General features: G+C 31.5%; 6 protein-coding genes across 11 annotated transcripts; 5 read left to right on the top strand and 1 right to left on the bottom strand.

The window, feature by feature from the left end:
• The first annotated feature begins 9,673 nt into the window (after window positions 1–9,673).
• Window positions 9,674–10,324, top strand: LOC145954455 (basic form of pathogenesis-related protein 1-like). The gene has a single exon (XM_083068662.1). It carries the CDS (start codon window positions 9,726–9,728, stop codon window positions 10,197–10,199), a length of 474 nt encoding a protein of 157 aa, XP_082924788.1. The 5' UTR covers window positions 9,674–9,725; the 3' UTR covers window positions 10,200–10,324.
• Window positions 10,325–13,626: 3,302 nt separating this feature from the next.
• On the top strand, window positions 13,627–18,476 carry LOC145954454 (protein ACCUMULATION AND REPLICATION OF CHLOROPLASTS 3, chloroplastic). Of its 2 annotated transcripts, none has more exons than XM_083068660.1 (8): window positions 13,627–14,084; window positions 14,583–14,641; window positions 14,999–15,063; window positions 15,850–15,984; window positions 16,292–16,340; window positions 16,459–16,605; window positions 17,046–17,202; window positions 17,485–18,476. In XM_083068660.1, the coding sequence occupies exons 2-7, from the start codon at window positions 14,593–14,595 to the stop codon at window positions 17,060–17,062; spliced, it is 462 nt and encodes a 153-aa protein (XP_082924786.1). In that variant the 5' UTR covers window positions 13,627–14,084; window positions 14,583–14,592; the 3' UTR covers window positions 17,063–17,202; window positions 17,485–18,476. The 2 variants fall into 2 exon arrangements, with proteins under 2 accessions (XP_082924786.1, XP_082924787.1); XM_083068661.1 differs by having other exon boundaries at window positions 13,627–14,119.
• Window positions 18,477–24,657: 6,181 nt separating this feature from the next.
• Window positions 24,658–32,550, top strand: LOC145954453 (cellulose synthase A catalytic subunit 7 [UDP-forming]). Of its 5 annotated transcripts, none has more exons than XM_083068659.1 (7): window positions 24,658–26,034; window positions 26,141–26,222; window positions 26,504–26,549; window positions 26,807–26,909; window positions 27,035–27,301; window positions 27,491–27,574; window positions 32,271–32,550. In XM_083068659.1, the coding sequence occupies exons 2-6, from the start codon at window positions 26,205–26,207 to the stop codon at window positions 27,492–27,494; spliced, it is 438 nt and encodes a 145-aa protein (XP_082924785.1). In that variant the 5' UTR covers window positions 24,658–26,034; window positions 26,141–26,204; the 3' UTR covers window positions 27,495–27,574; window positions 32,271–32,550. The 5 variants fall into 5 exon arrangements, with proteins under 5 accessions (XP_082924785.1, XP_082924784.1, XP_082924781.1 ...); XM_083068658.1 differs by having other exon boundaries at window positions 32,254–32,550; XM_083068655.1 differs by having other exon boundaries at window positions 24,667–26,034; window positions 27,035–27,574.
• On the bottom strand, window positions 30,399–31,259 carry LOC145955127 (uncharacterized). Its single transcript, XM_083069834.1, has one exon. The coding sequence runs from the start codon at window positions 31,257–31,259 to the stop codon at window positions 30,399–30,401; it is 861 nt and encodes a 286-aa protein (XP_082925960.1).
• Window positions 32,551–46,845: 14,295 nt separating the features above from the next.
• Window positions 46,846–47,559, top strand: LOC109809877 (basic form of pathogenesis-related protein 1). The gene has a single exon (XM_020373291.3). It carries the CDS (start codon window positions 46,897–46,899, stop codon window positions 47,368–47,370), a length of 474 nt encoding a protein of 157 aa, XP_020228880.1. The 5' UTR covers window positions 46,846–46,896; the 3' UTR covers window positions 47,371–47,559.
• Window positions 47,560–68,395: 20,836 nt separating this feature from the next.
• Window positions 68,396–69,063, top strand: LOC145954451 (basic form of pathogenesis-related protein 1-like). Its single transcript, XM_083068653.1, has one exon. The coding sequence runs from the start codon at window positions 68,465–68,467 to the stop codon at window positions 68,936–68,938; it is 474 nt and encodes a 157-aa protein (XP_082924779.1). The 5' UTR covers window positions 68,396–68,464; the 3' UTR covers window positions 68,939–69,063.
• Window positions 69,064–72,089: the final 3,026 nt, after the last annotated feature.

The raw sequence follows: 72,089 nt of genomic DNA, 5'->3' as shown, positions 1-72,089 counted from the left end.
AACAATATCTTAATAAGTCTCAAACAAATCATTTAGAGGTACAATAATCTACAACAAAAAAAAATCTTGTAATTAGTTTTGATTCTATGATTGGTTAAGTAAGGAAAGACAAATTTTCTTTTTTTGTTTATGTTTTTATCAAGATTTTTTCTTTTACTTTTAAAAAAATCCGAATCTTCTTTTCTTTATTTTTGTTTTTATCGAGTTTTTTTTGTTTTTTTTTAAAAAAAATCCCCAAACCACTCATCAAAAAGTTTGGCCGCAAACATCAAGATATTTTGTAAGTATCCATAATAAAAATGTGTCCAATTTGTGCAATGTTTATGTTTGTGACGCATCCGTGGCGTGTTCGTTTTGCAAAAATGTCAAATATTAGGATACAGTAGTTTCATGTCGTGTTTGTGCATCATAGATGAATGCCTTTGGGGATACCTTCACCTTCCAAACTTGTATGAGTGTTTTATCTACTTGGTTCCCAAATTTCAGATTGCATAGAGATTTATAGGCTGAATTAACCAAAAAAACCCGTATAGACCCGTCTATCCACATCCAAGAGACCTCCTGTCCTCTTTGCAATGAAACATTCTACAATAAAACTTTCAAATTTTCCCATTGTTCATTCTCCCACTCAAACCATTTTCTCCTTCACTTTAAGTCCCACCTCCACTCATTTTCAACTCATTTGCCCATATCAGCAATGATGTGTTGCTTCTGGATAGAGTTCATAAACATCCTCGGGTGTGAGCTTGCCTAGCAATCATCTCTCAACCACTTATCCAACCAAAATTTTGTTTATTGTTCCTCATTCCCTAATTTTTGTTCTATCATTTTGTCAAACCACCTAGGCTGGTTCATTCTCCCACAAACCTTTCTCAAGTCTCGCTACCAAATATTTGAATCTGTTGCACTACTGTTGCACTAATGTCTCCCTCACTCAAATTTCCCACACCACCATATTTAGAAACCAAAACTTTCCCCTAAATACTATCCTTTTGATGAAGGAGATTTCACTTCCATTTTCCCAATAAGGAATCATTAAAACCTTCTATATCTTTCACTCTTAAATCCCCTTGAACTTTTGGGTGACAAATCTTCTCCATTTTATCCATGGATTTTTTCTAATCCCCTCATTGACCCCACCATAAGATATTTCTCTAGATACTAACTACCTTTCTCACCACATTTCTTGGCATTTTGAAAAAGGAAAGGAGATACAGAGGTAGAGCAGTTAGAATTGAATTTATGAGATAGATCCTGCCAACTATAGATAGAACTTTGTTTTTCCATGCATATAACTTCTTGAATTTATTAATTATTGGCCTCTAAGTTTCTTCCTTCCTTGAGTTTGCAGCGATCGGGATCCCCAAATAAATAAAGGTAAAGACATTAGTCTATAGTGCAGCTAGTTAGCATGCCTTTCTTGAACGTACACTTCTTTCTACTCCAATAGCATCGAAACTGCTCTCGAAAAAAATTACTTTTAGTCCTAAAATCAATTCAAAACACCTCAAAATACAATTAATAGTGACAACATTTTAATACTAGTTTCACACCAAAAAAACCGTGTCATTGACATATAAGAGATTGAGTTTTACCTGTTTTTCCCCAACTAAAAAGCCATCATAAAGGCCTTTTTTCCTGTTGTTCTCAACATGTCACTGAGTTCTTTTGCCACAAAATTAAAGAGAAAGGAGGCTAGGGGGTCGCCCTGCCTCAACCCCTTGTGTTCCTTGAACTTAATTAGGTGTAGGCTACCATTAACAAAGACAAAAATTTGGGTTGTTATAAGACACCCTTGGATCCACTATCTCCACTTTACAGTTATTGTTGTTTTCCATCAATCCAAGTAATTTTATTGTCCAACGTTCCAAAATTAGATTATTTTTCTTCTTCTAGATATATAATTTGAATTACAATATTTTAAACATTGGACTTGAATTAATCAGTAAGTTATTATAATTTTTCAAATTTTTAATTAGGTTCCAATAGTTACTTTTTAGAGTGTTTTTAGCTATAAGAACTAATTAAAATCTTGAAAAAATCATAGTGACTTACAAATTATTTTAACCTTTTATTTTATTTGTCTGTGCAAAACTATCATATTTTTAATTTAGATAAGTTTTAAAATATAAATTAAAAATATGAGAAGTATTTAAAATTAAAAGGGAGATACATAAGTAGTTATTAATTTAAAATAATAAAGAAAATATTATAAGTAACCCAAAGTTAGAATAAAAGCACAATTTTAAAAGATTAATTTAAAATTATAAATAATTAATATTTGAGACAAAAGATAAAAATATGAATATAGTAGCAATTCAAACCTTTGATTAATATAGTAGCAATTTAAATGGCCACGTAATAAAGACCTTTGATTCATACCCATTATTATCCAAAGCCTTCTATGGCAAGACTATTTAAAACTACCAAATAGAACCACCTACATCTACTCATGCATGTAGATGTACCCATAAAAAAATATATCGTTACCATTGAATCATTCCAGTTCCACAGTAAATTAGGTGATTGACAAAAGGTAAAAAAGTCCACCAAAAAAAAATAAAATCCATTTGATTAATGCAAGGCAAATTGCAAGTGAAGATAACAATTGTGATAATAAACTCAGAAAATATGAACTTTGCTACATAAAATAAAAAGAAACACTTCAAATTTCCACCCTCGAACTCATGCATGTAGATGTACCCATAAAAAAATATATCGTTACCATTGAATCATTCCAGTTCCACAGTAAATTAGGTGATTGACAAAAGGCAAAAAAGTCCACCAAAAAAAAATAAAATCCATTTGATTAATGCAAGGCAAATTGCAAGTGAAGATAACAATTGTGATAATAAACTCAGAAAATATGAACTTTGCTACATAAAATAAAAAGAAACACTTCAAATTTCCACCCTCGAAGCTCCAAAGATCCTCCCAATCCCAACATGCTAAAACCATGATAATCCAATTTTCTAAGGTTGAATACTTATAAAAAAAATATATATATAGAGGCCATATATAAGTTTATTATCTAGATCAGCAATGAGATCATTGACATCTTCAATTCCAACAAATATACGCACAATATCTTGAAACCTCTGGGCTCACGAACTGCGACAAGTATGTCTTTTATGTGACATAAAGCAGGGAAAGCTGATTAGGGACTTCACACTGCCTGCCAACAACAAAAATAACACAGTTAATAGGTTCAGGGTCAATCTGTCCATAAAATTTTTCACAACAATACATCAAAATTGTATAAAAAAAAATAAATTAAATTAAATGAGGGGTTAATCTCTCCAAAGAAAAAATAAGTGTATGAGTCCAAATGTTACACACCTAAATAAGTGTGCATTATTCAAGAACCTAAAATATGAGAACTTTTTAGAAAGCCAAAAAAGATTGGTTTACCTCTCTAAATAAAATAGTCCAAATTTTGCACACCTGTCAAGAAGCTAAGCATAGATCCTGTACCTTTTGCGTGTAAAATTTTTGTTAAAAGATTTACTAGTTTTGCACAATTTAAGCTTTCAACTTATAGCACAATATAATCAAGTTGTGAGGTATTTTTGTTATATACTAGTTGGTCTAGAAATTGATAAAATATCGCGTTGAGCTCTTTGGTCAAAACTCCAAAGTCGAGAAGAAAAAAAAAATCACAGGATTGACCGTCTTTGAAGATATTGAAGCAAACCACCAATTAGCTAGAAATACCTGACGCAGAGTAGTCCCTACATATTATCAGTAAAATAACCCAATCAAATATTAGTTAAAGAAAACATATCCAAGGAAAGCTGCAACAACTAACTCTTTGCAGCAGAGAATGAAAAGAAACCTAAAACCAATCACCAAATCCCTTATATGAATTAACATCAAAACAAAAGAAAGATAAACCTCATCTACCTAATTCCTAACCCAATACAATCTCGATGCATATTATAAAGGGAAATTAAAAACACACTTTCCAACATCTATGAGAATATTCCATGTTCTTGGTGAATTTGGGCGTCAAATGAGGATGCTTGTGTTAAGTCTCCTATTTTTATTACCCGGTTGGTAAGCTTTTGAACAAACCTATAATAAAACTTGTAATCTTGCAAAAGCACTGTCAACAAATGTGAAAATAGAGGTAGAAAGAGAGTATTCAATTCTTTGAAGACAACATTCACAAAATGAATAGAATAAAATATTGGAGCCCTAAAAAAAGTAAAAGAAGAGTTCAAGTTGCAAATGAAACTAGAAAAAAGTGAGAATCACTTGATGGAGAAGCGAACAATCTAAAAAATGGAGAAATATGCAAGCACCTGAGGAAGAGAAGAATTTCATCGTGATGAAGGAGAGTAGACTTGTCTAAACCCTAATGTTCCTGATTACTTTAATGCAAACATTGTAACACGGATTATTGCGACGAGTCTAAGAAAATGAGGAAACACACGAGTACCTGAGACTCAGAGAAGAGGATCAAAGCAATGAGGAAGAAGACGGGAATCTTAATATCTGTTTATGGTGGAATTCGTTTTATGGGTTCTTTTTACTCGGACTAGCACAGTTAATGTTTCAATTCAGGTGTTTTATATCTTGTGATTTTATGAAAGACAATATACAGCTTTAATGATTACTTGTCTCTAGATATTCGTTAAGTATTATCAAGCAATAATGTTCGTACATGTAAATACTTAAACGTACAGAATGAACAATACGAACATCAGCAATGCAAATCATGATTCATTTCAGATAATGTCCAAGCATTACAAGGTTTACAGTCTATAAATGCGGAATTAAAAGGAGAAAATAGAAAAAGGAAAAGATTACACTAACTCTAACTCTATTCCTAAAAAGAGAAAAGGAAAGTGGCCAAGAAATGATCATACCCAAAGATGATTCTTCGCATGGAAGCCATATGTGCAGGCAGAGAATGCTTTAGAATTTGTTTAAATTATGAGTTTTCCGACCTTTGTTAAGGTGCGTAGTACTTGTATTTATAGAATTAATTAGGGGCAGTTAATTTCATGCACGTACATCATTAGGGGATAACCGCTGCCCACTATGCTCACCACGTGGTTTTAACTTGTAACTTCTCATAACCGCTTATCTCACGTAAATTAACTTCTCGACCCAGTCGTTAACTCTCCTTGTATGACCGTAAGTACTTTGCACCATGTTACTATTTTTCGAGCACATCGAATGTCCCATTTCAAACAATTACCCATTCGTTCATTGGTAGACGCGTGTCTTTATAATCTCTTTCGAGGAATCTTGCAAATATTTCGACTCGTTCGTCTTCGAGTTGCCCCAACAATATCCTAATGTTCCTGAATACTTTATTGACTATAAACGTTGTCTTTTTCGGAGAACAATTTCTTTTATGAGAAAAAATTAAAAAAGAAAGTATGAGATTATTGGCATTTACTCCTTTTGACTCTTGAATAATAATATTGTGAATTGATTTTACTGACATTTCTTTATTGGCTATAAATGTTCCTTATTACTTAATAAAATATTGGTAATTATTTTATTGTCGTTAAACATTGAATCTGGTGAGTTAACAAACTGTCGACAAGTAAATTCAAGTGTTCTAAACTTATGCTACTAAATTCTACCCTCTAAAAGTGTTCCTTATATGCATGTGTCTATTATAAACTTGCAAATATCAAATTCTACCCTCTAAAAGTAACATTATAAGAAGGACAACTTCCAGAAGCATACTAAATTATTTATGCTTCCAGAAGGTCAAAGTGTAGTAACATATCGCACTGAATATGATCAAAGGTAGGCAAGATTAATGGCTACATATGAAGAATTGTTCAGATGATGCAAACAGAGCAAGGATTTTAAATGACAAATTTTTAATGTGATATTTGTTATATATGATTTACTTTTGTAAACATATTATGACAAATATTTTGAATTTCTTACGCTTTTGAACATTTGCTTAAAGTTAATTAATTTTCATAAATTTACAAATAAATAGTTTTAGTTGAAATAAAGAGTTTAATTTAAATTTTTTTTTTCTAAGTTTTGGTAAGTTTTCAGTTATAGGAGAGGAAGATTTAGAAAGCTCATGACGGACGAGAGCCAATTTTGAAGAGCAATTCTCTTAATTGAATCAATTGGATGTTTAAGTGATACCAAAGACACCTGTTTTGTATATCAATAAGCCTCGGCTTAAGCTAGATGTTAAACGCTTAAGTAGGGATGGCAATGGGCCTCATAGGGGCCGGTAATAGTAAACTCGTCCTCACCCTGCTAGATGAAAATTGACCTCATATCCATCCTATACCCGCGCGAGTATCCGTTAAGTGGGTATCCATGAATTTCTTGAATATTCGTGGATATCCATAGATATTTATAAATTTTTTAAGAAATTAAAAAAATTAATTACAAATAATTTTAAGTTTATATTTAATGTCATTGAAATATTAAAATTAAAAATTTAATATTAATTTTGAACTTGTAATTAACGTTATTTTTGTTGAAATAATAATAAAAAAGCAAGAGAATCAATAACTTAAAATACATCAATCTCACAAGTAAGTGAAAGTCTTATATCACAAACTTACAACAATTCAATTAGATGAGAGAGTGTGGGCTGTGCGGCTATGAAAAAAAATAAGATGAGAGAGTGTAGTTTTAAGGTTATGTGGTACAAAGATAATTAGGATATTTAAGAAATGTTATTAAATGGGTACCTGCAAGTATGAATATCATCATACCCGCCCCCGCCCCGTTTATAAACGGGTAAAAAATTATTCATCCCTATTATCTGCGAGTACTCAATTAGCCTACTCATTTATTATTCGTAGTGAATTTTATCTACAAATACTCATGAGTACGGGTATTTTTGTCATCCTTACGCTTTAAGTATGGTTGTCATACATTTGTGGGAAAGAGAGAGAAAACAAAAGAAAGAGAAAATGTACATTTGTTTCAGATTTCATTGCATGTTACAAAATAAATTGAAATAAGGGTGAATTAGAATAAATTTGTCGCTTTTGTCGCTACTCTGAACAACTTGGGATACAATATACATGCAGTTGCTTTATGACTTTGAGAAGAGAGAAGAATTGATTGCTTTAAACTAATCTCTCCTATATGTCCCCTTTTGGTGTTTTTTTGTAATTTAACTAAGTTACGGAGAATAATGATTTTTTTTCAAGAAAAAAAGTCATTATTCTCCGTAGCTTAATTACATTACAAGCCAATAAAAGTCTTTAATTAATAATGCAATTTGTTGTGCGGTGAAATAAAAAGTTGACACGAGTTAGTGTGTGCCTTAAGAGATAACTTATTTGGATATATACTTGTGTGTTTTAGTGAAATGCTTCCTGTGAGGTACAAATGTCATATGGTTACTTAATGACTTGTCTTTATGGAAATATTTTCATTTTTTACACTATAAACTTGATTGCATAAGTGCGTATCTAGTTGTTGGAATCACGTAATCTTGAGTTTTGAAGTGAAACCATGCACAGTGGTGTATTGAATGTGATTGATCTCAATCCAATCTTTCTTTTATGTGCTTATTGCTTTTGATTTTTTTTAGTTTTGGCTTACTCTTTCTCAAGGATAATTATTATATGATTTACTTTAATAAATATTTTACGACAATTTTTTTTTTATGCTTTTGGACCTTTGCTTGAAGTTAATTTTCATAATTTACAAATAAATAGTTATAGTCGAAATGAAGAGTTTAATTTAATTTTTAGCTATGTTGTTAGTTGAAGAGAAAAAGATTCAAAAAGTTCAAAATAGAGGAGCTAGTTTTGAAGAGTAACTCTCATTTAAACAAATCAATTTGGTTGCTTAAACAAGATTAGAAAGACCTGTTAGACATGCTACGCATACAAGTGCGTCAAACACAAGAAGAACAAGTCGATTTAAAAGATGAACGATTGACTAGAGCACATGATCCGTTATGTTGGGATTGATTTTTTTTAAACGTGCACATGTATATGATAGTTTGTGTAGTGATGTGAAGAAACCTTTGTATCCAAATTATGCTAATTTTACACAATTGTCCGTGGTGTTAAAATTGTTCAATTTTAAGAAAAAAATGGATGAACTAATAAAAGCTTAATAAAATTGCTTGAGTTTTTGAGTGAAATGTTTCCCAAAGGTAATATTTTGTTGACACGCAATTATGATGCGAAGAAGATATTATGTCCTATGGGTATGAAGTATAAAAAAAATACCAACAATTGCATTTTATACATAAAAGAGAGTTTCACAACTTACATAGTGTCTATAGTGTGGGGTTCTAAAGACGATCCATTCTTCATGACAGACCAAGCAAAACAAGTTTTATGTTACTAATCTTGTTAACAAAATTGTTCTACAAGAAAAAGAATGCATGGTACTCATGACCATGAAGATTCAACACTTAATATTTTTTAGACTTTTTCGTTCTCCACACGCATGCCTAGGTTGAATGTGGACAACAAGAGTGTTGATGTACATGCTACACAAGATGATGATGATGATGAAGGATTGTGAGAAAATATCTAGACTTAAAACCAGTCACATGTTTAATAAATAATGTTCATATGTATTATATTATTACTTGTTATGTGCATAATATTTGTTATTTTAATTATTATCTTGACTCATTTTTTCTTTTTACAATCCTATTACTAATAATAAATTGTATAGGTGCATGTGAGGATGATCTAGTGAAATGAACACTAATGTTTTTTTTTATCAAATCAATTAAAATGTATTTTTATGCAATTTTAATCAAATACAAATCCATAAAAATATCAATTTATTATTTTTCATTGAATTTTATTATTTTTATAGTCTAGATATGATAGAATTGAATTTGAGTGATGAGTATTATGCAAGTATCTTAGGAAATGATACCTAGTCTTACCAAGTTACTACTTAAAAGATTTGGGATGCTAACAAATCTTAACATAGTGCTTCAACATGTTTCGGAAGGAAGAAACTAACCACCTCTTGTTTGACAATATTGATGCAATTAAGATAAAGAAATTGAGAGAAGAATATTGGTTCAAACTCATAACAAATTGCTCAAAAGCATAATGTAAGAATTAATATTCTTGAGGAAAATTAGTTCAAACCACAAAAACTAATTTAACCTAAGAATTATTTTGAAAATTGTAAGTTGACAAGAGGAATGCTTTTTGAAAAACAGAAATTGAAAATAAATAGAAGTTACAAGCTGAATTTTTAATTTAATTATTAACAACTATTTCTAGTGGGATATATATAGAATGTTGACCTTAAAATTAAGCTAATTAACTTAGATTACACATTGGATGATAAACATGTGACTTCAATTATTCTTTCAATGTCTGTGAGACTTTCACGCTCATGTAAAATGGAGTGCATGTATTATTATTATTATTTTTTGAATTCTCTTTCTATTTAATCATGTTCACTTTCCTTCCTTAGAAAACCTACTTATCACTCATTTTGTTCTATTTGTGTTTTTCATCAACAAATATAGAAAATGGAAGGAGCTCATCCATTCAACCTACTTTTGCCTAAAAACTAAAAAATAATGAGCGAAAGAGGAGGCTACGTACGTACCCACTATAGTAATAATATTACTATATTTACTTATGCTCGTTATGGTTTAAGTTGCACCATGCATGATACCCCTATAATAGCACATGCTTAAACTATTTAACTTCGATAAGGAGAATTTATTACCCAATATCTGAGAAAATTTTTTTGAACCGGAATATCTAACAATATTAAAAATGAAGTTCTCAAATCTTGTGTTGATCTTCATCGTTTTCTCCATGTGTAACATTTCCTTGGCCCAAAATTCTCCGAAGGATTACCTCGACGCGCACAACAAGGCTCGCGCGGAGGTTGGTGTTCCACCACTAAAATGGAACAAAACCCTTGAAGCATATGCTCAGAAGTATGCAGATTCAAAGATCAAAACTTGCGAAATGGAGCACTCTTACGGGCCCTATGGGGAGAACCTAGCTGAGGGTTATGGCGAATTATTGGGTACGGATGCAGTGAAAATGTGGGTTTCAGAGAAGCCATTTTATGATGTTAAATCCAACAAATGTGTCAAGGACGAGTGCTTGCATTATACTCAGGTCGTTGCAAGAAAAAGCACTCATCTTGGATGTGCTAGGTCTAAGTGTGACAATGGGTGGATTTTTGTCATTTGCAGCTATGACCCAGTAGGCAATATTGTAGGCCAACGACCTTTCTAGTTTCAAGTTTAAAATTATTATTATTGTTATTATTATTATTTGTTTTTATGCTTGGTTTTGTATATATTTCATGTGGTCTGAAAGAGCACCAGATATGCCAATAATCTACTCTTGTATTGATAATAGTGACGGATTTTGTGAGAGAATTTTAAGTTTTGTGACGGACTAGAATTTATTAACTTTTGTGACGGATTTTGTGACGGAATATATTCCGTCTCTAAAAATCCGTCACAAATTTCGTCACTGAATAAAAAAAAAAGCATTTGTGACGGATTTTGTGACGGAAAAATTTTCGTCTCTAAAAATCCGTCACAAATTTCATTGCTAAATAAAAAAAAAATTTTGTGACGGATTTTGTGACGGAATGAACTTCGTCTCTAAAAAATCCGTCACAAATTTCGTCACTAAAATGAAACAATTTAGTGACGGATTTTTCCCTCTCAAAATTCCGTCACAAATAGGTTAAAATATTTTGTGAAAAATTTGTGACAAATTGTTTCCTCTCAAAATATTAAATTTTATTTATGAAACTTTTATATTTAAGAATTATGCATAATTAAAGAAAATATGTTAAATTTTTTTTAAGAAAATAATATAATTAAAAATATTTTATTTCATTAAAGGACTAAAAAAATTATGAAATTCATTTATTAAATAAAAAATTGTCAATTTTGAACATAAGAAACTAAGACATTCATTAAAAATATTTAAAAAAAAACTTGTGAAATTAAAAAAAAAAATATTAATTTAATTTTGGCTTAATTACATTTTTGATCCCTCAAGTATTGTAATTGTGCAATTTTGATCCCTAAGATTTTAATTGGATAATTTTAGTCCCTAAAGGATTGTAATTGTGCAATTTTAGTCGTTTAATTTTTAATTGAACAATTATAGTCCCTCAAAAATCATAATTGTGCAATTTGAATCTCTCCCATTAAAAATTTAATAATTTTAAAATTTTAATATATATATATATATAATTTAAAATTATACAATTTTTTGCTTATTTAAGTTAACATATACTATAATTTTTATTAATGTAACAAATGATATATATTTATTATTACTAAATAAATAAAATTTATATATTATTAATAATTTAATATTGCTAATAAATTAATATCAATAATAATTTTAGTATATTTATAGATAAATTGATAATTTGATAAATATAACTTAGTATATATTAATATACTTTTACAAAAATATAAATATAGTAGATAAGATATGTATATTTATATTTTTGTAAAAGTATATTAATATATAATAAGTTATATTTATCAAATTATTAGTTTATGTATAAATATACTAATAATATTATTGATATTAATTTATGAATAATATTATAAAAATATAATATATATATATATATATATATATATATATTTATGTATTTATTAATAATAAATATATATCATTTGTGTGACACTCTCTACCCCACATACCATAACACAAATAACAAAAATTGAATAACATAATATTTTTCATAATTGAAATACCAAACATGTTTAATTCAAATCAAAACTCATGTATTTGTGGAATTAAATAGATATTCATACATGTCATGCAACAAGGAATACAATAGAACAATCAAAAAGCAAAATATAAACTTGCATAGTTTGTTTGTTTCTCTCAGGGTTCTCTTAAGAACCTACATAGTATTCTAATCCATAAAATAAACATCTTACTCATATAATTGTCTCTTACAATTGCATTCTCTTATGGTGTGTTTGGATGAAGAATTTTACAAATTCAAGGAATTTTAAATTCTTGGTATTTGAATTACTTTGATATCAATTTCTATCATTCTTAAAATATTTTGTTTGGATAATTAAGTCAATTCAAATATCTCAAATTTTAAATTATTAGGTTAGATATGATAATTTGATTCCATCATGATAAAATTAATTTTAAAAATATATTTATATGTTGAGATTTTTAAAATAAATTTTATAAAAATAAATATTAGCTAATTTTTAAATATTTAATAATTTTAAAAATTAATATAAGATAATATTTACTAGAAAATCTTGTTTTTAATTTTAATGTGTGCAAAATATTTTCATATGACAAAGAAAAAGTTTCCAAGACAATAAATTTCAAACAAATAGTCAATTTATCTGCTAGAATTGAGGATTTAGACAATTTTATAATTTGCCACACAATCTATTATATTTTTCATTTATTTCATTCATTGTCAATATAAATTTAATTATAACATTATTTCCAATTAAATTATTTTTATTTTCACTATTTTTTTCTTAAATTGTTATATGCATTATAATTTGTCACATACTATATTATATATTTTCATTTATAGTAAAAAATATGAATTTAAATTTTAACAAAAATATTCTTTTTTAGAATTTGTTTGACCTTTCTAGATTTGTTTTGATTTCAATTTCAATGTTTACTTAAATGAGTGATGAGTATCCTCGATTTCCATATTTCTTTTAGAATTAGGCTATAAATATAACAAAATATTTAGAATTAGATTGATTTTCTGGATTTTATCTTCTGAATTTATTTATCTTGATTTCATTTTCAATTTTTATATAATCGGGTGATAAATATGAATAAAAAATTATATATAGTTAGCTTTAATTTTTCTAAATTTATGTGTTGTTATATATATATATATATCAATTTCTTTTTTTTTTATATTTTAAATTTCACAATGAAGATAAAAACATATTTAACAATTACTTTGATCTCTTGACTTGATTATGTGAATTTAATTTATTTAATTGAATGATCAATATTAAAATATTTTAAGAACTAACTCTAATCTTTTCAAATCACTCGGTTGTTATTTGAGAATAATAATCAATACTACCAGAGAGTTGTTATATGGTATACTTAAGAGTGATTTTTTTTTTTTAAATCTATTGATCTAGATTGTGTTTGAGAGAAGGCATTTAAGTAGCTTATTAAGTTATTTTAACTAGTTTACAAGCTAATTCGATTAAATAAGCTTGTTTAGTATGGGTGTTTATAATTTATTTTTATAAATTAATTGAAATAACTCAGTTTGTAAGTCTTTTTTTTATTCTTTTTACTTTTTTATCCTTATTATTTTTTTGAAATTATTTTTTATTCTTTTTAATTTAAAAACTACTTTATCTTTCCTGTCATTTTCTCATCCTCGTTATAAGAATTATTTCTTGACATTTTATAATTATCAATTATCCTACAAAAAACTTCCAATTCAATTAGCTAGTTCACAAACTTATAATTTTTCAGTTCTTAACTAATAAGTTCTTAACTTATAATTTAAAAACTTCCTGTCATTTGAATTATGGGCCTAATTGCAAAACTAATCAAATTTCTGTTTTTGGACAGTTTGACCTTCGCTCGGTTTTTTGGCTCTATCTAGAGCTACAGGACTCCGAATTGAGCAATCTTGGTGGCGTTGGAAAGTTAAGAGAAAAAGCTACAAATGTCTCACTAATGTGCATCTCCTAATTCGAAGCCTAAGATGGTCAAAATGGAGCCCGAAAATGACCCACGGAATCTGGAAACGTTTTGGGCCTTGTTTTGCAATGTTCAAATCAGTTTGGGCCCAATTTGACCCAAGCCTTCTAGAAGGGCAAAAGGGTAATTTAAGAAACCCTAAAAGAGGGGAGAAGGGAGCCCTCTTCAACGAAAATAATTTCCCTCGCGCGCGCCCCTGAAGCTGAAACCCTAAAAAGTCTCGCGCGCCCCTGGGATAAGCTCATGACCTTCCGCGGGCACCACATCCGGCCTTACGTGGTGGGAGACTAGTGCTTCCCGCTTCTACTGCAAGAAGGTTCTCGAATCCTACACTGAAGTCTCCGACATCGACGCCATCATCGAGCAATCCAACGAACCCCTCCCCGCCGCCTCCACCACCCTCATAAGCCTGTCAGTCTTTCTCCTCTTCCTTCCGCCAATGCTCTGTAACGTTTCTCATCTTGTTTCATTTGTTTAGTGCTGGAACACATGTATCTTTTAAGGGTGTTTGGGTGGAACACGTTTCTTTGCACTAAATTTATCATGTGATAAAAATTATGCTATTAGCTTCTCTTTGGTCTTTTTCTGCTTCTGCCCAGCACTGTTTCGATGGAATGGAATGCCATCTCCAATGTGTAGAGAGATTGGGCCACCTTGTTTTATTCATTATTCTTTTTATATTTATTTTCCTTTTTTTAATGCTTTGGATGATACCTTTCCTCCTTTGTTGTACTTTCCTTTTCCCCCCTCATTAATAGTTTCTTTTGTTTAAAAATAATTATTTACCAAAAAAATAGTATGCCTCGATAAGTGCATGGTCTTGCTGTGATAGATATTCTGGAATTTAAATTTGTTTTTACTTTTCGTGTTTGCATTTTGAATTTCTTTTAAGATAGCCATCTTCTGCAGGAATGTCCTTATGAAAGAATCACAAGAGGTGCAATTACAACAAAGGTCAATTGAAGAAGGTTTTCCTTTGATTTAATATTACAGTGATTATTTTTTAGCCTATAATTATACTCTATCTAGTTTAACATAGAATCATGTACTGGCGGATCTTGTACGGGCATATTTTTGTGATATCTATTATCTAAGTTGATAGAAAAATGTTAAATTACTATTATGTTCTTGATTAATTTTTTTATTATAATATGCAACTCACTACCAAACATTAAGTTAATTTTTAATGAAAAGAGAATAGACAAAGAAAATGGGGGAAAGTGCCTTGTTTAGCATGTATTTCAAATCAAATAGTCATACATATCCGTTGTTGTTCTCTGTGGATATAAGGTACTGATATTTTGGGTTTGGGTCATCTTTTGCAGAAACTCATCCAAGAATTGTCAAATCTCCAGTATTTTTGAAGTCATGCTCAAAGACTATTGTCCTTGTTTGTACATTCCTTACCTTCAAACTCTTGAAGTAAAATCTTTGTTTCAATAGTGATCATTTTCATCCATGGGTGTCCAAGTGACATGGTTTGCTTTAACCATTTCAGCTGATGATTTTGTGAAGCAGGCATTAGTCAACTGAGATACTTCAATTCATTATTCATCACCATAGAGTAAATAAATAATTTGATCAAATGAAATTCTGTCATTATGATGAGTTCGAATAATGGAAATGATCAAATAATATTGATGAAATAAGAGAATAACAGGAAATAGAAAGCAAAATTTGATAGAAGAATATCTATTAGCCCAAGCCTAATGGCCTCCCACACCAGAGAAGATTCTCGGTGATCTCACTTTCTCCACATAACAAAAAATAATATCCCCCCACTCACCCTCACCTCCCTTATTCCTTATAACCAACTCAATTACTCCCTTTTCTGCCAGCTCAGCCCCCCTATTCTGTTTTTTACGTCTCCTATAATAAACATGCAAAACCTTGGGTCCATTTTCCACATTTTCGTATCAGGTGGCCCAAGTCTCCCTCTTGATTCCTATCACATTATGTGTTCTTTTAGATATTGTAAAGCTATTTTCACAAAAAAAAAAAAGAAGATATTGTAAAGCTGGTTGGCATGGCTAAATGTTATATTCCGTGTATGGTTAGATATTTTATGCAAAATAAATCATTAGATGCATGATTCCAACTAGAATTCATTAAAATAGTTTGACTGTGTGTGGCCTTCATCTCACCCCCCCGCCCCCTCCCCTTTTTTCCTCTTTAGGTGGCCAGTGCAGGATATGGCTTGTACCACACTGTTGCAGCTGATATTTTTGATACTGTAAGGTCCAGGAATGGATTAACAGTTGCCATAGTTTTGAAGCCATTTAGATTTGAAGGGCTTAGACGACAAGATGAGGTATCTTTGATGCTTTGATTTATATACTTTGTTATTGTAATGATGTAAGAAATCACAACTACAAAACAATAATCTTTCATGTTTTTTAAACATTTCCACTTGCAATATGATAAATATTTATGTGGGTTTAACATCTTATCAATTATGATTACTTAGGAAAATTCCATTGAAGGTTATTGGCTATCTTAATTTTTTTAACTTTATGATTGCCTAAGATTCCTTGACTAATGTTAATGTGTTGCTATTAAATCATTTTTTAGATCATTTAGTCTGTATGAGATGTTTATCTGGTGCCATAAATTCTCAGGTGAAAGTCTTGATGCAGAAACTTAAGGAGAACACCAATTTACTTATTGGTGAGTTATGCTTCATATGCTTGCTTGTTAAAAATATTACTGACAAACTTCTTATCTGGCTCATTGGTCCAGGAATGGTTATTGTTGTCTTTTAACTGAAGGAAATGAATTTGTGTAGGTTGTAGAGACCGCATTGGCTTTGCAAGAAGCAAGGTGCTTTGCTGTTGTTCTGGAATGTGTGCCTGCACCTGTTGCTGCCGCAGCAACAGCAGCCCTTCAAATTCCTACTATTGGAATTGGGGCTGGACCATTTTGCAGTGGACAGGTCAGTTGGCCTGATTGCTCTTTTGGCTAAAGGATGAGTGCGGCCTACATTGGTGGCAGTGGCACCAATTTTGTATAGCTAAATATGCATGATCATTGTTTTATTTGTTTCATCAAATTGTTGTTTTGGACTTTCTGTTTCGTGATTAATTGTTTCTCTTGAATGATATTTCCACTTTCATATGTATGCGTGTAGAAATTATTGAGTTTTGAGAATATTTTAAGATTGATCTTGAGTCTCTTTAGTCTTTACTGCTTATAGCAAGGGATGGAATTCTAATGTGGTTACCCCTTAGTCATTATTCAGATAATTGAACAAAGCATTGCTTGTGAGTTTCAATTCTACTTTACACTTGTTCTTCTGGTGAAGAGACGAAAGAAATCTTTTCTAGGTAAAGCTTAAAGCAGAAGATTTCTAATTTAGTTTCATTGTTCGTGCAGGTTCTGGTTTACCATGATCTGCTTGGTATGCTTCAACACCCCCACCATGCAAAGGTATTTGTAGCATACCTTAACCTTGTTCTTCTTTCAAGACATGGAAGCCCGTGTGCGCCGGGAACAAAAAAAGTCACCAGAAGAGGCAAATCAAGTAAAACAGGTATTTAAACAGATTATTGAGAAGAAAGTAGGCCATTTTTTTAACTTTATTAGGTTTCCTTATATTTCATACTGTCTACAAAGTTTATCGATAAGTGTATAGCATATTTAGAGTCAATGTCGTTTGTTGTTTATTGCCACCAATTCAAAGCACTTTCGATTTTCTGTATAAATATAACTAGAGCACATATTTTGATTATTTTCTATCTTTTATGCATATTAAATGTCACTGTTTAGAAGTAGACCGTTCCCATTATTGATACGTTTGGTTTCTCTGTTTCAGGCTGAAATGCAAAAAATGAGAGTTGAAATGGCTGCCATCAAGAGGGATGCTGAGCAACTCACGTCAGGTAATAATTATGTGTTCCTTTAATATTCTCTTGAATAAAATTTAAATTCACCAGTTGGATATAGAAATAAATAAAACCTCCGTGTTTCTTTGTGGGCAAAACTTAGACTTAATGGTCATACTGCTGCATTTCCAGTGAAATTTTCAAGTAACGTCCTCGTTTACTGCATCATTTTCTGTAGTTTTTATCATATAAGCTGTCTTGTTTCTAATTTTGGGGTTAAATAACAGTAAAAACACTTGGTAAAACCATTTCTTTGCCTAAATGTGTGCCTTGTGGATTTTGATCTCTAAATGATGAAAAGTATCATGGCTATGGATATACTCCAATGAAGCTTTATTGTCATAGTTACACTGATAGAGGTCATTCATTATTTTTCATGTGTTGTTTTGCCGATTAAGCACATCATTAATCTTGGGAACTCCTCTTGATGTCTGTATTGTTCTTTTATCTTCATTTTAAATGATATCATGCTTTTTCATAAAAAAGACTTGATATTTTTGTTTTGATTGATATTGTTTCAATAATAGTCTCTGGTAATCGATTACAATAAATGGGTAATCGATTACCAGAGAACCTTTTATATAAATAACTTTCGAACATATGATTTCCATTGTCTGGTAATCGATTACATGTATAGGTAATCGATTACCAGAGTTTTAAAACAATAGTTTTCTCAAATTCAGTAATCAAACAGTTAGCGAGGGATTCATCCCAGTTAGTGACGGATAAAATCCGTCGCAAATAGCGAGGGATTTAATCCCTCTCAAATAGCGAGGGATTTTACATACCTCTCAATCCCTCTCATGTGGTCTGAAAGAGCACCAGATATGCCAATAATCTACTCTTGTATTGATAATATTTGTTTAAATTGTGGTGATTTTTAAACACCCAAATAAATAAAACATTTGGTTAACACTTCTAATTTCTCTATATCCTCCTTTTCTTTACACACATACCATCAATAAATTATTTGCAAAATGGATGATCACAAAAGCTAGACTTGTTTTTATTTGATTTGTTTGTGCAAAACAAGTATATATTTAATCTAGGTAAATTTTTAAAATATAAAAAATGTTTAAAATTAAAAGTGAGATATAATTATTAGTTTGAAATAAATAAGAAAAAATTTGTAACTAACCCAAAGCTAGAATAAAAGCATAATTTTTAAAATTTTAGAAGATTAATGTGAAATTATAAATAATTAATATTGGAGAAAATTTTAACAAAATCATGAACATAAAAAAAAATAGAAATAATTGTTAAGGTCAAATCTCTTTGAGATGATGTTGTAAACTTTTAATGACAATAAAATGTCAAAAGGAAATTTCTAGTGTTCTAACTTATTCTACTAATTATGTACCTTGAAAATGTGATTAAAATACATGTTTTGTCAATATACGATTTACTTTTGTAAGCAGATTATGACAATTACTTTAAATTTCTTATTCTTTCGAACATTTTTTACAAGTTAATTTTCATAAATTTAGAAATAAATAGTTTTAGTTGAAATAAAGGGTTTAATTTAATTTTTCTACATTATGATTAAGATTTCAGTTAAATGCGAAAGAGATTTAGAAAGCTCATCGTGATGGAGGAGCCAATTTTTAAAAGCAACACTCGCTTAAGCAAACCAATTTGGACGTTTTAGTGAGATCAAAGATACTTGTTTTATATCAATAAGCCCTTGCTTAAGCTCAATATTCAATGCTTCAACGACTACAGATCAAAGATACTTGTTTTATATTAATTTTTAGGGATTTCCCTTTCCTCTCATTCTGAATTTTAAAAAGAAATAAAACTTGAAGACCTGTGCAGATCTCAAAGTGTTTACAATATCATGGTGGGTCACTTTGAAAATCTATTGTCCTCGATAACTTATAGGATGATGTTATTAGAAGCAAATTTATGAATTCAAAATGTTGATACATACATATGGCTTTTTAACTTTGGAGGGGTAATTTTATTCAAAATTTTTTGAAATGCTTGTGAAATTAATACGATTTTTACTATAAATTTTTTAAGCAACGGTAGTGTTTAAAAACACTAAATGCGTGATTTTAATATTTTAAAATAATGGCAAAGTTGTACTTGTCATGACCTCAAAGATCAAACCTCATAAGTATGCAAACTCAAAGATCAAAACTTGTGAAATGGAGCACTCTTACGGGCCCTCTACCCTCTAAAAGTTCCTTATATGCATGTGTCTATTATAAACTTGCAAATATCAAATTCTACCCTCTAAATAGGCTACAATTAAGGTAACATTTATAATAAAAGATTATGCAGATAATATGCAGATATTATGCATATATTCTTTCCGTGATCTAACACACCCCCGCAGTCGAAGTGGGAGGTTGTCGTACGCTGAGACTGTCTCGAAAATCTTTAAAGAGTATGCGCAGAAGTCCTTTAGTAAAGATGTCGGCAATCTGATAACGGGACGAAACATGAAGAACATGAACTTGTCCACGAGCAACTTTCTCACGTACGAAGTGGATGTCCATTTCAATATGTTTAGTGTGTTGATGTTGAATAGGATTGCCTGAGAGATATATCGCACTAACATTATCACAGTAAACTAATGTAGCTTTGTCGATCGGACAATGTAGTTCCAAGAGGAGGTTCCGGATCCAGCAGGACTCATAGACAACGTTAGCGACCCCTCTGTACTCGGCTTCAGCACTAGACCGAGACAAGGTAGGTTGACGTTTAGAGGACCAAGATATCAAGTTGTCTCCAAGAAAAACACAGTATCCAGAGGTGGAGCGTCTTGTATCAGGGCATCCACCCCAATCAACATCAGTGTAAGAGATGAGACTAGAGATTGCAGACTTATAAAGATGTAAACCATAGTCAAGAGTGCCTTGAATGTATCGCAAAATGCGTTTAAGTGCATTCATATGTTCATCCTTCGGGTCATGCATATGTAAACAAACTTGTTGCACAACATAGGATATATCTGGTCTCGTGAATGTAAGATATTGCAATGCTCCCGCTAAACTGCGATAATGTTTAGCATCTTCGTAGGGAGATCCTGAAGAGATACTCAGTTTAGCCTTAGTGTCCACCGGTGTAGTTGCAGGTTTACAAGAGGTCATGCCAGCTCGTTCAATAATCTCTTCTGCATATTTTCGTTGACTAAGAAATAAACCACCGACATGTTGTGTAACTGCAATGCCCAAGAAGTAGCTTAAAGGGCCCAAATCCTTCATAGAAAATTCAGAAGCAAGGTGTGAAATTTGTGACGAATTTTGTGACGGAAAAAATAGCATCGCTAATAGTGACGCATTTTGTGAGGGAATTTTAAGTTTTGTGACGGACAAGAATTTATTGACTTTTGTGACGGATTTTGTGACGGAATATATTCCGTCTCTAAAAATCCGTCACAAGTTTCGTCACTGAATCAAAAAAAAAATATTTGTGACGGATTTTGTGACGGAAAAATTTTCGTCTCTAAAAATCCGTCACAAATTTCATCACTAAATAAAAAAAAATGTTTGTGACGGATTTTGTGACGGAATGAACTTCGTCTCTAAAAAATCCATCACAAATTTCGTCACTAAAATGAAAAAATTTAGTGACGGATTGTTCCCTCTCAAAATTCCGTCACAAATAGGTTAAAATATTTTTTGAAAAAATTTGTGACAAATTGTTCCCTCTCAAAATATTAAATTTTATTTATGAAACTTTTATATTTAAGAATTATGCATAATTAAACAAAATATGTTAAAGGACTGAAAAAATTATGAAATTCATTTAATTTAAATAAAAAATTGTCAATTTTGAACATAAGAAACTAAGACATTCATTAAAAATATTTAAAAAAGAACTTGTGAAATAAAAAAAAATATTAATTTAATTTTGGCTTAATTACATTTTTGATCCCTAAAGTATTGTAATTGTGCAATTTTGATCCCTAAGATTTTAATTGGATAATTTTAGTCCCTAAAGAATTGTAATTGTGCAATTTTAGACCTTTAATTTTTAATTGAACAATTTTAGTCCCTAAAAAATCATAATTGTGCAATTTGAATATCTCCCATTAAAAATGTAATAATTTTAAAATTTTAATATATATATATATATAATAATTTAAAATTATACAATTATTTGCTTATTTAAGTTAACATATACTATAATTTTTATTAATGTAACAAATGATATTTATTTATTATTACTAAATAAATAAAATTTATATATTATTAATAATTTAATATTGCTAATAAATTAATATCAATAATATTTTTAGTATATTTATAGATAAATTGAAAATTTGATAAATATAACTTATATATTAATATACTTTTACAAAAATATAAATATAGTAGATAAGATATGTATATTTATATTTTTGTAAAAGTATATTAATATATAATAAGTTATATTTATCAAATTATTAGTTTATGTATAAATATACTAATAATATTATTGATATTAATTTATGAATAATATTATAAAAATATAATATATATATATATATATATATATATATATATATATTTTATGTATTTATTAATAATAAATATATATCATTTGTGTGACACCTCCACATACAATAACACAAATAACAAAAATTGAATAACATAATCTTTTTCATAATTGAAATACCAAACATGTTTAATTCAAATCAAAACTCATGTATTTGTGGAATTAAATAGATATTCATACATCTCATGCAACAAGGAATACAACAGAACAATCAAAAAGCAAAATATAAACTTGCATAGTTTATTTGTTTCTCTCAGGGTTCTCTTAAGAACCCACAGAGTACTCTAATCCATACAATAAACATCTTACTCATATGATTGTCTCTTACAATTGCATTCTCTTATGGTGTGTTTGGATGAGTAATTTTACAAATTCAAGGAATTTGAAATTCTTGGTATTTGAATTACTTTGATCTCAATTTCTATCATTTTAAAATATTTTGTTTGGATAAGTCAATTCAATTTGTTTTAAATTTTAAATTGTTATTTGGATATGATAATTTGATTCTATCATGATAAAATTGCTTTTAAAAATATATTTATATATTGAGATTTTTAAATAAAATTTTATAAAAAAATGTTAACCAATTTTTAAATATTTAATAATTTTAAAAATTAATTTAGATAATATTTAATAATTTTTAAAGTATTTTTGAATATTCAATAATTAAAAATATGAAGATATAAGATAAAATATATAAGTGAAATAAGAAAAAAATATGAGAAATTTCAAATTCTTACATTTTTGGGAGAATTTGAAATTCTATTATTTCCAAGAATTTCACAAATGCTTGGAATTCAAATTCTTTGTAAATTCTCCATCTAAACAAAGTATTTCACCTCAAAATTTTAAAATTCTTCAAACAAATGAATTACCCCATTAAAACTCCTCATCCAAACATACTCTTAGGTTTCTCATAGGAACCATAGAGATATTAAAATTATACATTTATATTTAAATATAAGAAAAACAACAAAAAGAAGCATGTATATCCAGAACGGGCCGATCTGAAACCAGAACGGTCCGTTCTGAAACCAGAACGGCCCGTTCTGGAATCAAATTTTAAGGTAGAACAGCCACGTATGGAACGGCCGTTCCGATTTAGTTTTAATAGGCTATTTTAGTATTTTAGAACGGCCCGTTCTGAAACCAGAACGGCCCATTCTGAAACCAGAACGGCCCGTTCTGAAATCAAATTTTAAGGTAGAACAGCCACGTATGGAACGGCCCGTTCCGATTTAGTTTTAATAGGCTATTTTAGTATTTTAGAACGACCCGTTCCACTTTGGGAACGGGCCGTTCTGTATTTGCGTATTGTTCATAAATTTATTGTTAGAACGGGTCATTCCGCTTTAATTTTAATAGGCTATTTTATTAGTCTAGAACGGCCCGTTCCCGTTTGAGAACGGCCCGTTCTGGGCTACTTAAAAAGCAAAATATTACAAAAATTAATTTTCATAAATATTCATTATTACGATAGTAATAATTATTAAAAACCTTTAAAACATTTTATAAAAGTCATTAAAATAACTATAAAAAGATAATGTCCACAAATATAAAATAAATAATAATTAACTAATTTAGTTATTTATTGAAAAATATCTTTCTAATTTCATAATTTTTAATTTTAAAAATTATATTTTTAGTTAAAAATTAAAAATTTCTTATTTTTTGTTAATAAAATAATATCCATTAATTTCTTAATTTTTATGCTTAAAAGCAAACTTATAAAATAATCTAATTTAGATTTGTGAAAGAAATAAGCATAACCTAAAAAATGGAGATATTTTATTTTGCATGAAAGTTATTAATATGACAGGTATTACTCGATCTTGTGTTTTCAAGTATCCTAATATTGTGAAAAATATGAGTTAGAATTGATTTAAAAGAATAAATATTAGAACTATATATTCAAATGTATCACAAAGAAAAAGGAAGGGAAATAACATATGAATTAATTGACATTGTAATAACTATCCACAGTCAACGATAGAATGAAACACCATCAAATTAGGCTCAAATAACTCTATCTTCTCGTTTGCACTCTCAAGTGATAATTTAGAAAGCATGCACACTCATTATAATTTCATGGATTGAAAATGTTTCCCTTAAAATTACAAAATCATTTCAACAAAACTATATTACAAAATCATTTAAACAAATTTATAACAATATAAAACTACTCCACAAACCCGTGTTTTATAGCATTTACTTTAGTATGATAAGATCTTATAATATTATAAGTGTTTAAAATTTAATAAATCTTTGTATTTGTATAATTATTTAAATACTTATAGGATGTTATTTTATTTTAAAAATAAAGAAAAATTATTATAATTAAATTTTGATTGAAAGTAAAATAAAAATATAAAAAGTAACTAATTAAATAAATTTCAAAAATGACATTCTATATCACAAGAATATTAAAATGATTTTATATAATATTTTGATTTAATATTAAATTTCTTTTGATTATAATATTTTAATTTATTTTATTTAAATATCAGTTAACATATTTTATTATATTTTCATTTTAATTTATTATAAAAGAATTAGAATATTTAATTTAGCATATTCTATTCATACGTGTATTTTCATTTTTGTTAATTTGACATATCTCTTCTGAACGTATTCTATTCATAAGTGTATTTACACTAATAACACATTTTTTAATATATTTTTAAAACATATTTAGAAAACATAAAATTTAGTGACTTTTATATCCTATTTAATGATTATCTTTCTTTATTTTTGTAGTTTTTAATAAATTCTATTAAATAAAAATAATTACACTAAAAAAATTGTGTTAGAGAGTATGTTGCTGTATAATATATGATTTGTAATTCACTTGTGTACGAAATCATGTTTATTAAATACAAGTGTGTTAAAGTATAATTTGAGTAAATAGAAGATAATTTGAACCACCGGAGTGCAATTCTTATCTATTAATAAAAAAAAAGGGGGGGCAGTTTCTAGTATTCTTTTTTCGACCACGTTCCTACACGTAGGTTAGTAAAAAACCATAAAAAATATAAATTTCAAAATTCAAAATTAGGCTAATTTTAAAATTGAATTTGAGTTATAATTTTTACAATATTTTGATTTAATATTAAGTGAATAAAGTTGTCATGAATTATTGGGCTTATGGGTTTTTTTCCACTTTTGGGCTCCTAAACCTATTATTAGAGACCAAGCCCAACCCAACTAGCTCAACAATTCAACAATTAAAACAAAAAATTTAGGTATTTCATTGTTCCCTCCGAAATTTAACAATTCCCACTCCTTCTGCCTCAACCCTCTCTGTCTCCCCACGCACCCTTCGCTCTCCCTCACGCGGCCCTCCCAAATTCAGAGACAATTTTACTCAAAAAATTTTCACCATTTTCCCCCCAATTTATTTTCACCAAATCCCTCCAATTTTGTCTACATTTCCCCGCGAACACCCTTCCTCGTCTCCCAACCCTTCCCCACCTCTCCCCACACCCTCGAAGAAAGCGGAAAATCCCCCCTCGAAGAACAGCTCCGTCGCGATGGGTCTTCGCCATTTCCTCCACCGCCGCCTTCGACGCCGTGTACGCGCCGTACCCAGGCTTCAGCGCTGCCAACAACGACGTCATCAGCAGGTTGATCCGCCCCCCGCCGCCGTGCTTCAAGCAGTTGGCCGCCTCCCTCGCGCAGGCGAATCACCTCGCGCGTTCACCGCGAAGATGCGGTCGAAGGACTCGACGGTGGTGTCGGCAACGGAGGGGTAGGCGCCGTCGTTGATGTCGACAGAGTTGACGAGGATATGGAGCGGCGAGTCGAAGGTGCGTTGGGCTGAGTCGAAGAGGGACTTGACCTGGGCCACTACGGCGCGCGGCGTGGCGGAGTTGGCGTTGATTTGGGCCGCGACGGAGTGGGTTTGGGAATGGAGAAGCCTGCAGCAACTAAGGTCAAGGAAGCATTATCCAAGGAAGCATTGTTTTGATAAGAATAGGAACTGGCGCAAATGGGTATCCCCCTATTTTCAATTAGTTTAGGGTTTAATCAAGTGTTTTGCTATTAGTTTCACTGCCACATGTCGGTCTAATTGTATTTTGCTTGTATGTTTATGTATAGCCTAATATCTGCTGAACATCGAATACGATTGTGTCATTTCGCCTGCAAAAGTTCAGATTTTGTAATGGTTGATCCATGGGAGGTAAAACAGCTTTTCCATCTGCTAGATTGCACATGTATTTTTTTTTCTCTTGCATGTGTTAAAGTTTCATTATCCAAAGATTTTAAAAATTCAGGAATGATAAAGGTCAAGTTGGTTTGAGTTTAATCCTAAGGCCAAAAAATTAGGACCATGAACATTGTGTCAATATTAGTCACTATTTCCAAATCTGTCAAAAATAAAATTGAGTGGCCATTAATTATATTGTTTGGCTGAACTATTCCTTTCTAGAGTTGTTTATATTATTTTTATGCAATATGCAGGTGAATGGGGAGTTGCCCATATCTTCTCACTGTGTGGGAGAACATGGTATGCTCTGGTCTTTCTTCCTTTAAATGGATCAGGATCTAGTGGGGTATATTGTGATTTTTTTTAGCTAAAGCTTTTAAACTTAAATCACATAACTGACTGATATGATACACTGTCTTTCAAAATCACCTTTAACTCTTTTACCCCTTAGTTTGTAATTTGAAATTATGGAACTTCTTATGAGGATAAATTAAGAGGAAAGGGAAATAAAATGAACGCAAGACACTTCTTATAATTAGCATTATGTCTTCATGAAGCAGGTGCAAAATTCGATGACAAGGAGAAAACAGATGACTGGAAGATACACCAAGGCAATCTATGGCCTGAAACTGATGCCTCAGTTGATCTTGAAAAGGCCATGTATGCACCATGATACCATTTCCAATTTAGTAACCTTGTGATACTGCTTTAACAACAATGTTCTCTGAACTCAGAAAATCCTTAACTAATGAATGCTTTGTATGGTGTGATATAACATGATGCAGGAAAGATGAAGCTAGACAGCCACTGTCAAGGAAAGTAGCAATACCATCAGGCAAACTGAGTCCTTACAGAATGATGGTTGTGGGTCGGCTCCTCCTTCTATTACTCTTCTTTGAGTACAGAATCTTCCACCCAGTTCTTGATGCAATTGGATTATGGTTCATATCTGTGACATGTGAAATATGGCTTGCATTATCCTGGATGATTGATCAGCTTCCCAAATGGTTTCCCATTGATCATGAGACATATCTTGATCATCTTTCAACCAGGTCAAGTGTCCTGAAGTTCCCTGCAGCTTATATCCAAATGGATCTAGTTTCACATTCATTGAATTTCTAGAGAAAGTCTTGGCATGTATTATTTATTCCGTATATAATTTTGAACCCACCCAGGCATGTAGTTTTGATTGCAATAATTTATATATATTGTTCCTAGAATTTATTAAGTTTTACTTTTAGGTGAAATGTGTTGATGAAGTAACATAGGAGGGAGTCAATATTGAACAAAGATATATTGCTGAGAAGGTTTCTGATTTACTGAAGGTATATATAACCTTTTTATCATTCAATTTTTATAATTATTACTGTTAGAGTTTTACTATATGAGAACATATGAATATAATATGTTGGAAAATAGTAATGAGTTATTATATACAGTTGATTAATTGTACAAATTAAATACGCAAGATCTTGAATCAATAATTGTTCCATTAACATACTATAAACGCATTTTTCAATGATTGTTTGTAGCTGATAGGATTATATAGCACACTTAGTTACTTGTTATTAAATTTCAGAAGACAAATGTTATTGTTTAGTCCAGAATAATAAGCTCTGGTAATCGATTACAATACTTGGTAATCGATTTCAACTGTTTAAAAATCAAATTTTGAAATTTTCATCTTCTGGTAATCGATTACAAGAAATGGGTAATCGATTACCAGAGAACCTTTTAATAAGTAAATTGCGAACATATGATTTTCATTGTCTAGTAATCGATTACATGTATAGGTAATCGATTACCAGACTCTTTAAAACAATGGTTTCCTCAAATTTAGTCATCAACAGTTAGTGAGGGATTCATCCCAGTTAGTGACGGATAAAATCCGTCGCAAATTGTGACGGCATTCTGGCGTCGCAAATTGTGACGGATTCTACTTAATTAAAGTCATCACAGTTTGTGACGGATTTAATCCCTCACAAATTGCGAGGGATTTAATCCCTCGCAAATTGTGACGGATTCTACTTAATTAAAGTCATCACAGTTTGTGACGGATTTAATCCCTCACAAATTGCGAGGGATTTAATCCCTCACAAATTGCAACGGATTTTTATTAATTTCTAAACATTTATTATTAGAAATTAGTGACGGAAATTATACTGTTTGTGATGCCTTAATTACGTCACTAATTGTGACGGAGAAAATAATCCGTCACTAAATATTTTGTGACGCCAAATTTTGAGACGGAATCATTTCCGTCACAAATTCCGTCACTAATTGATTTGTGACGGATTTTATCAAAATTAGTGACGGATTTGTTCCCTCTCTAATTTTAATTTTTCTAGTAGTGATAAAGAAGAATGTATGCCATGTCATTTCCTTGACGATAAATAAATAGAGAATGATCAGATTTTCTACGTGAGAAGCCAATAGTGGAGACAAAATCAACAAACCGTTGATACCAAGCACGGGGGGGCTGTTTGAGGCCATAGAGAGATTTCTTCAATAGGCACACATACTCTGGATGGACAGAATCTCGAAAGCCCATCGATTGGTACATGTAGACAGTTTCATTAAGTTGACCATGTAGGAATGCATTTTTAACATCAAGTTGGTGAATGGGCCAAGATTTGGACAGAGATATACTGAGAACAGTCCGAATAGTAGCTGGTTTCACCACGGGACTAAATGTTTCATTACAATCCACGCCAACTTGTTGAGACCTTCCATCACCAACAAGATGAGCTTTGTACCTCTCAAAAGAACCATCAGATTTAGTTTTATGACGAAAAATCCATATTGGACGAATAATATTAACACCAGTGGGACGGGGTACCAACTCCCAAGTCTTGTTTTTAATATGAGCATCAAATTCATCTATCATGGCTGCTTTCCAATTCGGATCGAACCAAGCCACTTTTGGGTTACGGGGAAGGGGGGATGGTGTAACCGATGACATCAAATTGAATTGACGTTTGGGCTTAAAGATCCTGTTCATGCTACGAGTTGCCATGGATCGGGATGAGGCTAGGTTGGTTTGGTGCTGCTGTGGGTTAGGTGAGGGGGTTGACGATCTTGCTTTGGATGGTGGGTTGAGGCATGTTGTGGTATTGTTGAATGTAGGTGGAGATGTGGACAGAGAAGTAGGGTGTGAGTTTGACCTAAATGAAAGAGATGGCTGAGGGGAGGTGGTTTCTGGACTGGGGCTTGGGGGAGCCGATGGGGGAGGTTGGGCTACAATGGGTTCTGGTTCTTGCTAATTTTGAAGTTGATGGTACAGAAGAGGATGTAGACCTTCACTCAAAAAATTGTAGGTATCGAAAGATGGAATATGCAGCTCGGCAAAGGGGAATTTGTATTCATCAAAGATGACGTGTCTAGAGATAATGATTTTTTGACTAGACAAATCATAACACTTATATCCTCGATGATTAAGTGGGTATCCCAAAAAAAAATGGGGTGGAATGGGCTTATAGCTTATTTATTGTGGTGGAGGGGAAAAGTTGATAACATAAACACCCGAAAACCCGTAAATGTGTGTAAGAGGGAACTCGATTGTAAATAAATTGAGTTGGGGAATAATTAGAGAGTATTTTGCTAGGTAGAATGTTTAAGAGGTATGTTGCCATTTGGAGGGCATGATGCCAAAATGATGGTGGCATGGAAAAGTGAGCAAGAAGAGTTCGGATTAGGTTATTGATTGGTCGTATTTTACGTTTGGCTTTTCCATTTTGTGGAGAAGTGTGAGGGCAAGAAAAATGAAACACCATGCTGTTGTTGTAGCAAAATTTCTTAAATGAGTCGTTATCAAATTCCCTCCCATTATCACATTGAAAACATTTAACATTTGTCTCAAATTGGGTTCGAATGAGTGTATGAAAAGACAAGAAAGTGGAATGAACTTGTGATTTTCTTCCAAGTGGAAATGTCCATAAGAAATTAGTGTAATCATCCAAGAGAAGAAGTTAATACTTATGGCCTGTTGAACTTAAAATTGGTGATGTACATAAATCACTATGTATTATATCAAAAGGCTTTATAGTGAAAAAATTTGAAATAGAAAAAGGCAACTTAATATGTTTCCCAAATATGCAAGATTGACAAACAGAAGAAGCAGAAAATGGTTGACACTCAATAATCTTATTATTACTGTCCACTGCCAACAATGATATTTTTGTTAGTGCTCATATTAAAATAAGACGAGAGAGTACCTGGAGATGTAGTCATGTGCGAAGTTGCACTGGTATCCATGTACCAGTTTTCATCAGGAACATTAAGAGATAAATGGTGCATTGTCGCATCAATGTCGGTAGGTGCATAGGTCGAAGGAGGTGGTGCTTGTGCACTATATGCTTGAGGTGGATGCTTGCCGAGAATTCCGAGCTGATGAGCAGGAGGTGGACGAGCCCAAGATGAGGTGGGGTAAGGACAAGGTGGGGGAGCAGCCCATGGTTGTTGTCCCCAAGGCCCCCACGGTGGGTATGGTGCCCATTGAGATGGTTGCTGCCATGGACGTTGTTGCTGCCACGGACGCTGTTGCTGCTGCCATGGGCATTGTTGTTGCTGTTGTCCACCATCGTGGTTGTAGTTACCACGTCCTTTTCCTTTACCCCGAGTATTATTGCAATTTTGACTGCGTTTCGGACCATTATTGTTGCGATTTGATGTATTACCAGAACCTGCAATCAAATTTCGTCCATAGGCAGAGGCATCATCGTTGGAACCATTGGTGGTGAGGAGGGCGGTGCCAACAGCGCTGGAAGTGGCAGTGACCTGTTTAGCCTTGCGTGTTTCTTCAAGGATTAGCCTCGATCGTGCCTCGTAAAAAGGCGGTAAAGGATTACTCTGTTGAATGAATGTAGCAACACCATCGTAGTTCTCATTTAAACCTGCAATTAATTGAAGAACTAACCTTTGATTTGAAACCGGTGCACCAACATTAGAGAGTTGATCGGCAAGCGTTTTGAGTTCTTGGCAATAAGCCGAGATGTTAGGATAATTTTCCATATGAACATGAATGAATTGATTCTCCAGGTAAACGGCACGAGAATTTTTGTTATCCTGGAAGATGTTTTCCAATCGCTCCCATGCTTATTGTGCAGTTGAATCTGGTTCCAAGATGGTGTGCAGAAGATCAGTGGAAATCGTACCATAAATCCATTGAAGGACAATTGCATCCAAGCGTTACCATAATGCTTTATCAGTCTCGACATTTGTTTGTGTTTCCTGCTCGGTTGGCTTTGATTTTGGTGGGATAATATGATCAATAACTTGGTATGCTCGACAATGTATCTTAAACAACTCCACCCACGAAGAATAGTGTCCCTTGTCCATCTCTAAAGTAAAGGAGATGAAATTTTTACATTATTTACGGCCAAGGTAGGATGGAATTTGGTTTGTTCGGCCATTGATTATGAGAGGAAGAAGAGAGAAGGGTAAGGAAGTAAGATGTGGCGGAGCTTGATGGGACGGCTAGGGTTTTGATTTAACTAGGATTAGACCTAGGCTCGTGATACCATGTTGGAAAACCTGCGTGCCTGATTCTTATTCATTGGTAAAATATATACATCAGAATATGAGTGAAAATAGGCTACAATTAAGGTAACATTTATAATAAAAGATTATGCAGATATTATGCATATATTCTTTCCGTGATCTAACAATAAGAAGGACAACTTCCAAAAGCATACTAAATTATTTATGCTTCCAGAAGGTCAAAGTGTAGTAACATATCGCACTAAATACGATCAAAGGTAGGCAAGATTAATGGCTACATATGAAGAATTGTTCAGATGATGCAAACAGAGCAAGGAACTTAAATGACAAATTTCTAATGTGATATTTGTTATATATGATTTACTTTTGTAAACATATTATGAAAAATATTTTGAATTTCTTACGCTTTTGAACATTTGCTTAAAGTTAATTAATTTTCATAAATTTACAAATAAATAGTTTTAGTTGAAATAAAGAGTTTAATTTATTTTTTTTTTCTTCTAAGTTTTGGTAAGTTTTCAGTTATAGGAGACGAAGATTTAGAAAGCTCATGACGGACCAGAGCCAATTTTGAAGAGCAATTCTCTATTAATTGAATCAATTGGATGTTTAAGTGATACCAAAGACACCTGTTTTGTATCAATAAGCCTCAGCTTCTAGATATGTTAAACGCTTAAGTGTGGTTGTCATACATTTGTTGGAAAGAGAGAGAGAGAGAACAAAAGAAAGAGAAAATGTACATTTGTTTCAGATTTCATTGCATGTTACAAAATATAAAAAAAAAAAAAAAAAATTGAAATAAGGGTGAATTAGAATAACTTTGTCGCTTTTGTCGCTATTGTGAACAACTTGGGATACAATATACATGCAGTTGCTTTATGACTTTGAGAAGAGAGAAGAATTGATTGCTTTAAATTAATCTCTCCTATATATGTTCCCTTTTGGTATTTTTTTTCAAGAAAAAAAAAATCATTATTCTCCGTAGCTTAGTTACATTACAAGCCAATAAAAGTCTTTAATAATCCTCATGAAATTTGTTGAGCGGTGAAAAAAAAAGTTGCCACGAGTTAGTGTGTGCCTTAAGAGATAACTTATTTGGATATATACTTGTGTGTTTTAGTGAAATGCTTCCTGTGAGGTACAAATGTCACATATGATTACTTAATGACTTGTCTTTAGGAAAATTTTTGCATTTTTACACTATTAACTTGATTGCATAAGTGGGGATCTGGTTGTTGGAATCGCGTAATCTTGAGTTTTGAAGTGAAACCATGCATAGTGGTGTATTGAATGTGATTGATGTCAATCCAATCTTTCTTTTATGTGCTTATTGCTTTCGATTTTATTTAGTTTTGACTTACTCTTGCTCAAGGATAAGCAAACGGTTTTAAGTTCGGAATTTTGATAATTATTATATATGATTTACTTTAATAAATATTTTACGACAATCTTTTTTTTATGCTTTTGGACCTTTGCTTGAAGTTAATTTTCATAATTTACAAATAAATAGTTATAGTCAAAATGAAGAGTTTAATTTAATTTTTAGCTATGTTTTTAGTTAAAGAGAAAGATTCAAAAAGTTCAAAATAGATGAGCTAGTTTTGAAGAGTAACTCTCATTTAAACAAATCAATTTGGTTGTTTAAGCAAGATTAGAGAGACCTATTTTCATCAACAAGTATCGCTCAAGCTAGATCTTTAATGCTTAAACGAGCTCAAAGATATTTTTTCTTTTTCTTTTTATTTTTATCATTAAGGCTCACTTAAGATCAGAACACTTCTCACACATAAGAGAGATGATTTTCATAGGTCTACCCTTCACACGTCTTTGCTAGCTTAAGCTAGGTATCAAAGTTTCTCAAGGGAACCAAACTCTAATGATTTTCCATTTTTGATTAAGTGACACATATTGATTCCCTTAAGCATGAGGTTGGTGTGACCTAATTATTTAAAGGTTGGTAAATGGAGTTATGACCTCTTTAGGAAACAACTGCATAGCATTTCCATGACCACACCTATTTCCTACCTCTCTTCATCTTTTTTTACTTTTCACAAAACTCATTATTGTTGGATATTAATGTAATTAGACCTTATTTCACATATCTTTTCTAAATTGTTTATTCAAGATTTTATTCAACTATTAGGTTTTTTTTCTATTCTTATTGAGACTTGGTCGCTCATATATAATATGATTTCTTAGGATTAAAAAAAAGATGTTAGAAAATGCTTTTGAAATTGTGAATATCGAAAGAGAAACTAATAAAACTTATATTTAGAGATAGAGTAATTAAGGTGTATTAGCCAATTTTTCTGACCTCTTATCATAATATGTAAGTTGTTTTCTTAACATTTTCAAGTAATTGATAGATGAATCAAAGGACTTGGAGCATGTTTGGGAAAAATGTTTTCCAATAAATTCAGTAGTTTTGAAAGAAAAAATGGTTTTAGAGAGAAAAAAAAGTTCAATGTTTAGGCAAATAAATTTTATTTTGAATAATAATATAAAAATTTAAGACTCGTATTTATTTTTCAATTAATTCCTTTTTTCCCTTCTAAAACTGATTAACTATATAAAAGTTAAACAAAATTAAATATCATAAAATCACTTTTTAACAAATCTACCAAAAAAATATATTCATTTTGATTATAATCAATAATAAAAATAATCAATTATTGAAATAATTCAATTTTCATACCTTTCCTAAAAACACTTTTCACATCTAAGAAATTAGGGTCTAAGTAATTTTATGGGTTATTGGTTATAATTCAAATTTTACTAGTGGAAAAACAACATTTTATGATACATCTTTTATGTTGGGGTGTTATCCACACGACATAAAATGGACATGACAACATAGTTGTAAATATGCTAAAACGTATGATAGATATTGACTTATTTATCATAGATTATTCTTTCTATGACAAGTAAGTCAACACCCGTCATAGAATGTGTTATCAGGCTCTGACTTCAACCTTTCTATGATGGATGTTGACTTACCTATCATAGAAAGAAATACTCTATGATGGATAAAACACCACTCAAAAGTGCTTTTAATAGGGTCATTGGCAGTGCAAATTCAATTTGCACTATTGCCATGGTTACTGTTCATTATCTCTTTCCTTCTTATTGTGCCAACCCCTTGTTTAAGATTTTGGTTTTGTCCACTCCCAACACTGTCATTTTCACTCGTTGGTGACATTCTCATCCCTTCTAGTGTTTCCTTCTAGTTCAGGTGTCTCATCCAGGTTCATTGCATTCCTCCAATTTTTGTTTAACTTTTGTTGTATTGAATTGCTTGGTATAGTTGCTTGTTGTTTTTTTTGATGATTTTGAGTGATTTGGGAAGATGGTATGATAAAATGGTTGTGGTTTAGAGGTTTTTTGATGAAGCATGCCAATTGTTCATATAAATGCTGAAGCCAAGTGGTGGGTTGTTTTGTGGGTATTTAGGGGTGATTTGTGAGTGTTTGGTTCATAGTTGATTTGGGGTTGATGTTGTAATAATTTTTATGCACATAGGAGCTATCTGGTTTGGGATTGTTTGAGATTGTTTTGGGTGTTAATTTGGCCTAGTTTGGGGTTGTTTTAGGGCTAGCTTTTGTTAGCTCCTATATACTTGTTAATTTGGGTGTTAATTGACATAATTTGTTATTTAACTTTGTGACTATTTCAATAAATCTATAACATATTTTGGCTTTATTTAGTAGATATTAATTTAGAAAATATAAACCCAAAAAAAATTAGTTGTGCATAATGTAGTGAATTAAACCCAAATTAATTTTTGGGTTTATTTAACATGATAACTTAAGAATTTTTGTATATCTATAAAATAGTTAATAACACACACATATATATACATATTGTCACTACAAGAATGTTCTGATTTAGAGTCGGCCAAAAGCCGACTCTAAATCATAAAAACCGATATAATATTGTCGGTTATTCGTCAGTTTTTTGCTGACGCTAAATAAGTCGATACAATTTTTTTTGTGCCGGCTAAGTCGTCAATAAAAAATTTATTTATTTTAATTTTTTATTGTAGGTTAAGTCGAAAGTATGTTGACACAAAATTTATTTTATTTTTTTCTTTATCTTCTTTTTCCAGCTTATCATTAATTCGTTCGTATTTTTAACATTCCCGGGACTCGATCCGTAAACCTTGAGATCTTAAGTGAACTTGATAACCAAGTGTACTAGAACACATTATGCGTATATAACATTGAAAAAAGTATCTTTATCTCTCTCAAAGCATGTATATTGTCAGAAAAGCCAACGCTATTTTAAGATGTAGCGTCGGCTTTTTCGACACTAAATTTAAATTAAGTTTAGTGTCGGAAAAGTTGACGTTATTCTTTAAATATAGTGTCGGCTTTTTAGACACTAATTTAATTTAAATTTAAATTAAATTAGTGTCGAAAAAGTCGACACTACATCTTAAAATAGCGTCGACTTTTCCGACACTATTTGCGTCAGCTATTAACCGACGCTTATTTTCTGCCGCTTATTCACCATTTTCTTGTAGTGTGTGTAGTTAATTTAATTATATTATAGTTGTTAGGATTCTTAGTTTCTCATTTAAGATTAAATACAATATTGATTACACACTTAATATATAATGATTGTATTGAATCTTGAATTGTCCATTTGGACAGTTTGAATATATATATATATATATATATATATTTATTTATTTATTTATTTATTTATTTATTGAGAGAGAGAGAGAGATTAAGTCTTATTTTAAATTTGATAAAATTTCAGTTGACTGTATTTCTTGTTATTTGGCTGCATACTTGATTGTAGTGAATTTGATGTCACCACTTGTTTTTTTTGTGTACTTGTGCAAAATGCTACCAAAATTTTGTCAATTTTAATGTATGAGACTTTACCTTTATGCATTAATTAGGTACAAAGAATTATCTTTTCTGAATGGGTAGGGCTCTACCTTGTATTAAAAATGTGAGTTTGACATGTTTTATGTCAGATGAATGCACTAATTGATAAAAGATGGATGTTTATGCACAACTGCTAAATATGAGAATGGAGTGGAAGAGTTTTTTTAGTTTGCACAAAGAAATGTTACAAACAATATAATAAAAGGTTCTATTGTCCTTGTGTAAATTGTTTCAATTTGCAAAGGCATTCATTAGACATTATACGAGAACATGTTTTGTGTGATGGGTACCTTAAAAGCTACACAGTATAGACATGTTATGGTGAATTGTTAGACATGTTATGCATACAAGTGCGTCAAACAAAAGAACAACAAGTCGATTTAAAGATGGACGATTGACTAGAGCACATGATCTGCTATGTTGGGGATGATTCTTTCAAACGTGCACATGTATATGATAGTTTGTGTAGTGATATGGAGAAACCTTTGTATCCAAACTATGCTAATTTTACACAATTGTCCGTGGTGTTAAGATTGTTCAATTTTAAGGAAAAAAAATGGATGGACTGATAAAATCCTCGTAGAATTGCTTGAGTTTTTGAGTGAAATGTTTCCCAAAGGTAACACTTTATTGACACAGAATTATGATGCGAAGAAGATATTACATCCGATGGGTATGAAGTATAAAAAAAATCCCAACAATTGCATTTTGTACAAGAAAGAGTTTCATAACTTACATGAGTGTTCATAGTGTGGGCTTCTAAAGACGATCCATTCTTCATGGCAAAACCAAGCAAAACAAGTGTTTTATGTTACTAATCTTGTTCACGAAAATTGGTCTGTTGTTCTACAAGAAAAAGAATGCATGGTACTTATGACCATGAAGATTCAACACTTGATATTTTTTAGAATTTTTCTGTCTCCACATGCATGCCTAGGTTGAATGTGGACAACAAGAGTGTTGATGTACATGCTACACGAGATGATGATGATGAAGGATTATGGGAAAATATCTAGACTTAAAACGAGTTATGTGTTTAATAAATAATGTTCATATGTATTATATTATTACTAGTTATGTCACTACAAGAAAAACACAAATTTCTGACGAATAATTTTTGACACATACAAATCTGTCGAAAAATATCCATCAGAAATTTTTGACGAATTTTTATCCATCGGTAATTTTTGACAGAAAAATCTATCAGAAATTTTTGACGAAAAAATCCGTCAGAAATTTTTGATAGAAAAATTTGTCAGAAATTACCGACGGATAAAATTTTGTTGGTAATTTTTTACGGATAAATCTATCAAAAATTACCTACGGATTTTTCTGTCAAAAATTTTTTATGGATTTTTCGGTCGAAAAATTTATGTTATCGATGAAAAAATAATTCGTAGGAAAAGTTATATTATTGATGGAATATTTCTGACAAATTTATATTTGTAAAAAATGTAAGAATTTATTTACAAAAATTGGCAATCATATATTAAAAAAAAAATCAATAAAATTTTAAATATGTATATATATATATATATATGTATATATGTATATATGAGGAGAGTTATAATAACACTGGTCTAATTTTTGTTAGGTATTACACCGGTCAATAACTTTATATTAAATGAGAATTTTGTAAATCCAACCGTTAAATTGAAAATTCTTTACTCTTAAATTATATATACAAAATTTTATATTAATCGAAGATGATTTCTTATAAAACAAAATTAATGTAATATATATATACATTTCAAAATATATAAAATATGAACATTTTGATTACCTTGACATTGTTGTTCAATTTTAACAAAATTTGATATAAACATATAAAGTGATATGAACTTTTAATCAAACTGTTAGATTTATAAAATTCACATTTTTATAAAGTTATTGAGCGATGTGTAATACTTAATAAAAGTTATACCGGTATTAGTGTATATATATATAGAGAGAGAGAGGAGGAATCAAATAACTTACAAAATAACTTTTGATAAAGTTATTCTGCTTAATAACTCATGGTATGTGTTTTTTTTTTTTTGAAAAGCAAAGATATATTAATATATGGCACTAAGGGTGCCATGAACCCTATATACAGATAAAAAGCTTGGTTAGATATAATATAATCAATTTGACTATATTAGTGACTAACCATGCAAAAGAAATTACAATATGAAATCAACCCACGTGGGCAAATGATGGTGGGTACTGTGGGTTGCGATGTGCTGGTGTACATGGAATATGAGAAACCAATGCGTATTTCAGCAAGGTGAGTTCGATGAACAAAAGCTTGGACAATAGGTAATAATGTTCTCTTGGTCGTGGTTAGCATCTCTTGATAAATCATTTTCTTATTCATTCACTCAGTGGCAAATGAATATTGGCCTATGCATACTCGGGGTAGGAGACTTTGCATAACAAGGCTAGTTGGCTGATGATAAATAGGAGTGGTGTTTCCTGGTATGTAATGTATAAGGGTGTGTGGCCATTAAGCACACCAAATCTTGTATAAGGGCCTTTGGTACCCCTGGTACCAACATCATATATATATAATTTTCTTTGCCTTTCAAAAAAAAAACCCACGTGGGCCATAGGCTCATCTTTCCCTCAAAAGATACATTTCAGTTAACAATAAGGAACATGTAATGTCCATTTGTCTCAATATTGTGATATATGGCAGGCCTAGAGTAAACATGGACTAGGGTTTCAGCTCCACTAAGCATAACTATAATTGAAGTTTTTATCCAATCTTAGCCATGTCCAAGTGACAGACACAATATCCTGCATCAAATGTTTTGCATCAAATGTATGTCCCCTAATGAATAGGTTTCTTCTCCATTGTAGCTTCCAAGACCATGTATGTCCTTCCCATACTCCAGTTTGATCTATGAATTTGTGTTTCTGGTTAGATATCAAGTATAGTCTTGGGAACATCTCAGCTAAGCTCTCTTCACCCAACGAATTATCTCTTCACCGTGATGTTGTTCGACTACCACATACCTTTCTAAGGTCTTTCCACCAAATTGATTCATTAGGCTGATCTTCAGTGACACACAACTTTTCCACTCCATCGTACTTAGAGTCTAGAATCTGGCCCCACAGCTGATTCTTGTAGTGGAACAAATTCCAATGCCATTTTCCAAGTAAGGCATCATTAAACAACTCAATATTCTTAATTCCTAGTCCTCCTTGGTCCTTAGGTTTGCATATTTTTTCCCAACTCACCCACGAGATCTTTCGAATACCTTCTTCACCACCCCACAGGAAGTTTCTTTGAATTACAACGACCTTCCGAATAACTTTCTTCGGCATTTTGAAAATGGATAAAAAGTACAAAGGCAATTCCGTGAGAACAGAGTTTATCAAACAAATTCTGCCAGCCATAGATAAAGATTTATTCTTCCATGGAGCAAGTTTTTTGTTGAATTTGTCCAGCAAAGGTATCCACATACTTTCTTTTCGTGGATTGTCACCAATAGGGATGCCAAGGTACTTAAATGGCACTGTCATGATCCTACAGTTCAAGACTAAAGCATGCCTTAACAACTCCACATTCTCTACTCCTATCCCCCCAAAATTGCTCTTATGGAAGTTTACTTTCAGGCCTGAGACAAGTTCCAAACATCTAAGAATACATTTGATAGTTAGAACATTACCTTGAGTGACCTCTCCCACAAAAATGGTATCGTCGGCGTACTGTAGTATATTAACCTCCACCTGCCTCCCACCCACCGTATATCTAGTAAACATATTTTTTTGCATACGACTCCTCATTAGTCCCGCTAATCCCTCCGCTGCCACCACATAGAGGAAAGGAGCAAGGGGGTCCCCTTGCCTTAATCCCTTCTGAATTTGGAATTCTGCTATCGCACTACCATTCACCAAAATGGACACTTGGATTGACCTAGGGAACTCCTTCATCCATCCAATCCACTTTGAACAAAAGCCGAGTCTTTGAAACATATAGAATAAGAATTCCCAGTTGATAGAGTCGTATGCCTTTTCAAAGTCTACCTTGAAGATAAAATACTTTCCTTTTCTTCTCTTCACCTCATCCACCAGTTCATTTACAATTAAAACACTGTGTAAAATGTTCCTCCCTTTTAGAAACACACTTTGAGTATCATCAACAACTTTAGGTAGAATCTTCTTTAATCTATTTGACAAAATTTTTGCTATGATCTTGTATATCACCCCAACTAGAGAAATCGCCCTAAAGTCTGAAATATCCATTGGATCCATTTTCTTTGGGATTAGTGTGATGAAAGAGGAATTAGTCCCCCTTGGGAGTTTTCCATTTTCATGGAACTCATGTATACACTTGGTAATATCTCCCTCCATACACCCCCAAAATGACTTAATAAAATTAAAATTAAACCCGTCTGGGCCTGGGCTTTTGGATCCTTCACATTCCCAAACAGCATCCTTAATCTCTTTTTCATCAAATTTGGCAATTATTAGACTCCTTTGCAATTCAGAAATCTATTTGAAGTTCACACCATCAAGTGTTGGCTTATCCCACTTCTCATCAGTAAACCTTTGCTGAAAGTTGTTCTTCACCTCAATTTTTATTCTGCCTGGCTCTTCCACCCATTCACCATTGATATTGAGTCCTGTAATATTATTCATTTTCCTATTCCAATTCACTACTCTATGAAAGTATTTAGTATTAGCATCACCTTCTGTCAACCATTTAAGTCTCGACCTTTGTCTCAGGATTGACTCATTATTTTGAGCAAGTCTCCAACATTGTTGTTGTAGCTCCATCTTATGATTGATCTCCTCAACTTTCAATATTCCTAATTGCTCTTTTTTATCATATTCATTTATCTGTTGAACAGTAGCGTCTATTTTTCTTTGCAGATCCCCTGCAGCCTCTACGTTCCACTCTTTGACCTTTTGTTTCACTTCTTTTAATTTTTCTTTCAATATGTATGCACCCCATCCCTGTGCACTACTCTCTCGCCAGGCCTTCTCAAAAATATCCCTAAAGCTTTTATCCTCCATACAGTAATCATATATACGGAATGGCTTGGGTCCCCAGTTGATATTGACCTCTTTGATTATGATAGACAATGATTAGATATATCCCTATTCAATATGTATTGTGTACACGACGACCATAACTCCAACCATCCAGGTGATACTAGAAACCTATCAATCTTACTTCTAGCCATCCCATTAGGTTGGTACCACGTGAACTCCCTACCTGCTATTTGAATGTCGTCGACTCCCATATCAGCTATAAATTGATTGAACTCAAGCGAATCAGCTGCCCCGTAATGTTCACTTCCCACCCCTTGTCTCTCCGACGAACTTCTGACACTATTAAAATCCCCCATAACACACCAGTTGTCTACACTACTTCTCGCCTTCATCTCCTTCAATTCCTGCCATGTTTGCCTTTTCTTTGTTGAGTTACAAGAAGTGTATACATTAACTAGTATGATGTTGTAGGCCCCTTCCACACACACCCCTTCCATCCCTAGGTACCCCTCTCTAGAGAAATGATTAGTAATAGAAAACTTGGACTTACTCCAGCTGCATAAAAGTCCACCAGCCGTATTATTTGCTGGCTGAAATACATACTCAATATCATTCGCTCCCGACATTGTTTGTACCAACTACTGACTAATATCTACGAATTTTGTTTCCTGAATACATACCACCTCCACATCCTCCTTGCAAATTAATTTTCTGATATACCTCCATTTGAGCTTCCTCTTAAGCCCCCTAACATTGTATGATAAAATTTTCATGGATTACCTACCTTATTTTCCCTCTTATCATCTCCATACTTATCACTTTGCTTTTGATCCCTAATCTCCATGCTAATGATTTTTTGTACCATATCCTCTTGATCACCTTTGTGTGTGACTCCAAGAGTTTTCCCCATTTCCCATATTTTTTTTGCTTATAATATCTCATTACGTAGCCAGAGTATCCCATTGTAGCTTTTTATGCTACTGTTTGATATGGAGTTACTTACTACCAATACTGCCCGTCTTAACTCTTTTCTTCTTTCCTTTCTCCTATTGACATTTAACCTTACCCCTTGCTCATCTATATGTGGATCATGATTTTTTGTGTTTTCACTGCCTTCCCTTTGCATAGTTGTATTCAATTCAGTCTCCTTATGAGATTCCACCAGCATATCTTTTGCATTGTTCCTCTTAGATGTCTCGCCCACCTCAAATACAACCATTCTATTGTTACTTTTTACCAATTCTTTCTCCTGCAGTAGCGTCAACTTATTTGGTACCTCCGTGGTCTCTTTCTCTCCTTTTTGTGCTTCACTCTCCTTCTGATTTGGGCAGTGGGCTTTAATTAGAGTCAGCCTACTTTCTTGCCACTTTGTTTCTTGATTTTTCTTTTCTACACCCTCTTGTACACGTCCTTTTTGTTTATTGTCTTGTTGGCTATTGGGCTAGCCCAAATTTTGACACCCATTGTCCTTTTGGTTATGCATTAGAGCTGCCAGCCCATAACCAGTGTTTTTATTTGCGTCGTAGTCTCTTCTTGCAGTTCTTTCCTCCTGACCGTCCCCTATGACCCTTTTTCCATATAACTCCATCACATAATAGGATCTTTTAGAATCTGAAATCAGCTTTTGATTGTCTTTTTTCCTTCCACTACCCCTTGGGCAATACCCATTGGATTACTATTTGAATCTCCAACCCCTACGTGACCCTGTTGATTATATCCGTCATCACCATTAATCATCTGATGATTTTTCACTGTTTCCTCCACCATAGACCTCACCTCCCGTAGTGTTTCTGATGAGCATTCAGAATAGGAAGAATGAACTTCAATCCCAATATCACTAGCCACCCCAGATGCTTCTGACATAGAAGCGTTTGTCTTCCACCTCTAACAATTACACTCTGGTGATTTTGAGACCCCTTCTTCAACCAGCTACACCTGCCTAATGATTCTATTGATTCTAATCCGCATAGTAACTTGAATCGGCTTATAAGATGATGTTCGAATGAGTAGTCTCGCCCTATCCAACCTCTTGAAATTCGATGTATTGCTATCCATGTAGAGAAGATTACCTATACTTCCCACCACTTGAGAGAAACAATCCAAATTCTAGTGTTGGACGGGCACTCCAATACATCTTACCCACGTTACTTGATTCCCTAGCCACATTTCAGGTCTGCATCTGTCAATTGATGTAAACAGCTCTATAAAATTATCATTTTCTTTTTGTATCATCTTCTCTATATCTTGCTCTTCTACCCCAGATATTAATACCATGTCATCATAGAGGTATCTTAGTTTGATGTCCTCCTTATCGCCCATCATTCGTGCCTTGATTAGGCGATCTACCATCGATAAATCCTTCAACTTTCCAACCCAGCAACTAAAATCTTATTGACAGTTTACTATAGGATCTTAATATTTTTGTATAACTAATATTTGGTTTTAAATTTAATATGAAAATATTATGATATAATTAGATAAGATTTTAAGTTAGTATTTTATTAATTGTTGATAATTAGAAAATAAAATAAGGATAAATATGTTTTTTGAATTTTATATGTTTGATTTAAGATAAATAAATATATTAAATTAATTAATAATTTATATCTAAAATGTTAAATTTTAATTTATAAGTATGTAATAAATAAATATTTATAATTTTATAAATTATATTATCATTATAAATTATAAAAATAAATAATTTAAATTATAATTTTAAATAGAAATAAGTAGATTGTTAATTAATTATAAAAGTAAGTATATATAAATAAATATTAATTAAATATATTATTGTTATTATTATTCGTAATATAATTATTATATATTATTATATTTTTATAATAATCTAACGGTTGGATTTAAAAAATTCACATTTAATATAAAGTTATTGAGCAATGTGTAATATTTAGTAAAAGTTACATCAATATTAGTATAACCCTTCTCTCTCTCTCTCTCTATCTATCTATCTATATATATATATATATATATATATATATAGAGAGAGAGAGAGAGAGAGAGAGAGGAGAAATCAAATAACTTACAAAATAACTTTTGGTAAAATTATTTCGCTTAATAACTCATATGGTGTGTGTTGAATTTCATCGATCCAATTGTTAAATTAAAAGTTATTAAATTTTACTAATAATTAATATAGAAAAAATAATTAGCTTTGAAATAAATTATTTTCTAATTAAAAATATAATTGAAACATTAATTATTTTAAATTATTTAACTAAAATCTTAATTATTGATAATTTACTATATGATCTTAATATTTTTGTATAACTAATATCTGGTTTAAAATTTGATATGAAAATATTATTTAAAATTTTAAAATTTAATTTATAAGTATGTAATAAGTAAATATTTATAATTTTATAAAATATATTGTCATTATAAATTATAAAATTAAATAATTTAAATTATAATTTTAAATAGGAATAAGTAGATTGTTAATTATAAAAGTAAGTACATATAAATAAATAATAATTAAATATATTATTATTATTATTCGTAATATAAAATTATTATATATTATTATTATAGTACAAGTACGAGATTGTATAGTTGATGATTATTTAAATGAATTAATTTGTAAAAATTATACTAACAACATGCAAATACATTTCGGTAACTTATCTCATTAGAACTTCAAAGTTAAGCGTGCTTGATCTGGAGTAATGAAGGGATGGGTGACCTTCTGGGAAGTTTCCCAGAAATTACCCAAGTAAGGATAAAACACGCTAAAAAATGAAATGTCGTGAAATAGAACCCTTGAGAGACCAAATATGAGGGTTGTTACATTAATAAATTTATCAAAATTAAACAAAAATTTTCTGCAGAATCATATAAAGATCTTCAAACAATTTCTGACGGATGTATCCATCGAAAATTACCGACGGCTCATCCGACACAAATTTTTGTCAGAAATATCTGTAAAAAATTTTTGACGGATACATCTGTCGAAAAAATTTGTCAAAAATTTCTGACGGATATTTCTGACGAAAATTTTGGACAGAATAAAGGATTTCCGACAAATTTTGTTTTTTGACGCTCTTTTTTCCGAAGGATTTAAATCCGTCGAAAATTTACTTATTTCTGTCAAAAATTAGCATTATTTTTGTAGTGTGTGTATAATATTTGTTGTTATTTTAATTATTAACTTGACTCCTATTACTAATAATCAATTGTATAGGTGCATATGATCTAGTGAAATCAACAACAATTTCTTTTTTATCAAATCAATTAAAATGTATTTTTATGCAATTTTAATCAAATACAAATCCATAAAAATATCAATTTATTATTTTTCATTGAATTTTATTATTTTTATAGTCTAGATATGATAGAATTGAATTTGAGTGATGAGTATTATGCAAGTATCTTAGGAAATGATACCTAGTCTTACCAAGTTACTACTTAAAAGATTTGGGATGCTAACAAATCTTAACATAGTGCTTCAACATGTTTCGGAAGGAAGAAACTAACCACCTCTTGTTTGACAATATTGATGCAATTAAGATAAAGAAATTGAGAGAAGAATATTGGTTCAAACTCATAACAAATTGCTTAAAAGCATAATGTAAGAATTAATATTCTTGAGGAAAATTAGTTCAAACCACAAAAACTAATTTAACCTAAGAATTATTTTGAAAATTGTAAGTTGACAAGAGGAATGCTTTTTGAAAAACAGAAATTGAAAATAAATAGAAGTTACAAGCTGAATTTTTAATTTAATTATTAACAACTATTTCTAGTGGGATATATATAGAATGTTGACCTTAAAATTAAGCTAATTAACTTAGATTACACATTGGATGATAAACATGTGACTTCAATTATTCTTTCAATGTCTGTGAGACTTTCACGCTCATGTAAAATGGAGTGCATGTATTATTATTATTATTTTTTGAATTCTCTTTCTATTTAATCATGTTCACTTTCCTTCCTTAGAAAACCTACTTACCTTTATCACTCATTTTGTTCTATTTGTGTTTTTCATCAACAAATATAGAAAATGGAAGGAGCTCATCCATTCAACCTACTTTTGCCTAAAAACTAAAAAATAATGAGCGAAAGAGGAGGCTACGTACGTACCCACTATAGTAATAATATTACTATATTTACTTATGCTCGTTATGGTTTAAGTTGCACCATGCATGATACCCCTATAATAGCACATGCTTAAACTATTTAACTTCGATAAGGAGAATTTATTACCCAATATCTGAGAAAATTTTTTTGAACCGGAATATCTAACAATATTAAAAATGAAGTTCTCAAATCTTGTGTTGATCTTCATCGTTTTCTCCATGTGTAACATTTCCTTGGCCCAAAATTCTCCGAAGGATTACCTCGACGCGCACAACAAGGCTCGCGCGGAGGTTGGTGTTCCACCACTAAAATGGAACAAAACCCTTGAAGCATATGCTCAGAAGTATGCAGATTCAAAGATCAAAACTTGCGAAATGGAGCACTCTTACGGGCCCTATGGGGAGAACCTAGCTGAGGGTTATGGCGAATTATTGGGTACGGATGCAGTGAAAATGTGGGTTTCAGAGAAGCCATTTTATGATGTTAAATCCAACAAATGTGTCAAGGACGAGTGCTTGCATTATACTCAGGTCGTTGCAAGAAAAAGCACTCATCTTGGATGTGCTAGGTCTAAGTGTGACAATGGGTGGATTTTTGTCATTTGCAGCTATGACCCAGTAGGCAATATTGTAGGCCAACGACCTTTCTAGTTTCAAGTTTAAAATTATTATTATTGTTATTATTATTATTTGTTTTTATGCTTGGTTTTGTATATATTTCATGTGGTCTGAAAGAGCACCAGATATGCCAATAATCTACTCTTGTATTGATAATATTTGTTTAAATTGTGGTGATTTTTAAACACCCAAATAAATAAAACATTTGGTTAACACTTCTAATTTCTCTATATCCTCCTTTTCTTTACACACATACCATCAATAAATTATTTGCAAAATGGATGATCACAAAAGCTAGACTTGTTTTTATTTGATTTGTTTGTGCAAAACAAGTATATATTTAATCTAGGTAAATTTTTAAAATATAAAAAATGTTTAAAATTAAAAGTGAGATATAATTATTAGTTTGAAATAAATAAGAAAAAATTTGTAACTAACCCAAAGCTAGAATAAAAGCATAATTTTTAAAATTTTAGAAGATTAATGTGAAATTATAAATAATTAATATTGGAGAAAATTTTAACAAAATCATGAACATAAAAAAAAATAGAAATAATTGTTAAGGTCAAATCTCTTTGAGATGATGTTGTAAACTTTTAATGACAATAAAATGTCAAAAGGAAATTTCTAGTGTTCTAACTTATTCTACTAATTATGTACCTTGAAAATGTGATTAAAATACATGTTTTGTCAATATACGATTTACTTTTGTAAGCAGATTATGACAATTACTTTAAATTTCTTATTCTTTCGAACATTTTTTACAAGTTAATTTTCATAAATTTAGAAATAAATAGTTTTAGTTGAAATAAAGGGTTTAATTTAATTTTTCTACATTATGATTAAGATTTCAGTTAAATGCGAAAGAGATTTAGAAAGCTCATCGTGATGGAGGAGCCAATTTTTAAAAGCAACACTCGCTTAAGCAAACCAATTTGGACGTTTTAGTGAGATCAAAGATACTTGTTTTATATCAATAAGCCCTTGCTTAAGCTCAATATTCAATGCTTCAACGACTACAGATCAAAGATACTTGTTTTATATTAATTTTTAGGGATTTCCCTTTCCTCTCATTCTGAATTTTAAAAAGAAATAAAACTTGAAGACCTGTGCAGATCTCAAAGTGTTTACAATATCATGGTGGGTCACTTTGAAAATCTATTGTCCTCGATAACTTATAGGATGATGTTATTAGAAGCAAATTAATGAATTCAAAATGTTGATACATACATATGGCTTTTTAACTTTGGAGGGGTAATTTTATTCAAAATTTTTTGAAATGCTTGTGAAATTAATACGATTTTTACTATAAATTTTTTAAGCAACGGTAGTGTTTAAAAACACTAAATGCGTGATTTTAATATTTTAAAATAATGGCAAAGTTGTACTTGTCATGACCTCAAAGATCAAACCTCAGAAGTATGCAAACTCAAAGATCAAAACTTGTGAAATGGAGCACTCTTACGAGCTCTCTACCCTCTAAAAGTTCCTTAAATGCATGTGTCTATTATAAACTTGCAAATATCAAATTCTACCCTCTAAATAGGCTACAATTAAGGTAACATTTATAATAAAAGATTATGCAGATATTATGCATATATTCTTTCCGTGATCTAACACACCCCCGCAGTCGAAGTGGGAGGTTGTCGTACGCTGAGACTGTCTCGAAAATCATCAAAGAGTATGCGCAGAAGTCCTTTAGTAAAGATGTCGGCAATCTGATAACGGGACGGAACATGAAGAACATGAACTTGTCCACGAGCAACTTTCTCACGTACGAAGTGGATGTCCATATCAATATGTTTAGTGTGTTGATGTTGAATAGGATTGCCTGAGAGATATATCGCACTAACATTATCACAGTAAACTAATGTAGCTTTGTCGATCAGACAATGTAGTTCCAAGAGGAGGTTCCGGATCCAACAGGACTCATAGACATCGTTAGCGACCCCTCTGTACTCGGCTTCAGCACTAGACCGAGACAAGGTAGGTTGACGTTTAGAGGACCAAGATATCAAGTTGTCTCCAAGAAAAACACAGTATCCAGAGGTGGAGCGTCTTGTATCAGGGCATCCACCCCAATCAACATCAGTGTAAGAGATGAGACTAGAGATTGCAGACTTGTAAAGATGTAAACCATAGTCAAGAGTGCCTTGAATGTATCGCAAAATGCGTTTAAGTGCATTCATATGTTCATCCTTCGGGTCATGCATATGTAAACAAACTTGTTGCACAACATAGGATATATCTGGTCTCGTGAATGTAAGATATTGCAATGCTCCCGCTAAACTGCGATAATGTTTAGCATCTTCGTAGGGAGATCCTGAAGAGATACTCAGTTTAGCCTTAGTGTCCACCGGTGTAGTTGCAGGTTTACAAGAGGTCATGCCAGCTCGTTCAATAATCTCTTCTGCATATTTTCGTTGACTAAGAAATAAACCACCGACATGTTGTGTAACTGCAATGCCCAAGAAGTAGCTTAAAGGGTCCAAATCCTTCATAGAAAATTCAGAAGCAAGGTGTGACATGATAGAGCGACGAAGAGCATTAGTTGATGCGGTGAGAATGATGTCATCAACATAAAGAAGAATGTATGCCATGTCATTTCCTTGTCGATAAATAAATAGAGAATGATCAGATTTTCTATGTGAGAAGCCAATAGTGGAGACAAAATCAACAAACCGTTGATACCAAGCACGAGGGGGCTGTTTGAGGCCATAGAGAGATTTCTTCAATAGGCACACATACTCTGGATGGACAGAATCTCGAAAGCCCATCGATTGGTACATGTAAACAGTTTCATTAAGTTGACCATGTAGGAATGCATTTTTAACATCAAGTTGGTGAATGGGCCAAGATTTGGACAGAGATATACTGAGAACAGTCTGAATAGTAGCTGGTTTCACCACGGGACTAAATGTTTCATTACAATCCACGCCAACTTGTTGAGACCTTCCATCACCAACAAGACGAGCTTTGTACCTCTCAAAAGAACCATCAGATTTAGTTTTATGACGAAAAATCCATATTGGACGAATAATATTAACACCAGTGGGACGGGGTACCAACTCCCAAGTCTTGTTTTTAATAAGAGCATCAAATTCATCTATCATGGCTGCTTTCCAATTCGGATCGAACCAAGCCACTTTTGGGTTACGGGGAAGGGGGGATGGTGTAACCGATGACATCAAATTGAATTGACGTTTGGGCTTAAAGATCCCGTTCATGCTACGAGTTGCCATGGATCGGGATGGGGCTAGGTTGGTTTGGTGCTGCTGTGGGTTAGGTGAGGGGGTTGACGATCTTGCTTTGGATGGTGGGTTGAGGCATGTTGTGGTATTGTTGAATATAGGTGGAGATGTGGACAGAGAAGTAGGGTGTGAGTTTGACCTAAATGAAAGAGAGGGTTGAGGGGAGGTGGTTTTTGGACTGGGGCTTGGGGGAGCCGATGGGGGAGGTTGGGCTACAATGGGTTCTGGTTCTTGCTAACTTTGAAGTTGATGGTACAGAAGAGGATGTAGACCTTCACTCAAAAAATTGTAGGTATCGAAAGACGGAATATGCAGCTCGGCAAAGGGGAATTTGTATTCATCAAAGATGACGTGTCTAGAGATAATGATTTTTTGACTAGACAAATCATAACACTTATATCCTCGATGATTAAGTGGGTATCCCAAAAAAAAAATGGGGTGGAATGGGCTTGTAGCTTATTTATTGTGGTGGAGGGGAAAAGTTGATAACATAAACACCCGAAAACCCGTAAATGTGTGTAAGAGGGAACTCGATTGTAAATAAATTGAGTTGGGGGAATAATTAGAGAGTATTTTGCTAGGTAGAATGTTTAAGAGGTATGTTGCCATTTGGAGGGCATGATGCCAAAATGATGGTGGCATGGAAAAGTGAGCAAGAAGAGTTCGGATTAGGTTATTGATTGCTCGTATTTTACGTTTGGCTTTTCCATTTTGTGGAGAAGTGTGAGGGCAAGAAAAATGAAACACCATGCTGTTGTTGTAGCAAAATTTCTTAAATGAGTCGTTATCAAATTTCCTCCCATTATCACATTGAAAACATTTAACATTTGTCTCAAATTGGGTTCGAATGAGTGTATGAAAAGACAAGAAAGTGGAATGAACTTGTGATTTTCTTCCAAGTGGAAATGTCCATGAGAAATTAGTGTAATCATCCAAGAGAAGAAGATAATACTTATGGCCTGTCGAACTTAAAATTGGTGATGTCCATAATCTTATTATTCCTAAGGGAGTGTAAAACAGGTGCTCCTAGGTGTCCCAGACAATTATGCCATAAAACAGGAGAGAGAGCTGCAAAGGTGGATGAGGAGGTGGGCTAATGTCTGGTGGTGGTGGTGATAGGATATAGATCTCCGGTGCTATCACATCTCATGAGCGGGATCCCCGTCTGAAACTCCTTCACAGAAAAACCAAAAGGATCGAACTCAATAGAGACATTATTGTCAATGGTAAAACGACGCACAGATATCAAATTTTTAATGAATTTTGGGGCATGTAAAACATTGTTTAAGGTTAAAGGTGGTAAGGTGGGGAAAGGAATGTCTGTCCAAAACCACGAATTGGAATTTCCTGTCCACTGCCAACAATGATATTTTTGTTAGTGCTCATATTAAAATAAGATGAGAGAGTACCTGGAGATGTAGTCATGTGCGAAGTTGCACTGGTATCCATGTACCAGTTTTCATCAGGAACATTAAGAGATAAATGGTGCATTGTCGCATCAATGTCGGTAGGTGCATAGGTCGAAGGAGGTGGCGCTTGTGCACTATATGCTTGAGGTGGATGCTTGCCGAGAATTCCAGGCTGATGAGCAGGAGGTGGACGAGCCCAAGATGAGGTGGACGAGCCCAAGATGAGGTGGGGTAAGGACAAGGTGGGGGAGCAGCCCATGCTTGTTGTCCCCAAGGCCCCCATGGTGGGTATGGTGCCCATTGAGATGGTTGCTGCCATGGACGTTGTTGCTGCCACGGACGCTGTTGTTGCTGCCATGGGCATTGTTGTTGCTGCTGTCCACCATCATGGTTGTAGTTACCACGTCCTTTTCCTTTACCCCGAGTATTATTGCAATTTTGACTGCGTTTCGGACCATTATTGTTGCGATTTGATGTATTACCAGAACCTGCAATCAAATTTTGTCCATAGGCAGAGGCATCATCGTTGGAACCATTGGTGGTGAGGAGGGCGGTGCCAACAGCGCTGGCAGTGGTAGTGACCTGTTTAGCCTTGCGTGTTTTTTCAAGGATTAGCCTCGATCGTGCCTCGTATAAAGGCGGTAAAGGATTACTCTGTTGAATGAATGTAGCAACACCATCGTAGTTCTCATTTAAACCTGCAATTAATTGAAGAACTAACCTTTGATTTGAAACCGGTGCACCAACATTAGAGAGTTGATCGGCAAGCGTTTTGAGTTCTTGGCAATAGGCCGAGATGTTAGGATAATTGTGCATATGAACATGAATGAATTGATTCTCCAGGTAAACGGCACGAGAATTTTTGTTATCCTGGAAGATGTTTTCCAATCGCTCCTATGCTTATTGTGCAGTTGAATCTGGTTCCAAGATGGTGTGCAGAAGATCAGTGGAAATCGTACCATAAATCCATTGAAGGACAATTGCATCCAAGCGTTACCATAATGCTTTATCAGTCTTGACATTTGTTTGTGTTTCCTGCTCGGTTGGCTTTGATTTTGGTGGGATAATATGATCAATAACTTGGTATGCTCGACAATGTATCTTAAACAACTCCACCCACAAAGAATAGTGTCCCTTGTCCATCTCTAAAGTAAAGGAGATGAAATTTTTACATTATTTACGGCCAAGGTAGGATGGAATTTGGTTTGTTCGGCCATTGATTATGAGAGGAAGTAGAGAGAAGGGTAAGGAAGTGAGATGTGGCAGAGCTTGATGGGACGGCTAGGGTTTTGATTTAACTAGGATTAGACCTAGGCTCGTGATACCATGTTGGAAATCCTGCGTGCCTGATTCTTATTCATTGGTAAAATATATACATCAGAATATGAGTGAAAATAGGCTACAATTAAGGTAAAATTTATAATAAAAGATTATGCAGATATTATGCATATATTCTTTCCGTGATCTAACAATAAGAAGGACAACTTCCAGAAACATACTAAATTATTTATGCTTCCAGAAGGTCAAAGTGTAGTAACATATCGCACTGAATACGATCAAAGGTAGGCAAGATTAATGGCTACATATGAAGAATTGTTCAGATGATGCAAACAGAGCAAGGAACTTAAATGACAAATTTCTAATGTGATATTTGTTATATATGATTTACTTTTGTAAACATATTATGAAAAATATTTTGAATTTCTTACGCTTTTGAACATTTGCTTAAAGTTAATTAATTTTCATAAATTTACAAATAAATAGTTTTAGTTGAAATAAAGAGTTTAATTTAATTTTTTTTTCTAAGTTTTGGTAAGTTTTCAGTTATAGGAGACGAAGATTTAGAAAGCTCATGACGGACCAGAGCCAATTTTGAAGAGCAATTCTCTATTAATTGAATCAATTGGATGTTTAAGTGATACCAAAGACACCTGTTTTGTATCAATAAGCCTCAGCTTCTAGATATGTTAAACGCTTAAGTGTGGTTGTCATACATATGTTGGAAAGAGAGAGAGACTGAGAGAGAGAGAACAAAAGAAAGAGAAAATGTACATTTGTTTCAGATTTCATTGCATGTTACAAAATATTAAAAAAAAAAAAAATTGAAATAAGGGTGAATTAGAATAACTTTGTCGCTTTTGTCGCTATTGTGAACAACTTGGGATACAATATACATGCAGTTGCTTTATGACTTTGAGAAGAGAGAAGAATTGATTGCTTTAAATTAATCTCTCCTATATATGTCCCCTTTTGGTATTTTTATTCAAGAAAAAAAAATCATTATTCTCCGTAGCTTAGTTACATTACAAGCCAATAAAAGTCTTTAATAATCCTCATGAAATTTGTTGAGCGGTGAAAAAAAAAGTTGCCACGAGTTAGTGTGTGCCTTAAGAGATAACTTATTTGGATATATACTTGTGTGTTTTAGTGAAATGCTTCCTGTGAGGTACAAATGTCACATATGGTTACTTAATGACTTGTCTTTAGGGAAATTTTTGCATTTTTACACTATTAACTTGATTGCATAAGTGGGGATCTGGTTTTTGGAATCGCGTAATCTTGAGTTTTGAAGTGAAACCATGCATAGTGGTGTATTGAATGTGATTGATGTCAATCCAATCTTTCTTTTATGTGCTTATTGCTTTCGATTTTATTTAGTTTTGACTTACTCTTGCTCAAGGATAAGCAAACGGTTTTAAGTTCGGAATTTTGATAATTATTATATATGATTTACTTTAATAAATATTTTACGACAATCTTTTTTTTATGCTTTTGGACCTTTGCTTGAAGTTAATTTTCATAATTTACAAATAAATAGTTATAGTCGAAATGAAGAGTTTAATTTAACTTTTAGCTATGTGTTTAGTTAAAGAGAAAGATTCAAAAAGTTCAAAATAGATGATCTAGTTTTAAAGAGTAACTCTCATTTAAACAAATCAATTTGGTTGTTTAAGCAAGATTAGAGAGACCTATTTTCATCAACAAGTATCGCTCAAGCTAGATCTTTAATGCTTAAACGAGCTCAAAGAGATTTTTTCTTTTTCTTTTTATTTTTTATCATTAAGGCTCACTTAAGATCAGAACACTTCTCACACATAAGAGAGATGACTTTCATAGGTCTACCCTTCACACGTCTTTGCTAGCTTAAGCTAGGTATCAAAGTTTCTCAAGGGAACCAAACTCTAATGATTTTCCATTTTTGATTAAGTGACACATATTGATTCGCTTAAGCATGAGGTTGGTGTGACCTAATTATTTAAAGGTTGGTAAATGGAGTTATGACCTCTTTAGGAAACAATTGCATAGCATTTCCATGACCACACCTATTTCCTACCTCTCTTCATCTTTTTTTACTTTTCACAAAACTCATTATTGTTGGAGATTAATGTAATTAGACCTTGTTTCACATATCTTTTCTAAATTGTTTATTCAAGATTTTATTCAACTATTAGGTTTTTTTTCTATTCTTATTGAGACTTGGTCGCTCATATATAATATGATTTCTTAGGATTAAAAAAAAGATGTTAGAAAATGATTTTGAAATTGTGAATATTGAAAGAGAAACTAGTAAAACTTATATTTAGAGATAGAGTAATTAAGGTGTATTAGCCAATTTTTCTGACCTCTTATCATAATATGTAAGTTGTTTTCTTAACATTTTCAAGTAATTGATAGATGAATCAAAGGACTCGGTGCATGTTTGGGAAAAATGTTTTCCAATAAATTCAGTAGTTTTGAAAGAAAAAATGGTTTTAGAGAGAAAAAAAAGTTCAATGTTTAGGCAAATAAATTTTATTTTGAATAATAATATAAAAATTTAAGACTCGTAATTATTTTTCAATTAATTGCTTTTTTCCCTTTTCTAAAACTGATTAACTATATAAAAGTTAAACAAAATTAAATATCATAAAATCACTTTTTAACAAATCTACCAAAAAAATATATTCATTTTGATTATAATCAATAATAAAAATAATCAATTATTGAAATAATTCAAGTTTCATACCTTTCCTAAAAACACTTTTCACATCTAAGAAATTAGGGTCTAAGTAATTTTATGGGTTATTGGTTATAATTCAAATTTTACTAGTGGAAAAACAACATTTTATGATACATCTTTTATGTTGGGGTGTTATCCACACGACATAAAATGGACATGACAACATAGTTGTAAATATGCTAAAACGTATGATAGATATTGACTTATTTATCATAGATTATTCTTTCTATGACAAGTAAGTCAACACCCGTCATAGAATGTGTTATCAGGCTCTGACTTCAACCTTTCTATGATGGATGTTGACTTACCTATCATAGAAAGAAATACTCTATGATGGATAAAACACCACTCAAAAGTGCTTTTAATAGGGTCATTGGCAGTGCAAATTCAATTTGCACTATTGTCATGGTTACTGTTCATTATCTCTTTCCTTCTTATTGTGCCAACCCCTTGTTTAAGATTTTGGTTTTGTCCACTCCCAACACTGTCATTTTCACTCGTTGGTGACATTCTCATCCCTTCTAGTGTTTCCTTCTAGTTCAGGTGTCTCATCCAGGTTCATTGCATTCCTCCATTTTTTGTTTAACTTTTGTTGTATTGAATTGCTTGGTATAGTTGCTTGTTGTTTTTTTGATGATTTTGAGTGATTTGGGAAGATGGTATGATAAAATGGTTGTGGTTTAGAGGTTTTTTGATGAAGCATGCCAATTGTTCATATAAATGCTGAAGCCAAGTGGTGGGTTGTTTTGTGGGTATTTAGGGGTGATTTCTGAGTGTTTGGTTCATAGTTGATTTGGGGTTGATGTTGTGATAATTTTTGTGCACATAGGAGCTATTTGGTTTGGGATTGTTTGAGATTGTTTTGGGTGTTAATTTGGCTTAGTTTGGGGTTGTTTTAGGGCTAGCTTTTGTTAGCTCCTATATACTTGTTAATTTGGGTGTTAATTGACATAATTTGTTATTTAACTTTGTGACTATTTCAATAAATCTATAACATATTTTGGCTTTATTTAGTAGATATTAATTTAGAAAATATAAACTCAAAAAAAATTAGTTGTGCATAATGTAGTGAATTAAACCCAAATTAATTTTTGGGTTTATTTAACATGATAACTTAAGAATTTTTGTATATCTATAAAATAGTTAATAACACACACATATATATACATATTGTCACTACAAGAATGTTCTGATTTAGAGTCGGCCAAAAGCCGACTCTAAATCATAAAAATCGATATAATATTGTCGGTTATTCGTCAGTTTTTGGCTGACGCTAAATAAGTCGATACAATTTTTTTTGTGTCGGCTAAGTCGTCAATAAAAAATTTATTTATTTTAATTTTTTATTGTAGGTTAAGTCGAAAGTATGTTGACACAAAATTTATTTTATTTTTTTCTTTATCTTCTTTTCTCAGCTTATCATTTATTCGTTCGTATTTTTAACATTCCCGGGACTCGATCCGTAAACCTTAAGGTCTTAAGTGAACTTGATAACCAAGTTTACTAGAACACATTATGCGTATATAACATTGAAAAAAGTATCTTTATCTCTCTCAGAGCATGTATATTGTCAGAAAAGCCAACGCTATTTTAAGATGTAGCGTCGGCTTTTTCGACACTAAATTTAAATTAAGTTTAGTGTCGGAAAAGTTGACGTTATTCTTTAAATATAGTGTCGGCTTTTTAGACACTAATTTAATTTAAATTTAAATTAAATTAGTGTCGAAAAATTCGACGCTACATCTTAAAATATCGTCGACTTTTCCGACACTATTTGCCTCAGCTATTAACCGACGCTTATTTTCTGCCGCTTATTCACCATTTTCTTGTAGTGTGTGTAGTTAATTTAATTATATTATAGTTGATAGGATTCTTAGTTTCTCATTTAAGATTAAATACAATATTGATTACACACTTAATATATAATGATTGTATTGAATCTTGAATTGTCCATTTTGACAGTTTGAATATATATATATATATATATATATATATATATATATATATTGAGAGAGAGAGAGAGAGAGATTAAGTCTTATTTTAAATTTGATAAAATTTCAGTTGACTGTATTTCTTGTTATTTGGCTGCATACTTGATTGTAGTGAATTTGATGTCACCACTTGTTTTTTTGTGTACTTGTGCAAAATGCTACCAAAATTTTGTCAATTTTAATGTATGAGACTTTACCTTTATGCATTAATTAGGTACAAAGAATTATCTTTTCTGAATGGGTAGGGCTCTACCTTGTATTAAAATGTGAGTTTGACATGTTTTATGTCAGATGAATGCACTAATTGATAAAAGATGGATGTTTATGCACAACTGCTAAATATGAGAATGGAGTGGAAGAGTTTTTTTAGTTTGCACAAAGAAATGTTACAAACAATATAATAAAAGGTTCTATTGTCCTTGTGTAAATTGTTTCAATTTGCAAAGGCATTCATTAGACATTATACGAGAACATGTTTTGTGTGATGGGTACCTTAAAAGCTACACAGTATAGACATGTTATGGTGAATTGTTAGACATGTTATGCATACAAGTGCGTCAAACACAAGAACAACAAGTCGATTTAAAGATGGACGATTGACTAGAGCACATGATTTGCTATGTTGGGGATGATTCTTTCAAACGTGCACATGTATATGATAATTTGTGTAGTGATATGGAGAAACCTTTGTATCCAAACTATGCTAATTTTACACAATTGTCCGTGGTGTTAAGATTGTTCAATTTTAAGGAAAAAAATGGATGGACTGATAAAATCCTCGTAGAATTGCTTGAGTTTTTGACTGAAATGTTTCCCAAAGGTAACACTTTGTTGACACAGAATTATGATGCGAAGAAGATATTACATCCGATGGGTATGAAGTATAAAAAAATCCCAACAATTGCATTTTGTACAAGAAAGAGTTTCATAACTTACATGAGTGTTCATAGTGTGGGCTTCTAAAGACGATCCATTCTTCATGGCAAAACCAAGCAAAACAAGTGTTTTATGTTACTAATCTTGTTCACGAAAATTGGTATGTTGTTCTACAAGAAAAAGAATGCATGGTACTTATGACCATGAAGATTCAACACTTGATATTTTTTAGAATTTTTCTGTCTCCACATGCATGCCTAGGTTGAATGTGGACAACAAGAGTGTTGATGTACATGCTACACGAGATGATGATGATGAAGGATTATGGGAAAATATCTAGACTTAAAACCAGTTATGTGTTTAATAAATAATGTTCATATGTATTATATTATTACTAGTTATGTCACTACAAGAAAAACACAAATTTCTGACGAATAATTTTTGACACATACAAATCTGTCGAAAAATATCCATCGGAAATTTTTGACGAATTTTTATCCATCGGTAATTTTTGACAGAAAAATCTATCAGAAATTTTTGACGAAAAAATCCGTCAGAAATTTTTGACAGAAAAATTTGTCAGAAATTACCGACGGATAAAATTTTGTTGGTAATTTTTGACGGATAAATCTATCAAAAATTACCTACGAATTTTTCTGTCAAAAATTTTTTATGGATTTTTCGGTCGAAAAATTTATGTTTTCGATGAAAAAATAATTCGTAGGAAAAGTTATATTATTGATGGAATATTTCTGACAAATTTATATTTGTAAAAAATGTAAGAATTTATTTACAAAAATTGGCAATCATATATTAAAAAAATCAATAAAATTTTAAATATATATATATATATATATATATGTGTATATATGTATATATGAGGAGAGTTATAATAACACTGGTATAATTTTTGTTAGGTATTACACCGGTCAATAACTTTATATTAAATGAGAATTTTGTAAATCCAACCGTTAAATTGAAAATTCTTTACTCTTAAATTATATATACAAAATTTTATATTAATCGAAGATGATTTCTTATAAAACAAAATTAATGTAATATATATATATACATTTCAAAATATATAAAATATGAACATTTTGATTACCTTGACGTTGTTGTTCAATTTTAACAAAATTTGATATAAACATATAAAGTGATATGAACTTTTAATCAAACGGTTAGATTTATAAAATTCACATTTTTTATAAAGTTATTGAGCGATGTGTAATACTTAATAAAAGTTATACCGGTATTAGTGTATATATATATAGAGAGAGAGGAGGAATCAAATAACTTACAAAATAACTTTTGATAAAGTTATTCTGCTTAATAACTCATGGTATGTGTTTTTTTTTTTTTTTTGAAAAGCAAAGATATATTAATATATGGCACTAGGGGTGCCATGAACCGTATATACAGATAAAAAGCTTGGTTAGATATAATATAATCAATTTGACTATATTAGTGACTAACCATGCAAAAGAAATTACAATATGAAATCAACCCACGTGGGCAAATGATGGTGGGTACTGTGGGTTGCGATGTGCTGGTGTACATGGAATATGAGAAACCAATGCGTATTTTAGCAAGGTGAGTTCGATGAACAAAAGCTTGGACAATAGGTAATAATGTTCTCTTGGTCGTGGTTAGCATCTCTTGATAAATCATTTTCTTATTCATTCACTCAGTGGCAAATGAATATTGGCCTATGCATACTCGGGGTAGGAGACTTTGCATAACAAGGCTAGTTGGCTGATGATAAATAGGAGTGGTGTTTCCTGGTATGTAATGTATAAGGGTGTGTGGCCATTAAGCACACCAAATCTTGTATAAGGGCCTTTGGTACCCCTGGTACCAACATCATATATATATAATTTTCTTTGCCTTTCAAAAAAAAAACCCACGTGGGCCATAGGCTCATCTTTCCCTCAAAAGATACATTTCAGTTAACAATAAGGAACATGTAATGTCCATTTGTCTCAATATTGTGATATATGGCAGGCCTAGAGTAAACATGGACTAGGGTTTCAGCTCCACTAAACATAACTATAATTGAAGTTTTTATCCAATCTTAGCCATGTCCAAGTGACAGACACAATATCATGCATCAAATGTTTTGCATCAAATGTATGTCCCCTAATGAATAGGTTTCTTCTCCATTGTAGCTTCCAAGACCATGTATGTCCTTCCCATACTCCAGTTTGATCTATGAATTTGTGTTTTTGGTTAGATATCAAGTATAGTCTTGGGAACATCTCAGCTAAGCTCTCTTCACCCAACGAATTATCTGTCCAAAAATCTTATTTGCTTTCCATTCCCAACTTTCCATTGTATATTATTATCAAACCACCGTGATGTTGTTCGACTACCACATACCTTTCTAAGGTTTTTCCACCAAATTGATTCATTAGGTTGATCTTCAGTGACACACAACTTTTCCACTCCATCGTACTTAGAGTCTAGAATCTGGCCCCACAGCTGATTCTTGTAGTGGAACAAATTCCATCGCCATTTTCCAAGTAAGGCATCATTAAACAACTCAATATTCTTAATTCCTAGTCCTCCTTGGTCCTTAGGTTTGCATATTTTTTCCCAACTCACCCACGAGATCTTTCGAATACCTTCTTCACCACCCCACAGGAAGTTTCTTTGAATTACAACGACCTTTCGAATAACTTTCTTCGGCATTTTGAAAATGGATATAAAGTACAGAGGCAATGTTGTGAGAACAGAGTTTATCAAACAAATTCTGCCAGCCACAGATAAAGATTTATTCTTCCAAGGAGCAAGTTTTTTGTTGAATTTGTCCAGCAAAGGCATCCACATACTTTCTTTTCGTGGATTGTCACCAATAGGGATGCCAAGGTACTTAAATGGCACTGTCATGATCCTACAGTTCAAGACTAAAGCATGCCTTAACAACTCCACATTCTCTACTCCTATCCCCCCAAAATTGCTCTTATGGAAGTTTACTTTCAGGCCTGAGACAAGTTCCAAACATTTAAGAATACATTTGATAGTTAGAACATTACCTTGAGTGACCTCTCCCACAAAAATGGTATCGTCGGCGTACTGTAGTATATTAACCTCCACCTGCCTCCCACCCACCTTATATCTAGTAAACATATTTTTTTGCATACGACTCCTCATTAGTCCCGCTAATCCCTCCGCTGCCACCACATAGAGGAAAGGAGCAAGGGGGTCCCCTTGCCTTAATCCCTTCTGAATTTGGAATTCTGCTATCGCACTACCATTCACCAAAATGGACACTTGGCTTGACCTAGGGAACTCCTTCATCCATCCAATCCACTTTGAACAAAAGCCGAGTCTTTGAAACATATAGAATAAGAATTCCCAGTTGATAGAGTCGTATGCCTTTTCAAAGTCTACCTTGAAGATAAAATACTTTCCTTTTCTTCTCTTCACCTCATCCACCAGTTCATTTACAATTAAAACACTGTGTAAAATGTTCCTCCCTTTTAGAAACACACTTTGAGTATCATCAACAACTTTAGGTAGAATCTTCTTTAATCTGTTTGACAAATTTTTTGCTATGATCTTGTATGTCACCCAAACTAGAGAAATCGGCCTAAAGTCTGAAATATCCATTGGATCCATTTTCTTTGGGATTAGTGTGATGAAAGAGGAATTAGTCCCCCTTGGGAGTTTTCCATTTTCATGGAACTCATGTATACACTTGGTAATATCTCCCTCCATACACCCCCAAAATGACTTAATAAAATTAAAATTAAACCCGTCTGGGCCTGGGCTTTTGGATCCTTCACATTCCCAAACAACATCCTTAATCTCTTTTTCATCAAATTTGGAAATTATTAGACTCCTTTGCAATTCAGATATCTATTTGAAGTTCACACCATCAAGTGTTGGCTTATCCCACGTCTCATCAGTAAACCTTTGCTGAAAGTTGTTCTTCACCTCAATTTTTATTCTGCCTGGCTCTTCCACCCATTCACCATTGATATTGAGTCCTGTAATATTATTCCTTTTCCTATTCCAATTCACTACTCTATGAAAGTATTTAGTATTAGCATCACCTTCTGTCAACCATTTAAGTCTCGACCTTTGTCTCAGGATTGACTCATTATTTTGAGCAAGTCTCCAACATTGTTGTTGTAGCTCCATCTTGTGATTGATCTCCTCAACTTTCAATATTCCTAATTGTTCTTTTTTATCATATTCATTTATCTGTTGAACAGTAGCGTCTATTTTTCTCTGCAGATCCCCTACAGCCTCCACCTTCCACTCTTTGACCTTTTGTTTCACTTCTTTTAATTTTTCTTTCAATATGTATGCACCCCATCCCTGTGCACTACTCTCTCGCTAGGCCTTCTCAAAAATATCCCTAAAGCTTTTATCCTCCATACAGTAATCATATATACGGAATGGCTTGGGTCCCCAGTTGATATTGACCTCTTTGATTATGATAGACAATGATTAGATATATCTCTATTCAATATGTATTGTGTACACGACGACCATAACTCCAACCATCCAGGTGATACTAGAAACCTATCAATCTTACTTCTAGCCATCCCATTAGGTTGGTACCACGTGAACTCCCTACTCGCTATTTGAATGTCGTCGACTCCCATATCAGCTATAAATTGATTGAACTCAAGCGAATCAGCTGCCCCGTAATGTTCACTTCCCACCCCTTGTCTCTCCGACGAACTTCTGACACTATTAAAATCCCCCATAACACACCAGTTGTCTACACTACTTCTCGCCTTCATCTCCTTCAATTCCTGCCATGTTTGCCTTTTCTTTGTTGAGTTACAAGAAGTGTATACATTAACTAGTATGATGTTGTAGGCCCCTTCCACACACACCCCTTCCATCCCTAGGTACCCCTCTCTAGAGAAATGATTAGTAATAGAAAACTTGGACTTACTCCAGCTGCATAAAAGTCCACCAGCCGTATTGTTTGCTGGCTGAAATACATACTCAATATCATTCGCTCCCGACATTGTTTGCACCAACTACTGACTAATATCTACGAATTTTGTTTCCTGAATACATACCACCTCCACATCCTCCTTGCAAATTAATTTTCTGATATACCTCCATTTGAGCTTCCTCCTAAGCCCCCTGACATTGTATGATAAAATTTTCATGGATTACCTACCTTATTTGCCCTCTTATCATCTCCATACTTATCACTTTGCTTTTGATCCCTAATCTCCATGCTAATGATTTTTTGTACCTCCTCTTGATCACCTTTGTGTGTGACTCCAAGAGTTTTCCCCATTTCCCATATTTTTTTTGCTTCTAATATCTCATTACGTAGCCAGAGTATCACATTGTAGCTTTTTATGCTACTGTTTGATATGGAGTTACTTACTGCCAATACTGCCCGTCTTAACTCTTTTCTTCTTTCCTTTCTCCTATTGACATTTAACCTTACCCCTTGCTCATCTATATGTGGATCATGATTTTTTGAGTTTTCACTGCCTTCCCTTTGCATAGTTGTATTCAATTCAGTCTCCTTATGAGATTCCACCAGCATATCTTTTGCATTGTTCCTCTTAGATGTCTCGCCCACCTCAAATACAACCATTCTATTGTTACTTTTTACCAATTCTTTCTCCTGTAGCAGCGTCAACTTATTTGGTACCTCCGTGGTCTCTTTCTCTCCTTTTTGTGCTTCACTCTCCTTCTGATTTGGGCAGTGGACTTCAATTAGAGTCAGCCTACTTTCTTGCCACTTTGTTTCTTGATTTTTCTTTTCTACACTCTCTTGTACACGTCCTTTTTGTTTATTGTCTTGTTGGCTATTGGGCTAGCCCAAATTTTGACACCCATTGTCCTTTTGGTTATGCATTAGAGCTGCCAGCCCATAACCAGTGTTTTTATTTGCGTCGTAGTCTCTTCCTGCAGTTCTTTCCTCCTGACCGTCCCCTATGACCCTTTTTCCATATAACTCCATCACATAATAGGATCTTTTAGAATCTGAAATCAGCTTTTGATTGTCTTTTTTCCTTCCACTACCCCTTGGGCAATACCCATTGGATTACTATTTGAATCTTCAACCCCTACGTGACCCTGTTGATTATATCTGTCATCACCATTAATCATCTGATGATTTTTCACTGTTTCCTCCACCATAGACCTCACCTCCCGTAGTGTTTCTGATGAGCATTCAGAATAGGAAGAATGAACTTCAATCCCAATATCACTAGCCACCCCAGATGCTTCTGACATAGAATCGTTTGTCTTCCACCTCTAACAATTACACTCTAGTGATTTTGAGACCCCTTCTTCAACCAGCTACACCTGCCTAATGATTCTATTGATTCTAATCCGCATAGTAACTTGAATCGGCTTATAAGATGATGTTCGAATGAGTAGTCTCGCCCTATCCAACCTCTTGAAATTCGATGTATTGCTATCCATGTAGAGAAGATTACCTATACTTCCCACCACTTGAGAGAAACAATCCAAATTCTAGTGTTGGACGGGCACTCCAATACATCTTACCCACGTTACTTGATTCCCTAGCCACATTTCAGGTCTGCATCTGTCAATTGATGTAAACAGCTCTATAAAATTATCATTTTCTTTTTGTATCATCTTCTCTATATCTTGCTCTTCTACCCCAGATATTAATACCATGTCATCACAGAGGTATCTTAGTTTGATGTCCTCCTTATCGCCCGTCATTCGTGCCTTGATCAGGCGATCTACCATCGATAAATCCTTCAACTTTCCAACCCAGCAACTAAAATCTTATTGACAGTTTACTATAGGATCTTAATATTTTTGTATAACTAATATTTGGTTTTTAAATTTAATATGAAAATATTATGATATAATTAGATAAGATTTTAAGTTAGTATTTTATTAATTGTTGATAATTAGAAAATAAAATAAGGATAAATATGTTTTTTGAATTTTATATGTTTGATTTAAGATAAATAAATATATTAAATTAATTAATAATTTATATCTAAAATGTTAAATTTTAATTTATAAGTATGTAATAAATAAATATTTATAATTTTATAAATTATATTATCATTATAAATTATAAAAATAAATAATTTAAATTATAATTTTAAATAGAAATAAGTAGATTGTTAATTAATTATAAAAGTAAGTATATATAAATAAATATTAATTAAATATATTATTGTTATTATTATTCGTAATATAATTATTATATATTATTATATTTTTATAATAATCTAACGGTTGGATTTAAAAAATTCACATTTAATATAAAGTTATTGAGCAATGTGTAATATTTAGTAAAAGTTACATCAATATTAGTATAACCCTTCTCTCTCTCTATCTATCTATCTATCTATATATATATATATATAGAGAGAGAGAGAGAGAGAGAGAGGAGAAATCAAATAACTTACAAAATAACTTTTGGTAAAGTTATTTCGCTTAATAACTCATGGTGTGTGTTGAATTTCATCGATCCAATTGTTAAATTAAAAGTTATTAAATTTTACTAATAATTAATATAGAAAAGATAATTAGCTTTGAAATAAATTATTTTCTAATTAAAAATATAATTGAAACATTAATTATTTTAAATTATTTAACTAAAATCTTAATTATTGATAATTTACTATATGATCTTAATATTTTTGTATAACTAATATCTGGTTTAAAATTTGATATGAAAATATTATTTAAAATGTTAAAATTTATTTTATAAGTATGTAATAAGTAAATATTTATAATTTTATAAATTATATTGTCATTATAAATTATAAAATTAAATAATTTAAATTATAATTTTAAATAGGAATAAGTAGATTGTTAATTATAAAAGTAAGTACATATAAATAAATAATAATTAAATATATTATTATTATTATTCGTAATATAAAATTATTATATATTATTATTATAGTACAAGTACGAGATTGTATAGTTGATGATTATTTAAATGAATTAATTTGTAAAAATTATACTAACAACATGCAAATACATTTCGGTAACTTATCTCATTAGAACTTCAAAGTTAAGCGTGCTTGACCTGAAGTAATGAAGGGATGGGTGACCTTCTGGGAAGTTTCCCAGAAATTACGCAAGTAAGGATAAAACACGCTAAAAAATGAAATGTCGTGAAATAGAACCCTTGAGAGACCAAATATGAGGGTTGTTACATTAATAAATTTATCAAAACTAAACAAAAATTTTCTGCAGAATCATATAAAGATCTTCAAACAATTTCTGACGGATGTATCCATCGGAAATTACCGACGGATCATCCGACACAAATTTTTGTCAGAAATATCTGTAAAAAAATTTTGACGGATACATCTGTCGAAAAAATTTGTCAAAAATTTCTGACGGATATTTCTGACGAAAATTTTGGACGGAATAAAGGATTTTCGACAAATTTTGTATTTTGACGCTCTTTTTTCCAAAGGATTTAAATCCGTCGAAAATTTACTTATTTCTGTCAAAAATTAGCATTATTTTTGTAGTGTGTGTATAATATTTGTTGTTATTTTAATTATTAACTTGACTCCTATTACTAATAATCAATTGTATAGGTGCATGTGAGGATGATCTAGTGAAATCAACACCAATGTCTTTTTTATCAAATCAATTAAAATGTATTTTTATGCAATTTTAATCAAATACAAACCCCTAAAAATATCAATTTATTATTTTTCATTGAATTTTATTATTTTTATAGTCTAGATATGATAGAATTGAATTTGAGTGATGAGTATTATGCAAGTATCTTAGGAAATGATACCTAGTCTTACCAAGTTACTACTTAAAAGATTTGGGATGCTAACCAAAATTTTAACATAGTGCTTCAACATGTTTCGGAAGGAAGAAACTAACCACCTCTTGTTTGACAATATTGATGCAATTAAGATAAAGAAATTGAGAGAAGAATATTGGTTCAAACTCATAACAAATTGCTCAAAAGCATAATGTAAGCATTAATATTCTTGAGGAAAATTCGTTCAAACCACAAAAACTAATTTAACCTAAGAATTATTTTGAAAATTGTAAGTTGACAAGAAGATTGCTTTTTGAAAAACAGAAATTGAAAATAAATAGAAGTTACAAGCTGAATTTTTAATTTAATTATTAACAACTATTTCTAGTGGGATATATATAGAATGTTGACCTCAAAATTATTGGATGATAAACATGTAACTTCAATTATTCTTTCAATGTCTGTGAGACTTTCACGCTCATGTAAAATGGAGTGCATGTATTATTATTATTATTTTTTGAATTCTCTTTCTATTTAATCATGTTCACTTTCCTTCCTTAGAAAACCTACTTACCTTTATCACTCATTTTGTTCTATTTGTGTTTTTCATCAACAAATATAGAAAATGGAAGGAGCTCATCCATTCAACCTACTTTTGCCTAAAAACTAAAAAATAATGAGCGAAAGAGGAGGCTACGTACGTACCCACTATAGTAATAATATTACTATATTTACTTATGCTCGTTATGGTTTAAGTTGCACCATGCATGATACCCCTATAATAGCACATGCTTAAACTATTTAACTTCGATAAGGAGAATTTATTACCCAATATCTGAGAAAGTTTTTTTGAACCGGAATATCTAACAATATTAAAAATGAAGTTCTCAAATCTTGTGTTGATCTTCATCGTTTTCTCCATGTGTAACATTTCCTTGGCCCAAAATTCTCCGAAGGATTACCTCGACGCGCACAACAAGGCTCGCGCGGAGGTTGGTGTTCCACCACTAAAATGGAACAAAACCCTTGAAGCATATGCTCAGAAGTATGCAGATTCAAAGATCAAAACTTGCGAAATGGAGCACTCTTACGGGCCCTATGGGGAGAACCTAGCTGAGGGTTATGGCGAATTATTGGGTACGGATGCAGTGAAAATGTGGGTTTCAGAGAAGCCATTTTATGATGTTAAATCCAACAAATGTGTCAAGGACGAGTGCTTGCATTATACTCAGGTCGTTGCAAGAAAAAGCACTCATCTTGGATGTGCTAGGTCTAAGTGTGACAATGGGTGGATTTTTGTCATTTGCAGCTATGACCCAGTAGGCAATATTGTAGGCCAACGACCTTTCTAGTTTCAAGTTTAAAATTATTATTATTGTTATTATTATTATTTGTTTTTATGCTTGGTTTTGTATATATTTCATGTGGTCTGAAAGAGCACCAGATATGCCAATAATCTACTCTTGTATTGATAATAGTGACGGATTTTGTGAGAGAATTTTAAGTTTTGTGACGGACTAGAATTTATTAACTTTTGTGACGGATTTTGTGACGGAATATATTCCGTCTCTAAAAATCCGTCACAAATTTCGTCACTGAATAAAAAAAAAAGCATTTGTGACGGATTTTGTGACGGAAAAATTTTCGTCTCTAAAAATCCGTCACAAATTTCATTGCTAAATAAAAAAAAAATTTTGTGACGGATTTTGTGACGGAATGAACTTCGTCTCTAAAAAATCCGTCACAAATTTCGTCACTAAAATGAAACAATTTAGTGACGGATTTTTCCCTCTCAAAATTCCGTCACAAATAGGTTAAAATATTTTGTGAAAAATTTGTGACAAATTGTTTCCTCTCAAAATATTAAATTTTATTTATGAAACTTTTATATTTAAGAATTATGCATAATTAAAGAAAATATGTTAAATTTTTTTTAAGAAAATAATATAATTAAAAATATTTTATTTCATTAAAGGACTAAAAAAATTATGAAATTCATTTATTAAATAAAAAATTGTCAATTTTGAACATAAGAAACTAAGACATTCATTAAAAATATTTAAAAAAAAACTTGTGAAATTAAAAAAAAAAATATTAATTTAATTTTGGCTTAATTACATTTTTGATCCCTCAAGTATTGTAATTGTGCAATTTTGATCCCTAAGATTTTAATTGGATAATTTTAGTCCCTAAAGGATTGTAATTGTGCAATTTTAGTCGTTTAATTTTTAATTGAACAATTATAGTCCCTCAAAAATCATAATTGTGCAATTTGAATCTCTCCCATTAAAAATTTAATAATTTTAAAATTTTAATATATATATATATATAATTTAAAATTATACAATTTTTTGCTTATTTAAGTTAACATATACTATAATTTTTATTAATGTAACAAATGATATATATTTATTATTACTAAATAAATAAAATTTATATATTATTAATAATTTAATATTGCTAATAAATTAATATCAATAATAATTTTAGTATATTTATAGATAAATTGATAATTTGATAAATATAACTTAGTATATATTAATATACTTTTACAAAAATATAAATATAGTAGATAAGATATGTATATTTATATTTTTGTAAAAGTATATTAATATATAATAAGTTATATTTATCAAATTATTAGTTTATGTATAAATATACTAATAATATTATTGATATTAATTTATGAATAATATTATAAAAATATAATATATATATATATATATATATATATTTATGTATTTATTAATAATAAATATATATCATTTGTGTGACACTCTCTACCCCACATACCATAACACAAATAACAAAAATTGAATAACATAATATTTTTCATAATTGAAATACCAAACATGTTTAATTCAAATCAAAACTCATGTATTTGTGGAATTAAATAGATATTCATACATGTCATGCAACAAGGAATACAATAGAACAATCAAAAAGCAAAATATAAACTTGCATAGTTTGTTTGTTTCTCTCAGGGTTCTCTTAAGAACCTACATAGTATTCTAATCCATAAAATAAACATCTTACTCATATAATTGTCTCTTACAATTGCATTCTCTTATGGTGTGTTTGGATGAAGAATTTTACAAATTCAAGGAATTTTAAATTCTTGGTATTTGAATTACTTTGATATCAATTTCTATCATTCTTAAAATATTTTGTTTGGATAATTAAGTCAATTCAAATATCTCAAATTTTAAATTATTAGGTTAGATATGATAATTTGATTCCATCATGATAAAATTAATTTTAAAAATATATTTATATGTTGAGATTTTTAAAATAAATTTTATAAAAATAAATATTAGCTAGTTTTTAAATATTTAATAATTTTAAAAATTAATATAAGATAATATTTACTAGAAAATCTTGTTTTTAATTTTAATGTGTGCAAAATATTTTCATATGACAAAGAAAAAGTTTCCAAGACAATAAATTTCAAACAAATAGTCAATTTATCTGCTAGAATTGAGGATTTAGACAATTTTATAATTTGCCACACAATCTATTATATTTTTCATTTATTTCATTCATTGTCAATATAAATTTAATTATAACATTATTTCCAATTAAATTATTTTTATTTTCACTATTTTTTTCTTAAATTGTTATATGCATTATAATTTGTCACATACTATATTATATATTTTCATTTATAGTAAAAAATATGAATTTAAATTTTAACAAAAATATTCTTTTTTAGAATTTGTTTGACCTTTCTAGATTTGTTTTGATTTCAATTTCAATGTTTACTTAAATGAGTGATGAGTATCCTCGATTTCCATATTTCTTTTAGAATTAGGCTATAAATATAACAAAATATTTAGAATTAGATTGATTTTCTGGATTTTATCTTCTGAATTTATTTATCTTGATTTCATTTTCAATTTTTATATAATCGGGTGATAAATATGAATAAAAAATTATATATAGTTAGCTTTAATTTTTCTAAATTTATGTGTTGTTATATATATATATATATCAATTTCTTTTTTTTTTATATTTTAAATTTCACAATGAAGATAAAAACATATTTAACAATTACTTTGATCTCTTGACTTGATTATGTGAATTTAATTTATTTAATTGAATGATCAATATTAAAATATTTTAAGAACTAACTCTAATCTTTTCAAATCACTCGGTTGTTATTTGAGAATAATAATCAATACTACCAGAGAGTTGTTATATGGTATACTTAAGAGTGATTTTTTTTTTTAAATCTATTGATCTAGATTGTGTTTGAGAGAAGGCATTTAAGTAGCTTATTAAGTTATTTTAACTAGTTTACAAGCTAATTCGATTAAATAAGCTTGTTTAGTATGGGTGTTTATAATTTATTTTTATAAATTAATTGAAATAACTCAGTTTGTAAGTCTTTTTTTTATTCTTTTTACTTTTTTATCCTTATTATTTTTTTGAAATTATTTTTTATTCTTTTTAATTTAAAAACTACTTTATCTTTCCTGTCATTTTCTCATCCTCGTTATAAGA

Source organism: Cajanus cajan, chromosome 2 (genome assembly GCF_000230855.2).
Source record: "Cajanus cajan strain Asha chromosome 2, NIPB_CcT2T_4, whole genome shotgun sequence".
Lineage (NCBI taxonomy): Eukaryota > Viridiplantae > Streptophyta > Magnoliopsida > Fabales > Fabaceae > Cajanus > Cajanus cajan.
The sequence above is the reverse complement of the archived record's forward strand: the minus strand, read 5'-3'. Positions and strand labels throughout refer to the sequence as shown.

Bases quoted from the DNA above. Each gene is read 5' to 3' on its own strand.
- LOC145954455 (XM_083068662.1), top strand. From the start codon at position 9,726: ATGAAGTTCTCAAATCTTGTGTTGATCTTCATCGTTTTCTCCATGTGT.
- LOC145954454 (XM_083068660.1), top strand. From the start codon at position 14,593: ATGAAAGAATCACAAGAGGTGCAATTACAACAAAGGTCAATTGAAGAA. The intron at 14,642-14,998 runs GTTTTCCTTTGA...CATCTTTTGCAG, and splicing joins ACAAAGGTCAATTGAAGAAG to AAACTCATCCAAGAATTGTC. The intron at 15,064-15,849 runs GTTTGTACATTC...TTTCCTCTTTAG, and splicing joins GCTCAAAGACTATTGTCCTT to GTGGCCAGTGCAGGATATGG.
- LOC145954453 (XM_083068655.1), top strand. The intron at 26,550-26,806 runs GTATGCTCTGGT...GTCTTCATGAAG, and splicing joins TCACTGTGTGGGAGAACATG to CAGGTGCAAAATTCGATGAC. The intron at 26,910-27,034 runs GTATGCACCATG...AACATGATGCAG, and splicing joins GTTGATCTTGAAAAGGCCAT to GAAAGATGAAGCTAGACAGC.
- LOC145955127 (XM_083069834.1), bottom strand. From the start codon at position 31,259: ATGGAAAATTATCCTAACATCTCGGCTTATTGCCAAGAACTCAAAACG.
- LOC109809877 (XM_020373291.3), top strand. From the start codon at position 46,897: ATGAAGTTCTCAAATCTTGTGTTGATCTTCATCGTTTTCTCCATGTGT.
- LOC145954451 (XM_083068653.1), top strand. From the start codon at position 68,465: ATGAAGTTCTCAAATCTTGTGTTGATCTTCATCGTTTTCTCCATGTGT.